The sequence below is a fragment of the Oncorhynchus masou genome, chromosome 5 (assembly GCF_036934945.1).
Source record: "Oncorhynchus masou masou isolate Uvic2021 chromosome 5, UVic_Omas_1.1, whole genome shotgun sequence".
In the NCBI taxonomy this organism is placed as follows: domain Eukaryota; kingdom Metazoa; phylum Chordata; class Actinopteri; order Salmoniformes; family Salmonidae; genus Oncorhynchus; species Oncorhynchus masou.
Window position 1 is genome coordinate 52,427,988 of NC_088216.1, and position 71,823 is coordinate 52,499,810.

At 43.3% G+C, this 71,823-nt stretch overlaps 3 protein-coding genes across 4 annotated transcripts; 1 reads left to right on the forward strand and 2 right to left on the reverse strand.

The window, feature by feature from the left end:
• Positions 1–10,765: 10,765 nt before the first annotated feature.
• Positions 10,766–14,631, reverse strand: LOC135527194 (beta-crystallin B3-like). The gene is made up of 6 exons (XM_064955814.1): positions 14,555–14,631; positions 14,110–14,191; positions 13,405–13,523; positions 11,812–11,944; positions 11,170–11,312; positions 10,766–11,009 (listed from the first exon to the last, which is right to left on the reverse strand). Exons 2-6 carry the CDS (start codon positions 14,182–14,184, stop codon positions 10,766–10,768), a joined length of 714 nt encoding a protein of 237 aa, XP_064811886.1. The 5' UTR covers positions 14,185–14,191; positions 14,555–14,631.
• A 5,725-nt stretch (positions 14,632–20,356) lies between these two features.
• Positions 20,357–38,039, reverse strand: LOC135539809 (uncharacterized protein KIAA1671-like). 2 transcript variants are annotated; one of them, XM_064965943.1, is made up of 7 exons: positions 37,882–38,039; positions 25,833–25,948; positions 25,070–25,169; positions 24,831–24,984; positions 24,206–24,339; positions 23,680–23,846; positions 20,357–23,456 (listed from the first exon to the last, which is right to left on the reverse strand). In XM_064965943.1, exons 1-7 carry the CDS (start codon positions 37,909–37,911, stop codon positions 23,381–23,383), a joined length of 777 nt encoding a protein of 258 aa, XP_064822015.1. In that variant the 5' UTR covers positions 37,912–38,039; the 3' UTR covers positions 20,357–23,380. The 2 variants fall into 2 exon arrangements, with proteins under 2 accessions (XP_064822015.1, XP_064822014.1); XM_064965942.1 differs by lacking the exon at positions 37,882–38,039 and adding an exon at positions 29,037–30,729.
• Positions 38,040–60,310: 22,271 nt separating this feature from the next.
• On the forward strand, positions 60,311–71,300 carry LOC135539810 (protein unc-119 homolog B-like). Its single transcript, XM_064965944.1, has 5 exons — positions 60,311–60,701; positions 60,952–61,065; positions 61,229–61,328; positions 66,384–66,556; positions 68,343–71,300. Exons 1-5 carry the CDS (start codon positions 60,467–60,469, stop codon positions 68,456–68,458), a joined length of 738 nt encoding a protein of 245 aa, XP_064822016.1. The 5' UTR covers positions 60,311–60,466; the 3' UTR covers positions 68,459–71,300.
• The last annotated feature ends 523 nt before the right edge of the window (positions 71,301–71,823 follow it).

Here is a 71,823-nt window from a genome sequence, read left to right on the forward strand (position 1 = left end):
AATCTGTCCTCTTTCTAGGTCTACGACTTGAAGATTAATGACATCATCATGATTCAACCTTGTTTTTTTCTTGATGCTGCTGCATAAATGATGTAATATGCCAGGGAGATATGTATACTGTAGCTAAGAAAGTAATACTAAGTGTATGTTGTGTAGTAAGATGTTAGTAGCTTATGTGCATCACCCTAATAAGGTGGTTTATTTACCCCTCTTAATTTTGCCTGTTGTTCTAACTTGGTGGTCCACATGTAGCCTATAACCTGTTTTAGAGAAATGTAATCATTGAATATTGTAAGAGCTTCCATTGTCTGCTTATATGCCCCCCTTATTTATCCTACCGTGCTGACTTGGGGTACAGGGAGAACACTGTAAGAACGGCCCATGTTCTGAATTCTTTCGCTGTACATTTCAAAAGTGCTAAACAAATAGTTATATTGACTACATCCGTCCTAGCTCGCTCTTGAATGTCTTAATCAAAATTACGGATTGCCTTTTATCCGCTTGTCATCCCCTTATGCCATAGCTTGTACATCTTAATTTTTATTGGAAACCACAATTGTTTAAGCAAGACAGACATATCAACTATGTTTTTTTAAAGGCAGTAAATTAGGCTGAATGAACTGTTTCGCTACCAGACAAGGCTCCACTGATAGCCAGGTTTAGCAGTGGTAAGATGTTGGGACTGCTGTTGGGACAGCTTTATGTAGGCCTTAACAGTTTGTGGGCACTGTTTGTTACCATTATAGTGAAATTCATGTATTGTTTAGTGTTGTGTTGTGTTGTGTAGTGGCTATGCTGGCATGCATCCCACTTTAAAAATGTTTTGCCCTACCAAGATTTACATGCTAAAATCGCAACTGCACATCACTTGCGCTATGCAGTATTTATTTATGTTTTACTGACATATGTTAATGAGTAGCAGGCACTGCAAGAAGCCCCTGGAGTTATGTTGGGATTGGTTGAGATTTCACAATGCAGTGGACTGATCACATCCATTGACCCCTCCCCCACAACACTGGTTAGATGTCAATGTTATCACTCAGCAAAACGCCTCTGAGTCAGTATGGATATTTGGAACTTCTTCCGAAGAGTGGCAAAAAAAGAGCCATTGAATGAGGTGGAGAGGACAGAACAGCCAGAAAGTCAAAGTGCAGCAGCAGCAGAGTGAGCCACAGGTTTGTGCCAAGGATGTATACTGAACAAAAATATAAACTCAGCATGTAAAGTGTTGGTCCCATGCATTTTATCGATGGCAATTTTAATGAGATCCTGAGGCCCATTGTCGGACCATTCATCCGCCGCCATCACCGCATGTTTGAGCATGATAATGCACAGCTTCATGTTGCAATCGTGAGCATGCCCGATTATGAGATGAAATAAAAGATCCCAGAAAATTTCCAGATGCACAAAAAGCTTATTTCTCTCAAATTTTGTGCATTAATTTGTTTACATCCCTGTTTGTGAGCATGTCTCCTTTGCCAAGAGATTCCATCCACCTGACAGATGTGGCATATCAAGAAACTGATTAAACAGCATGATCATTACACAGATGCACCTTGTGCTGGGGGACAATAAAAGGCCACTCTAAAATGTGCAGTTTTGTCACGCAACACAATGCCACAGTACGTCCAACCGGCCTTACAACCGTAAGACCATGTGTAACCACGCCAGCCCAGGACCTCCACCTCCTGCTTCTTCACCTGCTGGATCATCTGAGACCAGCCACATGGACAGCTGATGAAACTGTGGGTTTGCAGAACCGAAGAATCTCTGTCAGTAACCGTCTCAGGGAAGCTCACCTGCATGCTCTTCGTCCTCACCAGGGTCTTGACCTGACTTCAGTTTGGCGTTGTAACTGACTTCAGTGGGCAAATGCTCACCTTCCATGGCCACTGGAACTCTGGAATAGTGTGCTTTTCACGGAAGAATCCCAGTTTCAACTGTACCGGGCAGATGTCAGACAGCGTGCTTGGCGTCATGTGGGTGAGCGGTATGCTGATATCAACGTTGTGTATATAGAGTGTCCCATGGTGGCGGTGTGGGGTTATGGTATGGGCAGGCATAAGCTACGGACAACAATTTTAATGAGATCCTGATGCCCTTTGTGGTGCCATTCATCCGCTGCCGGATGTTTCAGCACGATAACGCACGTCTTCAAGTCGCAAGGATCTGTACACAATTCCTGGAAGCTGACAATTTCCCAGTTCTTCCATGGCCTGCACACTCACCAGACCTGTCACCCATTGAGCATATTTGGGATGCTCTGAATTGACGTGTACGACAGCTTGTCCCAGTTCAGAGTAGGACAACATTCCACAGGCCACAATCAGCAGCCTGATCAAATATATGCATATAGATCAGATGCATATCTAAATTCTCAGTCATGTGAAATCCATATATTAGGTCCAATTGAATTTTTCAATAGACTGAATTCCTTATATGTAAAATCTTAGAACTTGTTGCATGCTGCATTTATAGTTTTGTTCAGTGTATATAAGCTCTGGATTGTTGATTCTATGTATTGGCCATTGAAAGGCTTTGAAGCCACAGGTCGGCCACATTGGCACTACCCAGTAGGAGTGGCTGAATGGAATTCTGCAGTATTTCAATTAAATGTTTTAAGGACAAATTACATTTATTTTTGTTGTTGTAGTGGGGACAGTAAAATTTGTAAACTCAACAAATTATACTTTAAGGGAAGTTTTCATATTGTAAAAATATATATATGTATGTTTAGCTCACATAATATAAGTTCAAAGTATGCATTAAGGTGTTTGTATTATAAAAATGTGTCAAAAACAAATGTAGTCATTTAATAAATGCATTTCTATAGCTTCCAAAATATTTTTTTACGGTGGTGAAGTGCCAAGATGCTAAGTCAAACGACACCGCTGGTTCTGCTCACACTGCCCTACCCTGTGCTCTGACCTCTTTCTCCCCTCTGGGGACAGCAAGGTCATCATGTCAGGTAGTCCTGGGGCTTCGAGAGAGAAGGAGAGAATTGGCACACTGGACAGGGAGAAGTACTCCAGATGAAATCTCGCTTCTTGTGACGGCCTGGCTACGTCCCTTCCGTCTTCAAGAGAGCGAGAGTTGCACCCCTTCTGAAAAAACCTACACTCGATCCCTCCGATCAAATCAAATCAAATTTATTTATATAGCCCTTCGTACATCAGCTGATATCTCAAAGTGCTGTACAGAAACCCAGCCCAACAACCTGCCCGCTTGACCCTATAGAGAGGAACCCCCTCCTCTCTTCTCCAGACCATTTCAAATGTTCATAAATGGAGACCTTCTCCCTTACCTCACCATGGTCGCTCATCAACTCATCCCTGACCGCTGGCTATGTCGTCCCTTCCGTCTTCAAGGAGAGCGAAGTACTCCAGTTGCACCCCTTCTGCATAAAAACTGAGACAGGAGGGGTACACTGGCCCCACCCGAGGACACCCCGGACAGGGCCAAACAGGAAGGATATCCACTTTCCGATGTCAACAACTACAGACCAGTATCCCTTCAGGATTTCAGTTTTCTCTCCAAAACTCTTGAACGTGCCAGGCAGAGTCCTTGGCCAGCTCTCCCGCTATCTCTCTCAGAATGACCTTCTTGATCCATAAAAAATCAGTCAGGTTTCAAGACTAGTCATTCAACTGAGACTGCTCTTCTCTGTATCACGGAGTAATATGCGCTCCGCACGTATTTGCTAAAGCTAACATTCTCTCTCCTCTGCTCTCATCCTTCTAGACCTATCGGCTGCCTTCGATACTGTGAACCATCAGATCCTCCTCTCCACCCTCTCCGAGATCCTCCTCTCCACCCTCTCCGAGTTGGGCATCTCCGGCGCGGCCCACGCTTGGATTGCGTCCTACCTGACCGGTCGCTCCTACCAGGTGGCGTGGCGAGAATCTGTCTCCTCGCCACGCGCTCTCACCACTGGTGTCCCCCAGGGCTCTGTTCTAGGCCCTCTCCTATTCTCGCTATACACCAAGTCACTTGGCTCTGTCATAACCTCACATGGTCTCTCCTATCATTGCTATGCAGACGACACACAATTAATCTTCTCCTTTCCCCCTTCTGATGACCAGGTGGCGAATCGCATCTCTGCATGTCTGGCAGACATATCAGTGTGGATGACGGATCACCACCTCAAGCTGAACCTCGGCAAGACGGAGCTGCTCTTCCTCCCGGGGAAGGACTGCCCGTTCCATGATCTCGCCATCACGGTTGACAACTCCATTGTTTCCTCCTCCCAGAGCGCTAAGAACCTTGGCGTGATCCTGGACAACACCCTGTCGTTCTCAACTAACATCAAGGCGGTGGCCCGTTCCTGTAGGTTCATGCTCTACAACATCCGCAGAGTACGCCCCTGCCTCACACAGGAAGCGGCGCAGGTCCTAATCCAGGCACTTGTCATCTCCCGTCTGGATTACTGCAACTCGCTGTTGGCTGGGCTCCCTGCCTGTGCCATTAAACCCCTACAACTCATCCAGAACGCCGCAGCCCGTCTGGTGTTCAACCTTCCCAAGTTCTCTCACGTCACCCCGCTCCTCCGCTCTCTCCACTGGCTTCCAGTTGAAGCTCGCATCCGCTACAAGACCATGGTGCTTGCCTACGGAGCTGTGAGGGGAACGGCACTGCAGTACCTCCAGGCTCTGATCAGGCCCTACACCCAAACAAGGGCACTGCGTTCATCCACCTCTGGCCTGCTCGCCTCCCTACCACTGAGGAAGTACAGTTCCCGCTCAGCCCAGTCAAAACTGTTCGCTGCTCTGGCCCCCCAATGGTGGAACAAACTCCCTCACGACGCCAGGACAGCGGAGTCAATCACCACCTTCCGGAGACACCTGAAACCCCACCTCTTCAAGGAATACCTAGGATAGGATAAAGCAATCCTTCTCACCCCCCCCCCTCCTTAAATGATTTAGATGCACTATTGTAAAGTGGCTGTTCCACTGATGTCAGAAGGTGAATTCACCAATTTGTAAGTCGCTCTGGATAAGAGCGTCTGCTAAATGACTTAAATGTAAATGTAATGGAGGCATGGGGCTTCAACACTGCGACCCCAAATTGTCATCTAGTGTGTATATATAAATGATTGGTTTGTGCAGGGTTTGGTGTAGCTAACTAGCTTGTCTCCCCACCATAAGGGTTGGCTAATGCTAATAAACTAGCGTTAGCGCTCAGCATCCTTAAACAGCTATTGTGTCAGAGTTATTTAACAGTATATTTAGTGAATGGGAAAGCTAAGGATATTTATATAAGTCATGATATTAGGAAAAGTGTTTATTTCCAGCGAGTGTATTTGATGGATTTCGTTTCTGAAGCTAGCTTGGTTGGCTTAGCCACTTCGGTAGCTACTAGCTGGCTAGGTAGCTGAGACAGAAGAAATTATAGAACGTTTTTCTGACTGGAGCATATATCTTCTGACTATGACGCAGTGCCCCCTGTGGATTGAAGCTGAACTTTACTACAACATTATATTTAACACTTTTTAAAATGAGCAATGTTGATGTGATAGAACTGACCAAATTAAATGAATCATAGTGGTCTTATAACCTATTCCGTACCGCACGGAAAGGGGTACCAGAGCGCCAAGTCCTAGGTCCAAAAGGCTTCTACCCCCAAGCCATAAGAGTCCTGAATAGCTAATCAAATGGCTACCCAGACTATTTGCATTGTCCCCCCTCTTTTTACACTGCTGCTACTCTCTGTTATTATCTATGTATAGTCACTTTAACTCTACCTACATGTACATATTACCTCAAATACCTCAACTAACCTGTGCCCCCGCACATTGACACTGTACCGGTACACCCTGTATATGGCCTCGCTACTGTTATTTTACTTCTGCTCTTTAATTATCAGTTATTTTATTTTTTACTTATCAATTTTTTACTTAATAATAAACAAAAAAACGGTATATAGAGTGCAGTGATGTAATCATCAATTCGGAGTGCAGCTGCATGCCGCCTGATCATAATGCCTGTGGTAAATTTGGGTTGGCTTTGGATATCCCTATGGGGCTAGTTATATAAAAATATAAATTGCAAAATGTACATGGAACAATGTTAAAATTCCAATAGCTCCAAAATACATTACTTAAACACCTCAAACCAACTATAAATTGTAAAAAATTATATACAAATATTGAAATAATTTAATGAGGAATTAAAGGTGTACAAAGTTAAAATATTGTCTCGTTTACTTTTTGTAATTTATTGACGGTCCATAACTAGACCCGGACATAGGCTATCCAAAGTCAGTCAAGTCGCACACCAACCAATTGGCTAAATAATTTGGCTAACTCTTCTCACCTGTAAATAAACACAAGGGAAACTCACATCTAACCAGACCCCAAAACCAACTCACGTTTGAATTCAGTCATGGCTGCTAGCATTTCTTAAACAACCAAATCTAAAATGAGGCCAAATCAGGAAGTGCAGTCGCCCTTTAAAACTAACTAATGGCATGTTGCACCTCTACCTTGTTACCATTCAGATGAGCCAAGGAGGAGGACAGATGAGAACAGCAGGCCGGTGGAGCACTTTGAACAACAGCAGCCAGGGGCGAATAGTAGAGTAGAGGATGATTTGGGTGACCCAGACACAAGCCCAAAACAAAATAAGCTACCCCAGTATCCCCTTGATCGTTTTGGATTGCTAAACTAAAGAGACACACCAGACAAGAAAAAGAGACAGCAACAGAGAAATAGGATATGATGGAGAGAGACAGGAGAAGAACAGAATGGGCCATAACAGAAGACGATAGACAAAGGACACAGTAACAAACAAGAACCTGAGACGGCAATGTACAAGACACAGACAGCAACAGACAAGACAGAGAGAAAGTGACAGAAAGGGCAGATGGAGATAGAACAGAGGTGGACTGAGCACACAGTAGACTGTACCAGGAAGTTTTCAGTAAAGCCCGGGCCACTTCACTTCCTCCGCACTGACCCTATGACTGCAGGATCGACCTTCTCCTAGGCATCACACCACCCCTGGGACGACTGTACTCTCTGTCGGGTCTGGAGACCAAGGCTATGGAGACCTACATCGAAGACTCCCCAGCCGCAGGGTGTATTCGTCCTTCAGCCTCCCCTGCTAGCGGAGGGTTTTTCTTTGTGGAGAAGAAGGACAAAACCCTGTGTATTGACTACCAGGGCCTCAATGACATCATGGTGAAGAACCACTACCCGGCACCACTCATCACCTCGGCCTTCGAGCCGCTCCAGGGTACCACTGTTTTCTCGAAGTTGGACCTGCGGAACGCCTACCACCTAGTGTGGATACGGGACTGGGACGAGCGGACTGCACTCATCTCTCCCCAAGTTCCATTCTCATGGTCCCAACTGCTGAACAGGCATTCTGGGACCTCAAGCACCGCTTCACCACAGCTCCCATATTGACCCATCCCGTCAGTTCGTGGTGGAGGCCGATGCTTCGGATGTCGGAGTGGGGGCTGTCCTGTCCCAGGATTCTGCCCTGGACCTCAAGCTACATACCTGTACCCTCTTCTCCCATCGCCTCAACGCAATGTAGAGTGTGGGGAGTCATGAGCTTATCATGGTGAAGATGGCGTTAGAGGAGTGGAGACAATGGTTGGATGGGGCGGAACATCTGTTCATTGTTTGGACGGATCACAAGAACCTGGAATATCTCCACACCGCCAAGGTTCTCAATTCCAGGCAAGCTCGGTCACTCGGTTTAACTTCGCCCTCTCCTACCAACCGGGATCCAAGAATATCAAGCCGGATGCGCTGTCACGCTGCTATAGCCCACCATCTACACCCACAGATCCGGAGACCATCCTTCCCACCTCATGCCTGGTGACGGGGGAGGGGGGCAGATAACAAGGTGTTTGTGCCTGACTCTGTTCGTTCCTCAGGCCTTGGAGTGGATCCACTCCTCCAGGCTTGCCTGCCAACCAGGCTCCCGTCGAAAACTGGCCTTTGTGCGGCAATGCTTTTGGTGGCCTACCATGGTCCTGGACATCTCCGCGTTTTGCGCCGCCTGTACAGTCTGTGCGCAGAACAAGCCTCCTCGGCAAGCTATGGCTGGTCTCCTTAAACCGCTGCCTGTCACTCACAGTCCCTGGTCTCACATATCCCTGGACTTCATTACGGGTCTTCGCCCGTCTGATGGCAACACCACCATCCTGGCAGTAGTGGACCGGTTTTCCAATGCCGCCCATTTCCTTCCTCTCCCCAAGCTGCCCTCTGCCAAAGAGACGGCCCAGCATGTGTTCCAAATCCATGGACTCCTGGTGGACATGGTCTCCTACCGGGGTCCTCCGTTCTTGTCCCGGTTCTGGAACGTGTTCTGCACACTAATTGGGTCGTTGGCCAGCCTGTCATCCGGGTTCCACCCTCAGTCCAATGGCCAGTCGGAGCGAGCCAATCAAGACCTGGAGGCGACTCTTTGCTGCCTTGTCTCTGCCAACCACACCTCCTGGAGCCAGCAACTTGTGCGGGTTGAATACACCCGCAATACCCTTCCCTGCTCTGCCACTGGGCTCTCACCTTTTGAGTGTTCCCTGGGTTATCAGCCCCAGATCTTCCCGGAACAAGAGGAAGAGGTCGACATACCCTCAGCCCAGATGTTTGTCCGCCGCTGTCACCGTACCTGGAAGAGAGCCCGGTCGACTCTTCTCAAAACCACTTCCAGGTATCGACGACAAGCGGACCGCCACCGGACTAGCATCGTCCCCGGCTGTCCACTCAAGACCTGCCCCTCCGGTTGGAATCCTGCAAACTTTCCCCCTGCTTTATTGGCCCTTTCCCTATCTCCAATATTATTAGCCCCTCTGCTGTTCATCTTCTGTTGCCCTATACCCTCCGTATACATCCCACTTTTCATGTGTCTAGGATTAAACCTATGTATCACAGCCCATTGTCTCCTGTTTCTAGGCTCACCCCTCTTCCCCATCTCATCGAAGGCCAATCGGCATACACGTTGAAGTGCCTCCTGAAGGTTCATCCTCGGGGCAGGGGATTCCAGTACCTGGTTGACTGGGAGGGTGCTTGGACTTGTTGAGAAACACCGCTTGGCTATTGGCCAGCGTCATCCATAACTAAAAGTACAGATATCTTTATTTTTTAACAAATTATAGTACTCAAAAACCATATTAATAGTTTTCATTGTATAAATAATATTTTGTTGCTGCATTTAACTGCTGAAAAGGCTGTTATTGAAGTCCTTTCCTTAGTAGGTGTTGTCAGAGGTCAGGATGTGGGAGAAATAGGAGCTCATGGATGATAGACGAGTTCCCCACTTGTAATTATCAGTTGGAGGGGCGTTCAAGTTGGTTATGAACGCAGCAATAGACCTTTGCAGCTTATTCTGCACCGTGTCGGAAAGTCATTAGAATGCATGTACGCTGAAAAGGGAATTGTCCCCCATGATGAAATCAGGGAGGGGACTATGGATCTGTCTCTGTACATTTGTATGAACGAAAGTTAGTTGCATACAATATCTGTAAGCACTGGCCCAATTTTGACAAAACTTTGGTGAATGATGCATCTAGCCATAAAGATCCGGTATTTACAATATTACACTGATTGGCTAGATGATGGCGCTATAACACAAGATTGAAAATGCAAGCTTTGGAAGGTCACGCCCCTCACCACGTTTGACCTTAAAGTCATGAAATTTGGTACATAGGTCCCTCTACTCACAAGGAACAAATTTGCCTCAGGGACCCATAAGTTCTGCCACAATGGATTTTTCGTCATTTAGAATTTGGTGAAAAACAACTCTACTCTTCTGTCATCAAATAACCGATCTGCATTAAACATGATGTGTGGCATCTATGGAGAAAGGTCTCCAAACACAACATTTTTCAGACTAGTAGCTAAAACAGCATGGCTGCTATTGACCAGTAAACATTCATGTGGGCGTGGTCTGGCGCAAATCGATATAAATCAGTCAGTATATTTGTATTGTAACAACATTTGGTACACATGTTGCAAACACTGTAAAGACTCAAAATACGCAAGAACGTTCATATCGACCACACGATGGCGCTATAATACGGGCACATGTTTATAGCTCTTGATCAGTTTGAATCAGTGATGAAATATGGCACACTTGCTCAGGGATGTGAGTCTAGCTAACCCATGCGATATCTCAGACAGCACTGGCCCGATTTTGACAAAACTTGAGTGAATGATGCGAAAAAACTTGAGTGAATGATGTGTGTGTGTGTGTGTGTGTGTGTGCATGTAACATTTCAATGGAATGTCCCATAGTCTACATGAACTTTGTTGGGTGAAAGTGCATACTTTTTATGGTGATAATAAATTTGAATGTTTTATTTAGTCTTGGATGTCTCCTAGACACTCAACTCAACTTCCCATGCAAGTTGATATCTTCTGCTTCCATGTTACCATCTACTGGTCAGTGTTTTACCTTACAACCATTCTAAAGAAGGAGATGTAAACCAGCACCATTAACCAAATATTATTTCTGCTATTGTATGATGTTGGCACACTAAATAATATTATTCTAACAACCTCAGAGAAGTTTTCATAGCAACTCCGTAAGAGGGACTGACAAAAACATCCAGTTGGGTCAAACCAAATCGGGTTCAAAGCCTTTATTATTTCCACCCCAGACACATAGGTAAGTCAGTGATGGTTACTTCACTTCCGAGTTCGTCGTTTCTTGCTGACCCTCTGTGACGAGGAGGTGAGGTTCGGTGGAGCCCTGGATGGATGGGAGGCCCGGATTTGGCTTCTTAGGGGGCCTGGGGCCACAGCCACTCTCTTTCAGCTGGTGCCAGTGGCGTTAGGGGGGGCAGGTGGTGTGGGGTTGGGTGCGGGGGTGGGAGTGGGGGTGGGGGCGGGGGCGGGGGCAATGAAGCAGCCTCTCTTGTGCCACTGCATGTCACGCACGCGTCGGACGGACTGGATCTGAGGTGTTGATGCTCCCCAGTCATTCCAGTGCTTGTAGTCTCCATGCTCAAAGATGTACTGGCGGCCCCTGTAGCCTGGGAACATGTAGCCCACCCACCTAGGGAGGGCAAGGGGACATACAGCTATAATGACATTTATGGAACAGAATCGGTTGAAATTCAAAGCCATATTTGCATGAGAGATAACCTTGCAGTAACCTAGCTGTAGACAGATATTGTATGCCTGATCTCAATGATTTGTAAAGGTGTTGAACTTACGCTCCATTCGTAGCCTTGATGCTGGCCACGCGGTCCTGAAAGCCATGGACCCACAGGCTGGGGACGTCGTCATCCACAATCTCCATCTTCCTCCCGGCGAAGCCTGGGTTCTCGAACAGGTGGAGTTTGTGATCCGCACTGTCCTGGGCAGGAACAGGAATGGGTGGTGGTTACACTATGTTTTCATGTCTGCTGTTTACTTGGGGTTTACTTTTAAGGAAGGTAGCTACTACTCCAGGGCTGGTAGCCCTACTTAGAAAAGTGCAGTTTCAAATAACTAAATAATGATCAAATAAATACTTTTGATGGCTTGGGAGCACAAATCATTTGGTACAAATACGTTTCTTATGTGGAATTCTGTTAACTTAGGAAACAAAAGGGATTTGCCCTTTAGCTCGACAGGTTAGTCTTATCTCATGACAGTTGGATGCCTGTCCACTGTAGGTTGCTATGGTCAGTAGGCTACATCCTTATATACTATACGTAGATTATGTGTAAATCATTTTGGCTAAATTCTGTCTGTGTATTCTGTTTATTGTAAGGGATTGTCAGCACCATTGCACCATGTCAGATTCCTGGTACATGTAAATATACCCAGTTAAAGGATGATGATTATAATTATAGGTACAGAGATATACTGACCACTTTGAGTGGCCTGAGGGACAGCAGGTAGTTATTAGTCTGGCTGTTGGTCCAGGTGCTCCAACGAGGATACTCGCCCTTCTCCAGCACAAACTGCTCCCCGCCAAATGCCTGGCGCTCAAATGCCACCCAGCTGAGAACACATAGGTAATTACGCTTGACCAATTTCTTGTACATAAACAGTAGTAGTGAGATAGTAGGAGAGACCAGGGTTGGTTGTCACACTTTTTGTGTGTTTCTCTCAGCAGCAGTATATCTTACAAGACTCTTTTAGGAGAAAGACCAAGGTCTTGGGTTGAAACTGGGACCTTTTTTTGATCATTATCTTATTTCAACATGCAGTTATAAGGCATCAAACAAACTCTGTCCACTTGTGACAACCAGCCCCATCACGGGGTTGGTTATCACAGTATGGGGTTGGTTGTCACAATGTTTGCTAGTAACTTATTCCTTTTGTAACAGGGAATGAAGCAATATAGCCAACAGTCTTAGAAGTAGCCAAGCCTTTCTTCGATAGAATGATATTCCTAACAAACTTCAGCATTTTATGCCTTGAGAATAATATCCCACTGGGCACACCTCGTCATTTCAACTTGGAGAATTGGGTAATATTTGGTTGATCAATGTGATTACAACTTTTTTTCACCCACTCAAAAAGACAGTTAAAAGTTTGTTGAATTCCCAATGTGTTACCACTATGCTTTTAACCATCTAAAAGCACATCCAAATTCTCACAATAGCACATTGGTAACAGACAGTGACAAATCTCAAAGATAAGCAGGGCCTGGATGGAAAACCGCAGGGTAGTTGTAGATAGATAAACTCTCCAGTAGGAGGTGCTGCCCAGCCTATTGCTTTTTTATTTAGTGGATATTACATTGAAGATCTGACGTTGTTTCAAAGGTACATATTCAACATATTTTTATGTAGGTTTGTCAATGTTGAAATTGGTTACCATGATGACATAATCCTATGGTTAAAATGTTAACCTCAAAACATTACTTCTTTCAAATCCATCCCCAACCACCCCCCAATGCTAATGAATATGTTAGTTACCACATGGTTTGGCCTAGGAACTCAGAAATTGGTTTGAAATATAGCGTTTCCTTTCCTCTTTTCAAAAAACATAATTGTTCATGGATATTTCCATAATAAACATTTACAAAGAACATACCAATATATATTTTTACTTTCACCTATGAAAAACACAAATTCTCCTAACCTCAATGTTTTATCATGCTGACATGAATTGACCAGGTGGATGAGTTTTAAATAGTTCAGAGATTTTAACCTTAAAATTATTACACAGCACCACTTAGATGGTGAGTAATTAGCACTGTGAAAACCAACCCACGAGACAACCAACCTTGGTCTCCCCTGCATGAAAGGTAATTGATAAGAACTGTGATCAAAATGTATACATAGTTGAATAAGAATGGAATTTCATTGTCTAGAGACGGAAGTTGGATTCATAAATGTTTTAACGTTTTAATAAGGACAGTGTTGGAGAGTATTGGAGAGACAGGTAAACAGGAAGGGGGCAAGAGTGAGGCATGATGGAAAATGTAGAAAATCAATATTGGTGACACTTACGGTCCTGATTCCACGATGATAGATCCCACCTTCTCACATCCTTTTTCGATCACATTCTTACACTCTGCAGACAGCTCCACTTTCTTCCCACAGAAGTTCTCAAACTCAAACACCACCACCTACAAGATAAGTCAGGAAGAGGCATGGGTCAATGGTAAGTAATTACATCAGTACAAAATAGGCTTAACAACAACATCAACATTAGCAGAAACTGTGTTGTACTATACTGCCGTGTTATTGTGCCTTATTTTGCTTTTTTTTTTTTGCTTATTGTGCCTTATTTTGCTTATGTCATTGTAAATACATACTGGTAGTATCAGTGACATTTCATAAAAAGTCAGACCAAGTGAATCTTAGGCTAAGATATAATATGATTATAATAAGGTCCAACGGATGTCGGGCACCTTGTAGCTCTTGGGTGAATCTTTCCCTACAAAAGAAAGAAGGTGCTCCCTAGAACCATAAAGGATTGTTCAATTGTCTCCATTGGAGAACCCTCTGAATAGAACTATTTTTGGTTCCATGAGGATGCCCTTTTGCTAATACAAGGTTCTACGTGGAACCCTTTTACCACTAAAAGATTCTAAGAATACGCTGTTTCACTACCAAAGGATAGTAGGTACAGAACTAAGATCAGCTTTTAGTGGGGAAAATACAAAATTGACCCAAGATCAGCGTCTAGAGGCAACTTCACACTACACCCACCTTGTAGGTGGCTCCTGCCCCTCCTTGGCTCTTTCCAGCTGCTAGCTGCTCCGGTGCACCCTGCTGCTCTGACATGTTCCCTCTGCATTCCAAAGAAAAGTTGACAAACCTCCAAAAATGTTTGAGAGGTGCTGACTAACGGAATAGTAACTTCATGATGGAGAAGAAGCCACTGTTTGCCCGAGATGTTGTTTTTTACACATTACATTATTGTTTGACCATCTACATTCCAAAACATTCTTACATAAAAAAAATCATACACATTCTGATTCCACAAATGGACTTTTACGCTTGACACATTGATGCATATTCAGTTCCAGGTAAAATAACAGTGCATACATGGTTATGGAGAGAGATAAATGGGGATAATTGAAAACAGCAAGAGTTGCAGCACAAGACAGACAGTCAGAGCACCAAGGAAAGAGAGGGATCTGTCTATTTTTACCTGGATGGCTTGTGCTTCACTGCACCACGTACGAGCCACACTCTCTCCGTTTTTCCTTGTTTTCTTTTTTCTTTTTCTCTCCCTCTTTCTGTCTCTGTATGAGGGTGTGTGAGTGTGGAGGCCTGGTGAGAAGGCACTAGGAGCCAGGGGAGTATTTATGGTTTATAAATGGCACACAGCAGCAAAAAAAACAGGGGCGGGTGATGCTGTTGATGCAGCAAGTCTGTCGCTCGCATTGTGTCCATCACATTGCCTCTCAATAGGGCTGCGTGCCCTCGGTCGGGGTATATTGGCACCCGCTTCCACCCGGGCCGACCACGCTCACGCTGCCACCCTGCCAGTGGCCCGATGGTGGGCACACACAGACAGCGAGCCAAGAGGATTGAGCGAGATCAACTCCACTCAGCACTACTGGCCACACCCAACTGCCCATCTGTTTGTCCAGCTTTCCATCCGTCCGCCTGTCCACTGCCCCGCCGTCTCACCCGCACGTTCTGCTTTCTATTGTTGCTTTCTATTTTACTCTCCTTCGTCTTCTTCTACCTTCACTCCCCCCTCGTGCATTTTATTACTTCATTTTCATCACTCCTCTTTTACTTTCAGTCCTTTCTTCATCCTTTAAGTTTCTTTCCTCCTGCCCTTTTTCTCTCCTTGCATCCCACTATTCACCTCTTTCTCTAATCTATGTGTGACACTCTCCAATGCACCAGGTGTCAGTACTATATAAGTAGGATCCCAGTCAAACATCTGTCTTTGCCATGCAAACCCTGAAAAATCTTCTTACAAGCCTCCCTTGACGCACTGGACATTTTCGCAAGCGCACTTTCCAGGGGGAATCTGGAGAAGGCCTTCCTTGGTGCATGGAACCAACATGCTCCTATCACACACTTTTTGGTAGAACTTTGCTTGACACCCAGCATCATGACACGTTATGACACGGTCATATCCAGGTCATAATATGGCGTAACAGCTGACATAACTTGTTATAACCTGTTATAATAGGGTCATAACACTGTCATGACACATAGTTAGACCTGTTGTGACATATATTGCATTATTTTATGGCTGGTTATGACACCTACATAAGAGTGTAAAAACCAACAAAACCTACCACACAAGGCAAGACATTTCATTAGTCTGCGTGTCAACAGTATGTTTATTTTATACAGTACAGTCAAAAGTTTGGACACACCTACTCATGCAAGGGTTTTTCTTTATCTTTTACTATTTTCTACATTGTAGAATAATAGTGAAGACATCAAAACTATAAAATAACACATACGGAATCATGCAGTAATCAAAAAAGTGTTAATCTTCAAAGTAGCCACCCTTTACTTTGATGACAGCATTGCAAACTCTTGGCATTCTCGCAACCAGCTTCATGAGTTAGTCACCTGGAATGCATTTCAATTAACAAGTGTGCCTTGTTAAAAGTTCATTTGTGGAACTTCTTTCCTTCTTAATGTGTTTGAGCAAATCAGTTGTGTTGTGACTAGGTAGGGTTGGGATACAGAAGATAGCCCTATTTGGTAAAAGACTAAGTCCATGTTATGTCAAGAACAGTTCAAAAAAGAAAAGAAATGACAGTCCATCATTACTTTAAAACATGAAGGTCAGTCCGAATGTCACGCCTTGGTCATTGTATTTTGTGTTTTCGTGATTTATTTGTTCAGGCCAGGGTGTGACATGGGTTTATTGTGTTGTCGTATTGGGTTTTTTGTAGGCATTGGGATTGTGGTTGATTAAGGGTGTGTCTAGTTTAGGCTTGGCTGCCTGAGGCGGTTCTCAATCAGAGTCAGGTGATTCTTGTTGTCTCTGATGAGGAACCGTATTTAGGTAGCCTGGGTTTCACTGTGTATTTCGTGGGTGATTGTTCCTGTCTCTGTGTTAGTGTTTCACCAGACAGGCTGTATAGGTTTTTTCACGTTCCGTTTGTTGTTTTTTGTATTTATAAGTTATTTCATGTATCGTCATTTCTTTCATTAAAGACATGAGTAACCACCACGCTGCATTTCGGTCCGACTCTCTTTCGACAAACGAAGAACGCCGTTACAGAATCACCCACCACACACGGACCGAGTGGCGTGGTTACAGGCAGCGACAGCAGGAGCAGCGAAGGGAGGTCGTTATGGACAGCAGAAGCATGGAGTATACAACGTGGGATGAAATAGACAGGTCGGCAGTCGACCCAGAGAGAGTGCCGGAGCCCGCCTGGGATTCGCTGGAGCAGTGCGAAGAGGGCTATAGGAGAATGGAGTTGAAGAGGCAATCACGACGGCGCAGAGGAAAGCCCGTGAGTCAGCCCCAAAAATTTATTGGGGGGGGGGACTCAGAGGGAGAGTGGCTGAGTCAGGAGACAGACCTGAGCCAACTCTCCCTGTTTATCGTGAGGAGCCAAGGAGGAGACCAGAACCGGTGTTGGAGGTGAGCGAAGCAGAGACAGTGAAGGAGTTAATGGGGAAATTGGAGGAGAGAGAAATGAGGGAGTTGCTGTGTTGGTGCTTTTTGCATGGAATTCGCCCGACGGAACGTGTCAGGGGTTTGATGGCATCTGGGTCAGCGCTCCATACTCGTCCTGAGGTGCGTGTTAGTCGGCTGGTGAAGTTGGTGCCAGCCTCACGCACCAGGCCTCCTGTGCACATCCCTAGCCTTACACGTCCTGTGCCAACACTGCTCTCAAGATCTCCAGTATGCCTTCACGGTCTAGCCTATCCTGGGCCACCTCCATACACCAGCCCTCCAGTGGCAGCTCCCCGCACCAGGCTTCCTGTGCGTGTCCTCGGCCCAGTACCATCAGTGCCAGCACCACGCATCAGGCCTACAGTGCGCCTCGCCTCTCCTGCGCTGCCGGAGCCTCCCGCCTGTTCAGCGCTGTTGGAGCCTTCCTCCTCTCCTGCGCTGCCGGAGTCTCCCGCCTGTTTAGCGCTGCCAGAGCCTTCCGCCTCTACAGCGTTGCCGGAGTCTCCTGCCCGTTTAGCGCAGCCAGAGCTGCCAGTCTGCATGGAGCAGCCAGAGCTGCCAGTCTGCATGGAGCAGCCAGAGCTGCCAGTCTGCACGGAGCAGCCAGAGCTGCCAGTCTGCACGGAGCAGCCAGAGCTGCCAGTCTGCACGGAGCAGCCAGAGCTGTCAGTCTGCACGGAGCAGCCAGAGCTGTCAGTCTGCATGGAGCAGCCAGAGCTGCCAGTCTGCATGGAGCAGCCAGAGCTGCCAGTCTGCATGGAGCAGCCAGAGCTGCCAGTCTGCATGGAGCAGCCAGAGCTGTCAGTCTGCTTGGAGCAGCCAGAGCTGCCAGTCTGCATGGAGCTGCCAGTCTGCATGGAGTTGCCAGTCTGCAAGGAGCTGCCAGTCTGCAAGGAGCTGTTAGTCTGCAAGAAGCCGCCAGAGCTGTCAATCTGCATGGAGCAGCCAGAGCCGTCAGTCAGCATGAAGCAGCCAGAGCCGTCAGTCTGCCAGGATCCGCCAGTCAGCCAGACTCTTCCAGATCCGCCAGTCAGCCAGACTCTTCCAGATCCGCCAGTCAGCCAGACTCTTCCAGATCCGCCAGTCAGCCAGACTCTTCCAGATCCGCCAGTCAGCCAGACTCTTCCAGATCCGCCAGTCAGCCAGACTCTTCCAGATCCGCCAGTCAGCCAAACTCTTCCAGATCTGCCAGTCAGCCAGACTCTTCCAGATCTGCCAGTCAACCAGACTCTTCCAGATCTGCCAGTCAACCAGACTCTTCCAGATCTGCCAGTCAGCCAGACTCTTCCAGATCTGCCAGTCAGCCAGACTCTTCCAGATCTGCCAGTCAGCCAGACTCTTCCAGATCTTCTAGTCAACCAGACTCTTCCAGATCTGCTAGTCAACCAGACTCTTCCAGATCTGCTAGTCGACCAGACTCTTCCAGATCTGCTAGTCAACCAGACTCTTCCGGATCCGCTAGTCAACCAGACTCTTCCAGATCCGCCAGTCAGCCAGGATCTGCCAGAACTGCCAGCCAGCCAGGATCTGCCGGATTTACTGCCTGGCTGGGCTTCCTCTCAGTGCTGGGCTTCCTCTCAGTGCTGGGCTTCCACTCAGTGCTGGGCTTCCTCTGTCCCGAGCTGCCCCTCTGTCCCAAGCTGCCCCTCAGTCCAGTGGGGTTCTGGGTGAGGACTACTAGGCCATGGTCGGCGGCAAGGGTGGATTATCCCAGGACGCATAGGGGAGGAACTATGACATTAATGGAGTGGGGTCCACGTCCCGAGCCGGAACCGCCACCATGGACAGACACCCACCCGGACCCTCCCTATGGTTTTGAGGTGCGTCCGGGAGTCCGCACCTTAGGGTGGGGGGGGTTCTGTCATGCCTTGGTCATTGTATTTTGTGTTTTCGTTATTTATTTGTTCAGGCCAGGGTGTGACATGGGTTTATTGTGTTGTCGTATTGTTTTTTTTTGTAGGCATTGGGATTGTGGTTGATTAGGGGTGTGTCTAGTTTAGGCTTGGCTGCCTGAGGCAGTTCTCAATCAGAGTCAGGTGATTCTTGTTGTCTCTGATGGGGAACCGTATTTAGGTAGCCTGGGTTTCACTGTGTATTTCGTGGGTGATTGTTCCTGTCTCTGTGTTAGTGTTTCACCAGACAGGCTGTATAGGTTTTTTCACGTTCCGTTTGTTGTTTTTTGTATTTATAAGTTATTTCATGTATCGTCATTTCTTTCATTAAAGACATGAGTAACCACCACGCTGCATTTCGGTCCGACTCTCTTTCGACAAACGAAGAACGCCGTTACACCGAATGGAAAATTTCAAGAACTTTGAACGTTTCTTCAAGTGCTGTCGCAAAGACCATTAAGCGCTGTAAGTTATCAGCCTCATAAATTTCAGCCCAAATAAATGCTTCACAGAGTTCAAGTAACAGACACATCTCAACATCAACTGTTCAGAGGAGACTGCGTGAATCAGGCCTGCATGGTCGAATTGCTGCCAAGAAACCACTACTAAAGGACACCAATAAGAAGAAGAGACTTGCTTAGGCCAAGAAACACAACAGTGGACATTAGACCGGTGGAAATCTGTCCTTTGGTCTCATGAGTCCAAATTTGAGATTTATGGTTTCAACCGCCGTGTCTTTATGAGACGCAGAGTAGGTGAACGGATTATCTCCACATGTGTGGTTCCTACATGTGTGATGCTGCATCAGATGACCTGGCCTCCATAATCACCCGACCTCAACCCAATTGAGATGGTTGAAGATGAGTTGGACCGCAGAGTGAAGGAAAAGCAGCTAATGACCTCAGCATACGTGGGAACTCCTTCAAGACTGTTGGAAATGCATTCCAGGTGAAGCTGGTTGAGAGAATGCCAAAAGTGTCCAAAGCTGTCATCAAGGCAAAGGGTGGCTACATTGAAAAATATAAAATACATTTAGATTTGTTTTACAGTTTTTTGGTTACGTCATGATTCCCGTATGTGTTATTTCATAGATTTGATGTCTTCACTATTATTCTACAATGTAGAAAATAATAAAATAAAAACCTTGAATGAGTAGGTGTGTCCAAACCTTTGACTGGTACTGTATATATAAAAAAATGATTGACCATATTAAATTATCATTGTAATTGCACACACATTGATGTCAGACATGCACTTACCCCAATGCTCTGTTGCTGATGACTGAGATGAATGCAGGAGCAGGACAAGACACCCTCTTTTTGACTAATGACTGATATAAGGGCATGTACGTGATAGGCCAATCTGGCTTATATGATTATGATGGTCATAGTGCTTCTTCACAGTGTCATGAAGTGTATTTTCTTAGTCTAAATAAATTTACACAAGATGGTCACAATTCTTCATGACAGTGTCATAAAGTTTATTTTCTACAAGTTATTTTAAAAATAATTCATTACAACAACATCAACGGATTTAAGAAACAAACTTTCAAACGAAAGGAAACCTCTTGGCATGCAAAAAAAGTTATTTGAATAAATGTGTAAATATATATTTACAGCTGTTGTGACATATATATATATATATCTATATTGTGACAAGTTATGACAAGTTATGTCAGCTGTTATGACATGGTTATGGCCATATCATAACGTGTTATGACATTGGATGTCAAGTGGTGTTACCCACTTTTCACACAGTCAATGTAGACAAGTAAGTCGCTCTGGATAAGAGCGTCTGCTAAATGACTTAAATGTAATGTTAAATGTAGGTGTAGGTGTCAAAAACACTATGGTGCCATTCAAAATATGTTTCTTACTGTATATAGGCCTACAGTATATGCATTTCTGCGTGTGTGCATTGCTGGTGTTTTCTATTATTCCAGTGAACGTTATGAAGATAATATGAAAGTGAAAATGTTAGAGATTTGCACCCTTTCAAAAAACACTGATAGAAAATACTCCTTAATTGATCTGGCAGCAATGAACAAAATCAGCTGATCAACACTCAGAAGAAACAAGATCTTATCTGTGGCTGACAGCAATACATACAGACATATCAGATCAACATGTTTATTACTAATGCAATTACAATAGGACCTTGCCCAAATATACTTGAATCTGAATGTGTAAAAGTAGTACTTATTATTTGATAGACATCATTTTGTCAATGTCAGTCTGCACCTATGGACGGGGAATGGTCTTGTATACAATTATTTTCTAGTGCACCTGTCATTGTTACTGTAAATGGATCCCTCTTAAAGTGCTTTATGGCACTATTGCAGGATTTGGGCATCATGGCAGGCAGAGTAAGCACATGTGTATTGGTTTGTTATTGGCTGAGATCAGATGAAAGGCCTATTGTACACAGGTGTTGAGACATTGTCTCTAATCAAACCACAACATGGGTGCAGACAGAGCTATTCCTCTCCTTTTCTTGTTTGGACAGAGTAGAGATAATATCGTTGTATCTACCAGATACTTTTATCAAGAGCAGCTCATCAGAGCAGCGAGTGAGTGCATAACATAACAGAGAAAAGAAACCGACGGGTTAGTTCAAAACAAGAGATCAATTGAGAAAGAAGGAAAGTTCCATTGGCTAGGTGCCAAAAGATGTACAATTCAAGTATGTATGTGAACCTTGTGGCATTATGGATATTTGTGTGCATGACCTAAACAGGTAATTACGTCAAGCTCCCACACAGAATCTGGCATGCAAGTTTGAATGGATGGAAAGATACAGTCTAGAACATATAGTGGCCTGGGATGAGAGGCACTTGTCCAAATGTTGCAAATATTCTGTGTGTGTGTGTGTGTGTGCGTGTGTGTGTTTCTGTGTTGCAAATAGTCTACATGCTTATAATTCCTTTGACGAATAGAAAAGTCGAAGAGATGGTCACAACGCAGGGCAGGAAAGTATCCAATGCTTCTCCATTGTCTTGCATAGCTTGTCAATAAAAAAAGGGAGTTTCTGGAAAGGCACACAATTGGAGGGAGTCCAGGTCACTGCTTTGTTTGTCACAGAGGTGTTTGTCAGCAACAGCAGCAGCATCAGTTGGATGATCTCCAAGTCAATGCCCAGCTAGCACACAATGTTCTGAGAACCATATGTTTCTTAGCGCTTGGTGAGAGAGTGGTTGTCCTATGGTTATTTTGCATGCATCCTTCTCACAACTTTTTGGGAATGGTACAGGATAGTTGCTTGGCTTTGGAACATTCTCAGCACAGTTAAGGAACTTCACAAGAAAACATTGTTTTCTTGGAATTTCATTACTTAAACAGAATGTTTCCAAAAATTTCAAACATGGTTATATTTCATTACAATTTTGGTAACATTCTAAGAATGTTCTCCAACTGGTTTGACATTGAGAATGTTCTCCAATAGTTCAAAGAACATTAAGAAACAACATTTTTCTGTGGTAATTTTGGTACTTCAGCAGAACGTTTCCTACAGGTTCTAATTAAATTCATGTTCTCAAATTGTTCAGAGAACGTTAAGAACATTTTCCATAAAAAACACAAAAACTTTACTAACATTCAGAGAACGTTCTAAAGAATGTTATTTAAAAACATATACATTTGGTCTCAGCATTAACAAAACTCTCTATCCTCTATCTTGTTAAGTGTGTTGGCTACGCCCACTAATTGGCCATACCGGGACTTAATTAGTGCTGGTTTCCTTTGAAATGGGGTCTATTTGAATAGATTAAAATGATCAGCTTTGTATGAGTAAAAAACAAACATGGCATGCTAGCTCCATCCCGGTGGCGCAGTTGACTAATTCCACAGATAAAAAACAGAAGATCATAGGTTAGACTCTGGCACAATAAAAGAAAATGCATTTCCTTGTGTCCTATATGTTCTTGGAGTTCAAACTAAGCTATCAGTGTTATTAAAAGTCATATTGAAACACTTTCTCAGGATGTTATATAAATACCTTCAAATAACCTATAATTTACGTTCTCAGAACGTTAATAAAACCTCCCAGGAAAGCTTCTCAGAATCTCTCTGCAACCTAAAAATGTACGTTTCCAGAACAGACTACGTTTTCACTTCCTTTCTCAGAACTTTTCGTTTTACCGGTCGAGATACTTATGGCTTTGTTCCCAGAACCAATGGGAAACCAAACACGTACGTTCCTACAAGTTCCAAGGAACTGAATGTGCTAGCTGGGTGGTATCTCCTAGAGGTAAACAGGAATAAAAGCTAATTTACATGACACAGATACAGGGCATATTTTAAAGTGATAGTTCACTCAAATCAAAGTGCGTCTGACGACGTCAGACTGCAAACTTGTAACAAGCTATAGGCTTTCTTTGGAGTTAACTAACACTTTAAGGTGTGTATGGAAGGGGAATGTGATCAGATAGGTATTTTGATTGTAATAGCTGGTGTAAAAATGAGGTCCATCCACTCAGCTAGTCCTCACTGTTGAATTGACTCAAGCGCTTCTTAGACTTGAGTTCTTGCAGCCATGAAGGAGACGAGTCCCCCCTGAGGGTCACACAAACATAGATCAAATGGTTTGTCTTGTACTAACAGCTAACTAATTTACCAAGCTAACTATATAAGTCATCTGTGTTGCTAGTTGTTGTCATTCATCACATTTGGTTGATTCATGTTGAATAACATTTTAAAACTACTAAAATAACTTACAATGCTCAAACTGTGGTTTTATGCTGGTAAGATAAGAGCAGCATGTTGGGACTAAACTTACCCTCCATCTTTGTTCACTACAGGGGGTAGTATCTGTGATGTCCTGGGGAGGAAGGAGGAACATCCAGGAGAGCGGGAGAGCTGAGAGGGGGACAGAGCAAGACTGTCTGTCTGACTGTCTGTATCTGCTCCTTTAACTCCTCCCCCGGTTCGCTTCTTTAACTGGGCCTAGGAGAGGCAGTGAAGGTAAGAACAAGTCATGTTCTAAACATTTTTGATAGTGCAGGGAACTCCTTACTAAGAAAAATCCTGCAGTAAACAATCACTTATCACCCAATATGCACTTTTTATGGTTTAGGAACTTTGTCATGCAGCATGTCCAGCAGTGCAGGTTTGATTGCATCTAAGATTACGTACCAAAGGGCACCCTATTCCCTATATAGTACACTACTTTTGACCGGAACCCTATGGTCCTATGAACCCTAAATAGGAAATAGGGTGCAATTTGGGATGCACACTTAGCCTCAGTCAATCTTTCAGGGTATAACATGGAGCATCGGTGGATTGAGAGCATCTACATGCTGTACCTTGAGAGCGGACGGGTCCATTCCAGAAAAGAGGGGTATTCTCTGGGGCTGGGAAGGTGGTGAACATACCTCCCTCCCTCTGGGCTGCTCCTCATCAGACTCACAATCTCCCCTTGTTAGAGAGTCCACCTTATCTGAAAAAGATGTATAACAGATGTTTGGTCTTACTTTTAATGAGGGATTGTTGCAATGACCCTTAACCTCTACCTCCTAGCCACTTGTGTATCTGAAAGAATGAGATTTGTGAAGGAGATATATGCCGCAAATTCCAACTAGCCTATTAGAGGGCAAGGTGTAGCTATCAACCTTTTGTCTAGAACTAATGTACATGATCTCTACAGATTTAGCTGCATTGGGCTCCCGTGTGGCGCAGCAGTCTAAGGCACTGCATCTCAGTGCTAGAGGCATCACTACAGACACCCTGGTTCAAATCCAGGCTGTATCACAACCAGCCATGATTGGGCGGCGCACAATTGGCCCAGTGTCATCCAGGTTTGGCCAGTGTGGGCCGTCATTGTAAAAAATTATTTGTTCTTAATTAACTGACTTGCCTAATTAAATAAAGGTTAAATACAAAATAAAAAAAATAGGGGTAGGTAGTAGACAAATGGAATTGTCTACTAACCTGAGGAGTCACAGAACCTCCAGTCGTGGACGGGGTTTTCCTCAAGCGTTGCTGTGGTAGAGTTCTGATGGACAGCTCGAGGGGGGCGGGTCCTCCGACTCTTCCTCAGCTTTGCCCTTGCACGCTGAGCACTGGTGTCCAATAGAGGAGAAATCTGTGCACGCACACAAGCAAAGTCAAATATCGTAGCCTACAAATGCATAGTGAAAGTACCAGATAGGCCTTGGCAAGAGACTTACATCAGGAAAGGCTAATAGCTCCTCTGTGTCTTCTAGTGGAGATGTGCCGTGAGGCTCATCTGGTGTGACAGGGGAGATCTGTTCCACTGTCGTCTGCAGACTTAGGATGTGGGGAATAAAAAAACAGATCCCAACAATTAAAATGTGGGCATAAACATGGAAAACTTTGAGCCAATCAGAGTGCACAAATCTCCATGTGGGGGACCCGACAGGAGTGACAACAAAAAGCTTAAAAATATCTTACGCTATCTAGCGAATGACATGCTAACAGTTTATCTAACATTAGCTAGCTAGGAAAATAAATGTCTATGGGCTGACACTGGCAGTTTGGGATTATGGAGAGTGAATGAAATTGTTTTTGCCATCTTGCTAGCTAGTTATCTAGCTGTGGCCATCTGGCTAGTATCACCAAGGGCTTTCTACAACAATAGCAACATTAGTGCAGCTAGCTAGTTAGCTAACATTGGATACCTAAAAAGCAAAATACACAGGGACTAGCATTGCCAAACTAAGCTTAAGAATGCAACACTACTGCCACCTTCTGGTTTGGAGTATTTTAACAAGGCTGATGGCTTCAAAGTCTGGTGGTGTGAACACAAAAGAGACTGACCGCTGACACTCTGTTCAGAGGTGCTGAGTGCTCTCGGCAAGCAAACATTTGACAATCTTACTGGTGTGTGGGATCTTTAAGACTATTGACATGCACCCATAGTGTAGTTATCAGTAGAATAGGGCTATTGTACGGTGGTTCTCCTGTACCCACCTGTCATCCTCAGACAGTCTAGTGTCACATCCCCCATACTGCTTGTCTGGCTCTCCACCAATCAGAGCCTCTGTGTCATGTCCCTCTCCCGCCCCCACACAGCACTTCAACTGCTCCTGATGAGAGAGAGAAAGAGAGAGTTATCAAAACTTTAGGTAAGTTTCATGAAGAGGGTCACGATGCAGGGAGCAAAACAGATATCAATACTCAGCTGACACTTTTAGAGGGCCTATATAATGTTAATGTAAGGAGCATTCCCCTAAACGTGTGGGGTGACTAGGAGAGGGGTTGCAAGAGAACAGTGTTGAAGAGAGCACGTGAATCCAAGAGAGTTCATCACAACAGAGAAAGAAAGAGGTCAAACAACCAGCCAAGCATTAATATTTTAATGAGCTGGTCACAGAGGGTACACTGTCCTCAAAAAACACCACCCTCACACACACGATTACACACACACACACACGCACACACAGACACACACAGACAGACACACACACATTAACAGACACACTTACAGTCACACACATTCTTTGACCTCACCTCACTCTTGTGTTTGTCAAGGCGCACATGCCAATCTATTGTCGTTTTTATGTTACCCAGCAACAAAACCAACCAGTTGAGACTAGTGGGTGGAGCTATAGGAGGACGGGCTCATTGGAATGGCTGGAATGGAATCAATGGAACGGAGTCAAACATGTGGTTTCCATATGTTTGATCTGTTTAATACCATTCCATTAATTCCATTCCATTCCCATCCTCCTATAGCTCCTCCCACCAGCCTCCACTGAAACCAACCCGGTGTAAATACAGTGGGAGAGGAACAGCTTTTGATTTGGTAAACATCTTTCTTCATAACTCCTTTACTGCCTTGATTGCAGATTGATTGGGTGAGTCGGGCTACACACACACACACACACACACACACACACACACACACACACACACACACACACACACACACACACACACACACACACACACACACACACACACACACACACACACACACACACAGAGAGAGAGAGAGAGCAGGAGCTATTTTCTCTGTCTGACTTAATTTGCACAATGCGTCTGGCCTGGCTGGCCTTGTCACTGTGGAGATGAATCAACCTCTATCAGGAGATTTGCCTACAGTACAGCAGGCTATGTCCTCATAGAGTAGGCACAGTGGCCAACAGGAGAACTGGGTCTACTTCGGCCCTGTCTCAAATGACACCCTATTCCCTATATAGTGCACTACTTTTGACTTTGTCTTCACAACCCTGTCTGGTATGTACAGTAGCTGAGTTAAATTGCTGGTGTTACACCGGCAGCTGTATAGCAGTCTAGAAGGCAGCTAGCCTAGCAGGTTCACAAATCTCCACCGGTGTACATAGAAAGCTTACAGTGTATAAGGTGTGCAGTAATATGTAACCAAATTAGGAATTTAAGACAACTTCGTACGATATAGTATAGTGAGTAGACCTAGCAATGTGCTATGAAAATATATTTGTTTGTCTTTTTTTTTTTTTACATCAAGGGCAAGTCATCTACGTGTACAGCGATGATATCATAACTAGTGTATATCGATTGCAGTAAGTCATTCAAAAATAAGGAGCCGTTCTCCTTCAAAACAAGGAGTCATTCTATAATAAAAAATATAATACATTGAGCAGACGCTCCAATTCAAAGCGACTTAAAGTAGTATACGCAGATGTTATCGTTTGGGTGGCACCACTGGGAATAATGTTCACATCTTGGGGAGAGATGTTATGACACAACCAAACTATTTTCGCGGGGATCCAAACTGCATGAGTATAATAGGTGGGGGTGGGGCGAGGGTTACAAGTCTTGACAGAGCAGGATTCCTGGTAGTGCTCTGCAGTCACACTTCATTTGAACATCTTTACAGTATAGTATTGGGGGGCTTAAAGCCATCCAGACTGAAATACAACCTAATACTAGCTAGCATGTCCTCGAAAACATGCAGCGATAAATTACACAGGCACAGACACATCTCGCTAAGGGGTGTGGCTTAAAGCTCTGTTGGGGAATAGAGAACTATGTGTAGGTCGACTATACTGGACAAATATATAAATATATATATATATAAATGCCGCATGTGAAGTGTTTCATGAGCTGAAATAAAAGATCTCAGAAATGTTCCCAAAAAATAAGCACAAAAAGCTTATTTCTCTACATTTGTTTATATCCTTGTTAGTGAGCATCTCTCCTATTTCAAGATCGTCTGAGACCAGCCACTTTAACTCAGTAAAATCGTTGTTGCGTTTATGTTTTTGTTCAGTATAGTAATTTCACTCAATTTTGCTGTAGCTTGGTGATAATTAAACTAAATTCAAATCTAGGTAGTGTTTTCAGTATTTAATGACTTTTTTTGCCATGTAGCAGTGTAGCTACCTACTGGAAATACACGCTACCTTTTTTCCACAAAGAAAATCAAATATGGGTGAAGTAGGCAAGCATTTCCTTTCTTTTTTGGCATCAGACGGGCCTTATTCACACTTGAAACAGTTTTTGTGTTTAATAGGCTAAATTACACATTCTGTTAACATTTGACTCCAGAGCAAATTGTTCTTGCAATTTGTAGTCTATGACATTTCAGATGTAGATGTGATAATCACAAAGTAGTTTGTATGCAGTGAACTACTTTTTCAAAGTAACTTTAGTTAAGTAAAGTATATTTTTCTCAAGGGTAGGTTTAGTGTAGCTTAACTTTTTCCAGTGTGAAGCAATTGGTAGCTTGGTAAACTATATTTTCAGAGAAGCTTCCCTATCACTGGCTAAAAGTGAGGTTAGCATGAGCAGACGCATTATGAATAAATTCATAGCAGGGAACAAACACACACAGCAGTGTTTCCATGGGCCTTATCGCTATCCCTCAGGCCTTGTGTCCCCACGTTCACACCACTGACAGAGGGAAATGCAAACCGTATGCATACTGATAAACAACACACACACACACAGCGGCATATGCCATAGGCCTACACAAGCCTCTGAGGGGTCGAAAAGAAGGATTGGAATAAGCAACAATAGGTAGAAAGGTGTTGGAGGGATAGAGGTGGAGAAAGACGTGTAATTAGTGGCCCTACGGACTATGGGAGAGAAAGAAGCTGTTCGGCTAAGTATCACTTTTATGTCCATGTTCATTCGAAAAAGGTTTTGGTAAAGTGCAGATAATGACATTGTTCAGACAGGTTCTCTTACAGCGCTGGTGTCTGCTGCCCGTCTACGCAGCGTCATCCGCTGGCGACTCCGGACAGAGAACAACCTCAGGGATTGCCGGCTCCGGGAGGCAAAGCTACGCAGAGGTGACACAGCCCTGTCGAACCTCCTGCCCCCTCCCCCACCTTCTCCCTCATCCTGCTCTTCCTTCTCCTCCTCTTCTTCTTTTACCACCACCACCTCCTCCTCATCTCCCCAGACTAAGTTCAGTGCCCCCTGTAGGGAACGACGCACGCTGCCCACCCAGCCAGAGACATGGACCTGGGCGGAGGACAGTTTACCACCCAGGTACTGCATGGCTGTTGGCTACCACGCGATGATGCTGACAGGTCTCCGTGCTGACGGGGTCACCATGGAAACCAGTGAAACGAGTTAACCAAGAGTCAATACTTTAAAAAAATGTGGATTAAGGTTTGAGGTCGAGATAACTCTCTCCCCTGACAGTGTTTTACTTCCTGGTGCCAAAGTTCAAAGATGGCGGTGGTAGAAATTGTCCTCCTCCAGGATAGTCGACAGGAGCCAGTACAGGTTGAGTTCATCAAAGTCTGACTTAGATCCAAAGTGTGCTGCTAGGGCAGGATCCATCTTATCTCCCCATGTCCTCCAGTATAAACCTCACTCCCGCTTCCTGAAACAACTCTTCTTCTTTAGCCCTGTCAATCATTTGAACTGGCCAACCGTGTGCTCAGAATACAACAAAATCCTCCAATGGCACCACAGGGCTCACGACAATGGATCTGAGCACACACAGTGACAACTAGACTGACAAACACTAAGAAACTGCCTGAAAGTGAAAACGTACTAAGTTAGAAATCTATGACTCCTGTTGCAGCTGATAGACTATTTCTCTTATTGTATGTATTGTTCATGTTCAATGCCCAGCCAGCCTTAAAAATGGACTACGTAGACCTACTTTAGCTCTCACTTATGTTCTTTGTCTATTAAGTCTCTTTCTCTCTCTTGCTCTGGCTCATTCCCTCGTTCACACACACACCAAACCTGTCCGTCTCTCCTGCAGTTAAAACCCCCTGAACTCCCAGGTTCTTTTTGACCCTTCCTCAAACTTATTTCCGGAAAATGGGGTCAAATGGGAAAATCAGATGGGAATCTTGACCGCTTCGGGTATCCATCCATGCACAGCCAGGTGAGATGAGCTTCATTCTCTGCTTTGATCTCCACAGAGCTGAGGGAATGTTCCCAACGTTCCCAGAGAACAACAAACAAAGCTGGGCTCTGTGTTAAGAAGTAAGGTGGAAAATCCCACAGGAAGGTGAGGCTGGGCCAAGGTGCTGCTCTGCTCTCGCCTCCCTCTCGCCCTCTCTCTGTGCTGTAGGTAAGGGCAGGTGCCGGAGTGAAAAGCCTACCTTTTTCAGGCTAGGGGAGGGAGAGAGAGAGAGAAAGTACTGAGAGAGCGAGAGAGAGACACAGGAAGAGACAGGAAGAGAGAAAGAGAGTTATGTGGAGAGAGTATGTGAGGTAGGAGGGAGAGAGACAACAGAGAGAGAGAAACGGGGAGAGAGAAAGAGTTATATGGAGAGAGTATGTGAGGTAGAAGGAGGGAGAGAGAGGAAAGGAGAACAGTGTTTGTGTGAGAAAGAGAAAGGGGGAAGAGGAAAAGGAGAGAAGGGGGAACTTTTCTGTCAGTCCATGAGCCCTCCTTCTCTTGCTGTGTATGTCTTTGTGTGTGTGTTTGTGAGAGAGAGAGAGAGAGAGAAGGCGACACTCTCTCAGCAAGGGGTGGGGTGACAAGGGACGGAGGGAGAGAGACAGAGAGCAAGAGCTAGCTTGAAGTACCATGTATGGTATTTATGAATTGCTGTCTTGAGAGAAGTGAGGTTGTTGAACAGTGTTGATAGATGGGAGGGCGGGGGGAGGATTCTAATCTATTATTAAGTTATGCTAGCATGCCTTCCACTACTACATACTGCCCATCTATCTGTCAGTCCGACAGTCAATCCATCAATCAGTCAGTGAATCAGTCAGTCTGAACAGGCCTCTCATGGTTGGCTGCTCATCCTGGGGCTTGGATAGCAAATACTCAAGACCCTTTGACACTATGCTCTCTCAGCCCACATTAAAAAATACTATAGAATACTACAGTACTTACTATAGAATTCTATAGTAAACTGTATTATACTGTAGAATACTATACTACACACTGTAGTATCCCTCGATCATGTGTAGTACTATAGCGTGTTGTAGTATACTATAGAATACTATAGTTAATACTACAGTATTATCCGCAAAAAAAACAGTATTTTCCGCAAAAACACTATAGTCTACAGTGACACTACACTTTTTAACTATAGTAAATACTACAGTATTTAATTTGCATATACACTGCTCATTCCCCTCCCCCATATCACAATTTGTGCCACCCATAAGTGAGAAACCTACATGCCAAGTATAGACCATATATTGTATCCATGGAAAGTAATATCTGCAAAAACACTACAGTAAATACTACAGTATGGTACAGTCCACAAAAACACTGCAGTAAATACTATAGTATACCACAATCTGCAAAAACACTACGTTAATTATTATAGTGAATATACTACAGTTCCATTACTACAGTATCACAGTATCTATAATATAGTTAACTGTAAACAGTACAGTAAAGTCCACAAAACTCTACAGTGAATACTATAGTACTGTATGCATGATATAGTATTCGTTTCATGTGGGAGACCAGTAACAGACTTCCTCTAGCCCTAGCTTACTCTACTCTACTTTAGCTCTAGTTTATCTCTAGCTCCAGCTTACTCTACTTTAGCCCTAGCTCCAGTCTAGCTCTAGCTTACTCTGGTTTAGCTCTAGGTCTAGCTCTAGCTTACTGCACTCTACTCTAGCTTACTGTACTCTACTTTAGCTCTAGCTGACTCTACTCTAGCTCTAGCTGACTCTACTCTAGCTTACTGTACTCTACTTTAGCTTACTGTACTCTACTTTAGCTCTAGCTGACTCTACTATAGCTGACTCTAGCTCTAGCTGACTCTAGCTCTAGCTGACTCTAGCTCTAGCTCTAGCTGACTCTAGCTCTAGCTCTAGCTGACTCTACTCTACTTTAGCTCTAGCTGATACTACTCTAGCTCCAGCTGACTCTTCTCTAGCTCCAGCTGACTCTACTCTAGCTCCAGCTGACTCTACTCTAGCTCCAGCTGACTCTACTCTAGCTCCAGCTGACTCTACTCTAGATCTAGCTTACTGTGCTCTACTTTAGCTCTAGCTGACTCTGCTCTACTTTAGCTCTAGCTGACTCTACTCTAGCTTTAGCTGACTCTACTCTAGCTTACTGTACTCTACTTTAGCTTACTGTACTCTACTTTAGCTCTAGCTGACTCTACTATAGCTGACTATAGCTCGAGCTGACTCTACTATAGCTGACTCTAGCTCTAGCTGACTCTAGCTCTAGCTCTAGCTGACTCTAGCTCTAGCTCTAGCTGACTCTAGCTCTAGCTGACTCTAGCTCTAGCTCTAGCTGACTCTAGCTCTACTTTAGCTCTAGCTGATACTACTCTAGCTCCAGCTGACTCTACTCTAGCTCCAGCTGACTCTACTCTAGCTCCAGCTGACTCTACTCTAGCTCCAGCTGACTCTACTCTAGCTCTAGCTTACTGTGCTCTACTTTAGCTCTAGCTGACTCTGCACTACTTTAGATCTAGCTGACTCTACTCTAGCTTTAGCTGACTCTACTTTAGCTCTTGCTTACTGTACTCTACTTTAGCTTACTGTACTCTACTTTAGCTCTAGCTGACTCTAGCTCTAGCTCTAGCTGACTCTACTTTAGCTCTTGCTTACTGTACTCTACTTTAGCTCTAGCTGACTCTACTCTAGCTGACTCTACTCTACTCTAGCTCTAGCTGACTCTACTTTAGCTCTAGCTGACTGTACTCTACTTTAGCTCTAGCTGACTACTCTAGCTCTAGCTGACTCTGCTCTACTCTAGCTGACTCTACTCTAGCTCTAGCTGACTCAACTCTAGCTCTAGCTGACTCAACTCTAGCTCTAGCTGACTCTACTCTAGCTGACTCTACTCTAGCTGACTCTACTCTAGCTGAATCTACTCTAGCTCTAGCTGACTCTACTCTAGCTCTAGCTGACTCTACTCTAGCTGACTCTACTCTAGCTCTAGCTGACTCTACTCTAGCTCTAGCTGACTCTACTCTAGCTCTAGCTGACTACTCTAGCTCTAGCTGACTCTACTCTAGCTCCAGCTGACTCTACTCTAGCTCCAGCTGACTCTACTCTAGCTCCAGCTGACTCTACTCTAGCTCTAGCTTAATGTGCTCTACTTTAGCTCTAGCTGACTCTGCTCTACTTTAGCTCTAGCTGACTCTACTCTAGCTTTAGCTGACTCTACTCTAGCTTACTGTACTCTACTTTAGCTTACTGTACTCTACTTTAGCTCTAGCTGACTCTAGCTCTAGCTGACTCTACTTTAGCTCTTGCTTACTATACTCTACTTTAGCTCTAGCTGACTCTACTCTAGCTGACTCTACTCTACTCTAGCTGACTCTACTTTAGCTCTAGCTTAATGTACTCTACTTTAGCTCTAGCTGACTACTCTAGCTCTAGCTGACTCTGCTCTACTCTACTCTAGCTGACTCTACTCTAGCTCTAGCTGACTACTCTAGCTCTAGCTGACTCTACTCTAGCTGATTACTCTAGCTCTGACTGACTCTACTCTAGCTCTAGCTGACTCTACTCTAGCTGACTCTACTCTAGCTCTAGCTGACTCTACTCTACTTTAGCTCTAGCTGACTCTACTCTACTTTAGCTCTAGCTGACTCTACTCTAGCTTTAGCTGACTCTACTCTAGCTTACTGTACTCTACTTTAGCTTACTGTACTCTACTTTAGCTCTAGCTGACTCTACTATAGCTGACTCTAGCTCTAGCTGACTCTACTATAGCTGACTCTAGCTCTAGCTGACTCTAGCTCTAGCTGACTCTAGCTCTAGCTCCAGCTGACTCTACTCTAGCTCCAGCTGACTCTACTCTAGCTCCAGCTGACTCTACTCTAGCTCCAGCTGACTCTACTCTAGCTCTAGCTTACTGTGCTCTACTTTAGCTCTAGCTGACTCTGCTCTACTTTAGCTCTAGCTGACTCTACTCTAGCTTTAGCTGACTCTACTCTAGCTTACTGTACTCTACTTTAGCTTACTGTACTCTACTTTAGCTCTAGCTGACTCTAGCTCTAGCTCTAGCTGACTCTACTTTAGCTCTTGCTTACTGTACTCTACTTTAGCTCTAGCTGACTCTACTCTAGCTGACTCTACTCTACTCTAGCTCTAGCTGACTCTACTTTAGCTCTAGCTTAATGTACTCTACTTTAGCTCTAGCTGACTACTCTAGCTCTAGCTGACTCTGCTCTACTCTACTCTAGCTGACTCTACTCTAGCTCTAGCTGACTACTCTAGCTCTAGCTGACTCTACTCTAGCTGACTCTACTCTAGCTCTAGCTGACTCTACTCTAGCTCTAGCTGACTCTACTCTAGCTGACTCTACTCTAGCTCTAGCTGACTCTACTCTAGCTCTAGCTCTAGCTGACTCTACTCTACTTTAGCTCTAGCTGACTCTACTCTAGCTTTAGCTGACTCTACTCTAGCTTACTGTACTCTACTTTAGCTTACTGTACTCTACTTTAGCTCTAGCTGACTCTACTATAGCTGACTCTAGCTCTAGCTGACTCTACTATAGCTGACTCTAGCTCTAGCTGACTCTAGCTCTAGCTGACTCTAGCTCTAGCTCTAGCTGACTCTAGCTCTAGCTGACTCTAGCTCTAGCTCTAGCTGACTCTAGCTCTACTTTAGCTCTAGCTGATACTACTCTAGCTCCAGCTGACTCTACTCTAGCTCCAGCTGACTCTACTCTAGCTCCAGCTGACTCTACTCTAGCTCCAGCTTACTGTGCCCTACTTTAGCTCTAGCTGACTCTGCTCTACTTTAGCTCTAGCTGACTCTACTCTAGCTTTAGCTGACTCTACTTTAGCTCTTGCTTACTGTACTCTACTTTAGCTTACTGTACTCTACTTTAGCTCTAGCTGACTCTAGCTCTAGCTGACTCTACTTTAGCTCTTGCTTACTGTACTCTACTTTAGCTCTAGCTGACTCTACTCTAGCTGACTCTACTCTACTCTAGCTCTAGCTGACTCTACTTTAGCTCTAGCTGACTGTACTCTACTTTAGCTCTAGCTGACTACTCTAGCTCTAGCTGACTCTGCTCTACTCTAGCTGACTCTACTCTAGCTGACTCTACTCTAGCTCTAGCTGACTACTCTAGCTCTAGCTGACTCTACTCTAGCTCTAGCTGACTACTCTAGCTCTAGCTGACTCTACTCTAGCTCTAGCTGACTCTACTCTAGCTCTAGCTGACTACTCTAGCTCTAGCTGATACTACTCTAGCTCCAGCTGACTCTACTCTAGCTCCAGCTGACTCTACTCTAGCTCCAGCTGACTCTACTCTAGCTCCAGCTGACTCTACTCTAGCTCTAGCTTACTCTACTTTAGCTCTACTGTGCTCTACTTTAGCTCTAGCTGACTCTACTCTAGCTTTAGCTGACTCTACTCTAGCTTACTGTACTCTACTTTAGCTTACTGTACTCTACTTTAGCTTTAGCTGACTCTACTATAGCTGACTCTAGCTCTAACTGACTCTAGCTCTAGCTGACTCTAGCTCTAGCTCTAGCTGACTCTAGCTCTAGCTGACTCTAGCTCTAGCTGACTCTAGCTCTAGCTGACTCTAGCTCTAGCTGACTCTACTCTACTCTACCTCCAGCTGACTCTACTCTAGCTCCAGCTGACTCTACTCTAGCTCCAGCTGACTCTACTCTAGCTCCAGCTGACTCTACTCTAGCTCTAGCTTACTGTGCTCTACTTTAGCTCTAGCTGACTCTGCTCTACTTTAGCTCTAGCTGACTCTACTCTAGCTTTAGCTGACTCTACTCTAGCTTACTGAACTCTACTTTAGCTTACTGTACTCTACTTTAGCTCTAGCTGACTCTAGCTCTAGCTCTAGCTGACTCTACTTTAGCTCTTGCTTACTGTACTCTACTTTAGCTCTAGCTGACTCTACTCTAGCTGACTCTACTCTACTCTAGCTCTAGCTGACTCTACTTTAGCTCTAGCTTACTGTACTCTACTTTAGCTCTAGCTGACTACTCTAGCTCTAGCTGACTCTGCTCTACTCTACTCTAGCTGACTCTACTCTAGCTCTAGCTGACTACTCTAGCTCTAGCTGACTCTACTCTAGCTGACTCTACTCTAGCTCTAGCTGACCTTCAGTTTTTATTCCAGTAAATGCAGTTTGGTTATTTGGCACCACTTAGTGGACTAAATGGCAACCCACTCATTCAAAGAAAATGGAATTAAGGAAGTGAGATAAATATAAGGCTAACATAGACTTGGATAAACTTCTCACATGACACAAAGCCTGTTTCAGCATAGGCAGCGCCATTGAGGGCTTTAAAATGGAGAATGACCTATATAGCGTTACCTTCCTCTGTCACAGAAACCATTATGGCAAAAATGCAAAGCAGAGCCCACAATCCAACTCCATGAATCACAAATCTGTTTTGCACACAAAAATTCTCTCTGCACTTTCATGTAAACACAGTAGTGTAGTACAATAGAACGGGGAAGTACGCCACACAACAACAAAGAAAGTGTGAATCACTGATGAAGGGAAAATACTTAGAACATGACGTATTGAAAATAATAGTTCTGCATTAGTCAGCCTACTAAAAATACCACATTGAAGCAGAACAGCATTTGCTACACGTAAATGCGGTGGTAATGTCAATACAAAGCAACAGGAGCTGTTAGAGCCGATTTGGACATATTTGCGTAAAAGACTGAACATATGGAGCTCCATGTATATTTGTGTAAATATATTAAATATTAATGTAAATGATGAAATATTAGGTACGTACCATTATGATTTATATTTACCTGATTTGAGATATATTAATTTGTTGTTTGTGTAACTCAGTTTTTGTCCCCCCCTCTTGCCTATTCATTGTATTGTGGTAAGTGTGTTAGGATAAAGGCAGGAAGTTGGGCCTTCGGGAGGGGGAGTCCTTGCTAGATGCGGGAGCGGTATAGTTTTTTGACCATACATCCATACATCCATACATACAAACATACATACATACATCCATACATACATCCATACATACAAACATACATACATACAGACATAATGTGTATTTTCCATATAAAGTATTCTATGCTTTAAGTTGATTGGAGAATAACTTATTTGTTAGATATAAGAAGAATAAACATTTTTGTTGCACCATATCCCTGGATGTCATCGAATGTATGGCCGTTTGGAAACCTTGAGTGTGGACTGTATGCGTACCAAACAACCCCGCTTCAGGCTTGGGCAGTGGCTATGGTAAAGACGAAAGGAAGCCACTACAGGAGCAGTCTCCATATATATGTTTGTTCAAAACATTGCATAGCTCTATAATTGCTTTCATATACATCTGTCACTCAAACCCTTCATTCAAATTCAAAATGTTTGGTGTTTGCATAATCAAAATACTAAACTAGATCGTGTGGCTAATTTGATACTTCTCAATCCCACCAATGTGCATGGAATGTCATAACTTTTTTAGCAGTGACTCTTCCTAGCGAGTAGAACCAGATTGATATTCAAAATTAAAGCTACATTCTTTGTGTGGTGCGTGTGGATCAATAGAGATTACGTTCATATTTAACCATGTCACCTGGCCTGAATTCTCTAGTTCTCTTTTACACTGACGGAAAGTGTGACCGCTTTCAATGTAGCTGTTTGTTCTTCTATGAGGAAAAAAAGATCACTCACCCATAGAAGCCTCAGGTACGACAGACACATTGCTCCTCTCTTATTCCCCTTCACCAGTTTATCACTCTTTCTCCGAACACAATCTATCCTCTCTTCCTCCTCTCTCTCACTCTTAGGTCGGTATGTCCTTCCTGTAACTCTCAATTTCCTTTCCTTTTTCATATCTACAGTCGCTATTGAATGTCTGTCTACACACCCGTTGCACAGTATTCACATTTACTGGTTGCGGCCTTAAAAAAAATAATATAAAAAGGGATTAAATTAGATTTTTTTTCCCTATCAATCTACACAACGTAGTCCACATTTTCAAAGTGAAAATGAATGTGTAGTTAATGTTCTAAATGACTAAGAAATACTATATCAGGACTCCAACTGCACTGTTGGAACTAGGAACACAAGCATTGCGCTACACCCACGATAATATCGGCAAAATATCTGTATGTGACCAATAAAATCTAATTTGATTGTATATGTCTTCATACCCAGTGCGTAATTTGTTAAATCGAGAGGTGCAGGAGCAAAAAGTGAGCGCGAGAGTGGGGTGACCTGAGGAGTTCTGAGGTACCAGAACGCATGAGAAGAAAAAAACCAACCTTTATAATAATATCATCACATTTCCGTAGTGGCATATAGCAGAGAGTAGAGCCACTTACAGAAGTTGCACACATGGGAATTTTTTTTTGTGGCCTAGGGTCCAGGAAATGTTTGGCCTTTTATAAACACATTTCATGCAATTCTACATCATTTTACATGACTGGAGACTTTGGCATAATTTTAAAAAATGCAACCTTCGAAACAACTGGGAACTCGGAGCTTGGAAATCTACGACGTCCGACATCAGCGTGTTCAAGACAACTGGAAAATCGGGAAAAAACGAGCTCCAACTGGGAAATGTATTTTGAACGGTCATCCAACATGGAATTCCAAGTGGGGAAGTTTGGCCTCTTTCTAGAGCTCCGATTTTCCGACCTGAAGATTGAGACGTCATGATTGGACCTCGTTTTTTTTACAGAGTTCCCAGTCGTCTTGAAAGCACCATAATACTGCACAAAAGATCGAAATGACAGGCTACTTTGACACTGACAAACTGAGAATCTGAGATCAATGAAAACAACCTTGTCTTGAATCCATCAATAGCCTAGGTGTGAGGAGACATGTTGTAGGCTACAATATGAGGAGGAAATGACGGTCCTAAAAAATACTTTCCAGTTTCACTGACTCACCCAATGACGTGCAGCTCACTCGCTGGTGATGGCATATGCGCTCGTGAAAAAAGACTCTCTCTCAATATTTGGAAGTTGATCAAATATTTTGGTAGCCTACAGTTGACAGATTAGAGTCTTCTCTAATCTGGAGGGGAAACGAGAATTAATGAAGAGCCAACACGAATTAAATTTGATCGCATTTATTATAATTTTTACATAGCAAAATGTGACAATTATTAGTCTTTTTACCCCCCCCTTTATTTAATTAGACAAGTCAGTTAAGAACAATTTTTTTTACAATAATGACTACCAAAAGGCAAAAGGCTTCCTGCGGGGATGGGGGCTGGGATTAAAAATACAAATAAATACAATATAAATATGGGACAAAACACACATCATGACAAGAGAGACACCACAACACTACATAAAGAGAGACCTAAGACAACAACAAGGCATGGCAGCAATACATGACAACACAGCATGGTGGCAAAACAACATGGCAGCAGCACAACATGGTAGCAGCCCAAAACATGATACAAACATTATTGGGCACAGACAACGGCACAAAGGCAAGGTAGAGACAACAATACATAATGCGAAGCAACCCCAACTCTCAACAAGAGTGTCCATGATGGAGTCTTTAAATGAATAGATAAAACTATCCACTTTTAGTGTTTTTTGCAGCTCGTTCCAGTCACTAGTGTGGGGAAAAAAAATCAAGATTATGTTATAATACTGTAATTGCATCAAATGGTTGTTTTATGCAACAGAATAGCGGATTCTTATAACTCTATTGTGTCTGTGTGAACTGAAAGTGGGAGATTTGTGATGTCTTTGGATGATAAGCCTAACAAGACCACATTCCATAGCATGAGTTAATGTTTCTGTACTGTGGTACCAAGGGGAGATGGCTCCAGTATGGAGTTGGGGGCCAGACCATGGTCTCTACACAATGAGAACAGTCTTTACAGCAGATACTGTTTGCTGTGAATTATTAGTATCTTTCATATGAATCCTAACCTTGTGAACCCTTCCATACATCTGTTGTTTGTCATGAACATCCAAGAGGATGGACTTTGCTATAAAATGCTGTGGCTCAAATCCGCTTGTTGGGCTCACAACTAATCACCTACGGGATTAGCTCCATTACTGCAGTAATTACATTTTTTTATTTTACCTTTATTTAACTAGGCAAGTCAGTTAAGAACAAATTCTTATTTTCAATGACGGCCTAGGAACAGTGGGTTAACTGCCTGTTCAGGGGCAGAACGACAGATTTGTATCTTGTCAGCTGGGGGATTTGAACTTGCAACCTTCCGGTTCCTAGTCCAACGCTCTAACCACTAGGCTACCCTGCCGCCCCTAAATAATAGAATTGATTGTTTTGAAAAAAGTTAAAAGTCTCTCCTTTTGATTACAATAATTCCACAACACTAGCTGCAGCGAACTGAAAAGAGGAGCGACCCAGGGATGTGTGTGCTTTGGGGACCTTTAACAGAATGTGACTGGCAGAATGGTGTTGTATGTGGAGGATGAGGGCTGCAATAGGTATCTCAGATAAGGGGGAGTGAGACCTAAGAGGGTTTTATAAATAACCATCAACCAGTGGGTCTTGCAACGGGTATACAGAGATGACCAGTTTACAGAGGAGTATAGAGTGCAGTGGTGTGTCCTATAAGGAGCATTGGAAGCAAATCTGATGGCCGAATGGTAAAGAACATCTAGCCGCTCGAGAGCACCCTTACCTGCCGATCTATAAATTATGTCTCCGTAATCTAGCATGGGTAGGATGGTCATCGGAATCAGGGTTAGTTTGGCCGCTGGGGTGAAAGAGGAGTGATTACAACAGAGGAAATAAAGTCTAGATTTAACCTTAGACTGAAGCTTTGATATGTACTGAGAGAAGGACAGTGTACCATCTAGCCATATTCCCAAGTACTTGTATGAGGTGACTACCTCAAGTTCTAAACCCTCAGAGGTATTAATCACACCGGTGGGGAGAGGGGTATTCTTCTTACCAAACCACATGATCTTTGTTTTGGAGGTGTTCAGAACAAGGTTAAGGTCAGAGAAAGCTTGTTGGACACTAAGAAAGCTTTGTTGTAGAACGTTTAACACAAAATCCGGGGAGGGGCCAGCTGAGTATAAGACTGTATCATCTTCATATAAATGGTAGAGAGAGCTTCCCACTGTCTGAGCTATATTGTTGATGTAAATTGAGAAGAGCTTGGGGCCTAGGATCATGCCTTGGGGTACTCCCTTGGTGACAGGCAGTGACTGAGACAGCAGATGTTTTGACTTTGTACACGTTGAGAGAGGCAGGTAGCAAACCAGGCCAAAGACCCCTCAGAGACATCAATACTCCTTAGCTGACCCACAAGAATGGAATGGTCTACCGTATAAAAAGCTTTGGCCGTCAATAAAAATAGCAGCATAACATTGCTTAGAATCAAAGGCAATGGTGACATAATTTAAGATTGCAGTGACACATCCATAACCTGAGTGGAAACCAGATTGCATACAAGAGAGTACTAAAGACATTAAGAAAGCCATTCAGTTGATAATTGGCATGTTTTAAGAAAGCCAGGCAGTTGATTATGGACACGTTTTTCCAACACTTTTGAGGGCTAGATATAAATTGGCCTATAACAGTTAGGATCAGCTTGGTCTCCCCCTTTAAATAAAGGACGCATCGTGGCTGCCTGACAAGCAATGGGAAACAGAGATAGGCTTGGCGATGATAGGGGCTGCAACCTTAAAGAGCTCAGCCATGTGCTCCTTGTCAGTAACAACATTAATCAACATTAAGGGACATAGGCAGCTGTGAGCAGGAGGCTTTATTCTCCAAGTCTTTAACCATTTTCCAGAACTTATTGGGGTTAGACCCACAGACAGAAAACTGCTCATTAAAGTAACTAACTTTGGCCTTCCGAATAGCCTGAGTGCATTTCTCATTTGCCTGAACGAGAGCCAGTCAGCGAGAGTATGCGTGTACCGAGCCTTTTGCCAAATGGAATTCTTGAGGTGGAGTAACTCTGCCAGATCATGACCGAACCAGGGGCTGAACCTTTTTTAAATTCTCATTTTCTTTATGGTGGCGTGTTTGTTATCACTAAACATATATAAAAAAAGGTCCAAGCATCTTCGACAGAGGGGATCAAGCTGATTTAAAGAGGCCAGGTCATGAAGGAAGGCTTGCTCATTACATTTTTAGCAGGCATCTATGACAAATCAGGACGCGTCGTTTCACTGAGCAGCCATTACGAACACAGGCTGTAAAACAGTGATCACTAAAGTCATTACAGAAAACACCAGACTGATACCTATCAGAATTATTTGTGAGGATAACATCAAAGATAGTAGCCTTTTATGAGTGTTTGGAGTCATACTTTGTGGGATTGGTAATAATCTGAAATAGATTTAGGGAGTCCCATTGCTTTAGGACTGGTTTAAGCATGTCCCAGTTTAGGTCCCCTAGCAGGACAAATTCAGACTTAGAGTAAGGGGCCAGGGGAGAGCATAGGGCAGGTAGGGTACAGGCCGGTGATGATGGTGGACGATAATTCCAAGCAATAGTCAACAAAGAGCTATATGAAAGTTTAATGTACTTCTTAGGGCTAGGGATCACGCAACTTCCGGTGATACTGGAGGGCACACAATTCAAATAAATAATCATAAATAATATGGATTTTAAACATTTAGGTACATATAAGTATTGTATATCGGCTGAAAGCTTAAATTCTTGTTAATCTAACTGCACTGTCCGATTTACAGTAGCCATTACAGCGAAAACATGCCATTGTTTGAGGACGGCGTCCCGCATCAAAATATTTGTCCACGGGCACAGGTTTCATACATTCACAAATAACAATGAAATATTCACTTACTTTTTGAAAACCTTCCTCTGATTTGTCACCCAAAGGGTCCCAGCTATGACATGTAGTGTCGGTTTGTTAGATAAAATCCTTCTTTATAACCCAAAACGTTTAATTTGCGCCATCGATTTCAGTAATCCAGTCGTTCAACATGCAGAGAAAGGAATCTGAAAATCTACCCCTAAACTTTGTTTCAACAAGTCAAAATACATTTCTATTTACTCCTCAGATACCCTAAAATGTAATCAAACTATAATATTAATTACAGAAAGAAGTATGTTCAATAGGAAAACGATTTTAGCAGGTACATATTGTCTTCATTGTGCGCACAAACACGAATTTCCAGGACTGTGTTTAGCCCCCTCAAGCCAATGTCTCCACGCCTTCAAGGCCTTGACGACAGCCAACAGCTCCCGGTCCCCCACATCATACTTTTGCTCCGCCGGGCTGAGCTTCTTCGAGAAGAAGGCACAGGGGCGGAGATTCGGTGGCGAACCCGAGCTCTGAGAGAGCACCGCTCCTATCCCAACCTCGGACGCGTACACCTCCATTATGAACGCCAAAGAGGGATCCGGATGGGCCAACACGGGAGCCAAGGTAAATAGAGCCCTCAGGTGACTAAAAGCCCTGTCCACCTCAGCTGACCACTGCAAGCGCACCGGGCCCCCCTTCAGCAGTGAGGTAATGGGAGCCGCCACCTGACCAAAAACCTGGATAAACCTCCGGTAGTAGTTGGCAAACCCTAAGAACCGCTGCACCTCCTTTACCGTGGTGGGAGTCGGCCAATTACGCACAGCTGCAATGCGGTCACTCTCCATCTCCACCCCTGAAGTGGAAATGCGATACCCTAGGAAGGAGACAGACTGTTGGAAGAACAGGAATTTCTCAGCCTTGACGTACAGGTCATGCTCCAACAGGCGACCAAGCACTCTGCGCACCAGGGACACATGCTCAGCGCGTGTAGCGGAGTATATCAAAATGTCATCAATATACACCACTACACCCTGCCCATGCAGGTCCCTGAAAATCTTGTCTACAAAGGCTTGGAAGACTGATGGCGCATTCATCAACCATTCATCAACCAAGGTACTCATAGTGCCCAGAGGTGGTACTGAAAGCCGTCTTCCACTGTCTCCCTCTCGGATACGCACCAGGTTGTAAGCGCTCCTGAGATCTAGTTTGTTAAAGAAGCTTGCCCCGTGCATTGACTCAATCGCCATGGTACAAAGAGGTAGCGGGTAACTGTACCTCACCGTCATCTGATTTAGGCCTTGGTAGTTAATACACGGGCGCAGACCTCCCTCCTTCTTCACAGAAAATACATTTGAGGAGGCGGGTGAAGTGGAGGACCGAATGTACCCCTGACGCAGGGATTCGGAGACATATGTTTCCATAGCATCCGTCTCCGCCTGTGAGAGGGGATACACATGACTCCTGGGAAGTGCAGCGTCTACCAGGAGGTCTATCGCACAATCGCCCTGTCGATGAGGTGGTAATTGAGTCACCTTCTGTTTGGAGCAGGCGAGTGCTATGCTATGTAGCCATTCATAAATTAGCCTGCAACAGCTTCAGCCAACTATGCCACCGCATGCTATTGCACCCCCTTTCTGGCCATTCATGCAGAACGTTACCAATTTATATGCTTAATGCAATTGCTTATTGGAACACAAAAACATCCTATGGCTTTCTGCATTAGCATCGAACAATCCCGTGATATGCAACTTTTCAGGGAAGCTAGAAACCAATATACACAGGCAGTTAGAAAAGCCAAGGCTAGCTTCTTCAAGCAGAAATTTGCTTCCTGCAACACAAACTCAAGAAAGTTCTGGAACAAGGCATGGAGAATAAGAACACCTCCTCCCAGCTGTCCACTGCACTGAAGATGGGAAACACTGTCACCACCGATAAATCCACTATAATTGAGAATTTCAACAAGCATTTTTCTACGGCTGGCCATGCTTTCCACCTGGCTACCCCTACTCCGGTCAACAGCAATGCACCCCCCACAGCAACTCGCCCAAGCCTTCCCCATTTCTCCTTCTCCCAAATCCAGTCAGCTGATGTTCTGAAAGAGCTGCAAAATCTGGACCCCTACAAATCAGCCGGGCTAGACAGTCTGAGATTCCCAAAGATTGGAAAGCAGCTGCAGTCATCCCCCTCTTCAAAGGGGGGGGGAACACTCTTGACCCAAACTGCTACAGACCTATATCTATCCTACCCTGCCTTTCTAAGAAATCCAAGTCAACAAACAGATTACCGACCATTTCGAATCCCACCATACCTTCTCCGCTATGCAATCTGGTCTCAGAGCTGGTCATGGGTGCACCTCAGCCACGCTCAAGGTCCTAAACGATATCTTAACTGCCATCGATAAGAAACAATACTGTGCAGCTGTATTCATTGACCTGGCCAAGGCTTTCGACTCTGTTAATCACCACATCATCATCGGCAGACTCGACAGCCTTGGTTTCTCAAATGATTGCCTCGCCTGGTTCACCAACTACTTCTCTGATATAGTTCAGTGTGTCAAATCGGAGGGTCTGTTGTCCGGGCCTCTGGCAGTCTCTATGGGGGTGCCACTGGATTCAATTCTTGGATCGACTCTCTCCTCTGTATACATCAATGATGTCGCTCTTGCTGCTGGTGAGTCTCTGATCCACCTCTACGCAGACAACACCATTCTGTATACTTCTGGCCCTTCTTTGGACACTGTTAACAACCCTCCAGGTGAGCTTCAATGGCATACAACTCTCCTTCCGTGGCCTCCAAATTCTCTTGAATACAAGTAAAACTAAATGCATGCTCTTCACCGATCGCTGCCTGCACCTGCCCGCCTGTCCAACATCACTAATCTGGACGGTTCTGACTTAGAATATGTGGACAACTACAAATACCTAGGTGTCTGGTGAGACTGTAAACTCTCCTTCCAGACTCACATCAAACATCTCCAATCCAAAGTTAAATCTAGAATTGGCTTCCTATTTCGCAACAAAGCATCCTTCACCCATGCTGCCAAACATACCCTTGTAAAACTGACCATCCTACCGATCCTCGACTTCGGCGATGTCATTTACAAAATAGCCTCCAATACCCTACTCAATAAATTGGATGCAGTCTGTCACAGTGCCATCCGTTTTGTCACCAAAGCCACATATACTACCCACCACTGCGACCTGTACACTCTCGTTGGCTGGCCCTCGCTTCATACTCGTTGCCAAACTCACTGGCTCCAAGTTATCTACAGGACCCTGCTAGGTATAGTCCCCCCTTATCTCAGCTCGCTGGTCACCATAGCAGCACGCGCTCCAGCAGGTATATCTCTCTGGTCACCCCCAAAACCAATTCTTCCTTTGGCCGCCTCTCCTTCCAGTTCTCTGCTGCCAATGACTGGAACGAACTACAAAAATCTCTGAAACTGGAAACACCCATCTCCCTCACTAGCTTTAAGCACCAGCTGTCAGAGCAGCTCACAGATTACTGCACCTGTACATAGCCCATCTATAATTTAGCCCAAACAACTACCTCTTTCCCTACTGTATTTATTTATTTTGCTCCTTTGCACCCCATTATTTCTCTCTATTTTGCACATTCTTCCACGGCAAATCAACCATTCCAGTGTTTTACTTGCTAGTTTGTATTTACTTCGCCACCATGGCCTTTTTTTGCCTTTACCTCCCTTATCTCACCTCACTTGCTCACATTGTATATAGACTTATTTTTCTACTGTATTATTGACTGTGTTTGTTTTACTCTATGTGTAACTCTGTTGTATGTGTCGAACTGCTTTGCTTTATCTTGGCCAGGTCGCAATTGTAAATGAGAACTTGTTCTCAACTTGCCTACCTGGTTAAATAAAGGTGAAATAAAAATAAATACATAATTGCCATTAACAGCTGATTAATTGTATGTTCATTGCTATTATTGCTCGTTATTGTTTGCACCTTTCTGTGTCTCCTTTTAGATCAACCGTGCTCCATACAAAGTCAACCAAGTCAAGACTTTCATGTTAACAACTTTCAATCATTCGTGTATCATGTATCGTCTCCATTATCTGAATCTATAAAGACTCTTAAACTGAACTGCATCTCTGCCTCCGCCTGCTCTTTTAACTGGAGTCCCACAGTAGCTGGGCATCACCATAACCCTCACCTCGATCCGTTATGATCTTATAACTGAAGAATATTGTGACAGGCTAGGAACTAAAGTTTTGGTCAGTGTTTCCCTGGGAACGCTTATTAGGGAGAAATACAGGAAATGTATAAAAGCACCCATTGGTCATGTTCAGATGAGTGCATTGTTCCTGGAAAGTTCTTTGTTTGTATAGGCTGTGCAATGTTGCTGTTTTTTCATGGGAGCAACCATTTTGTGACCATACTGTCTTGAAGAAATGTTTGTGTGGTTGATTGTTCTGAATGGTATGTGTTGAGTTTGACCATCAGTGAGTTTATTCACCTGTGACAATATTCAAGAGGATCATTATGTAAAGCAACTACAACAACATACTTTCATTTCAGCTGGTTTGAGGTCCAGGCAGTTTATTGGCAGTGCCCTGCAATAAGGAGACTGTCTTTGTAGTCATTTGTATTTCTAAAATATTTGTATAAATGTAAATGCATTTATTTTCTACCATCCAAATTAGTGTTTGTAACTGTTTTTGGTCATCTTGTGAACTTGGTCAGCTGAATCTCTGTGAAAGCACTGTTATATTTCAGCAAGCTGTCTAGTGGAAGTAACAGATCTAAATCATTTTGGTGTACTCTTAATGTTTTATTTCTGTGTCAAACAAGCAAACCTAATCCTCTAAGCTTCAAACTTTGTTCTTTATCTGCCTCGGCACTGTTTCTCTTTAATGGGCATAGAACCTGTCTAATGTTTAGATGTATTAAATAATATATTGTTGCATTGCTCAGAGCTGTTGACCCAACTCAATAGGTGTCCTGTCACGAACCTGTGTCTGTAGTTGAGGCGTTCCCCTCATTAAACCGTAACTGGCGTAGTCTGGTAGTTCTGCCATTTTAGCTAACGCTAGTTGTCGAGTGCTACTACGATGTACTAAAGTCATGTCTGCAGAAAATACTACAGTCATGTATGCAAACAACTACAGTAAATACTGAAATACTATAGTGAATACTACAATAAAGTCTGCAAAAATACTAGTGAATACTATGGTATACTACAATCATGTCTGCAACACCTCTAGAGTGAATACTTCAGCAAAAACACAACAGTGAATGCTATCGTAAACTGCAGTCGTGCACAAAAACACTGCAGTGAATACTATAGTATCTAGTACTACAGTATTTAGACCATAGTATTTTTTTCATGTGGGCTGCCTTGATCTCATAATAGCTTGTATGGCATAATTAAATAAAACAATATACAGAGGCAAGAAAAAGTATGTGAACCCTTTGGAATTACCTGGATTTCTGCATAAATTGGTCATCAAATTTAATCTGATCATCTAAGTCACAACAATAGACCAACATAGTGTGCTTAAACTAATAACACACATTTTATTTTTCTTGTCTATATTGAATACAGAATTTAAACATTCACAGTGTAGGTTGGAAAAAGAACCCCTAGGCAAAGGACTTCTCCAAAAGCTAATTGGAGTCAGGAGTCAACCTGGAGTCCAATCAATGAGACGAGATTGGAAATATTGGTTAGAGCTGCCTTGCCCTATAAAAACACTCACAAAGTTTGAGTTTGCTATTCACAAGAAGCATTGCCTGATGTGAACCATGCCTCGAACAAAAGAGATCTCAGAAGACCAAAGATTAAGAATTGTTGACTTGCATAAAGCTGGAAAGGCTTACAAGAGTATCTCTAAAAGCCTTGATGTTCATCAGTCCACAATAAGAAAAATGGTTTATAAAAAAAAAGTTCAGCATCTTGGCCGTCCTGCCAAGATGACTGCAAGAGCACAGTGCAGTATGCTCAACGAGGTTTAGAAGAATCCTAGAGTGTCAGCTAAAGACTTACAGAAATTTCTGGAACATGCTAACATCTGTTGATGAGTCTACGATATGTAAAACACTGAACAAGAATGGTGTTCATGGGAGGACACCACAGAAGAAGCCACTGCTGTTAAAAAAAAACAAAGCTGCACTTCCCAAGTTTGCAAAAGTGCACCTGGATATTCCACAGTGCTACTGGCAAAATATTCTATGGACAGATGAAACTACAGTTCAGTTGTTTGGAAGGAACACACAACACTATGTGTGGAGAAAAAAAAGGCACAGCACACCAACATCAAAACCTCATCCCAATTGTAAAGTATGGTGGAGGGAGCATCATGGTTTGGGGCTGCCTCAGGGCCTGGACAGCTTGCTATCATCGACGGAAAAATGAATTCCCAAGTTTATCAAGAAATTTTGCAGGAGAATGTTAGGCTATCTGTCCGCCTAATAGAAGCTCAACAGAAGTTGGGTGATGGAACAGGACAACGACCCAAAACACAGAAGTAAATCAACAACAGAAGGGCTTCAACAGAAGAAAATATGCCTTCTGGAATGGCCCAAACAGAGTCCTGACCTCAACACGATTGAGATGCTGTGGCATGACCTTGAGAGCAGTTCACACCAGACACCCCAATAATATTGCTGAACCTAAACAGTTTTGTAAATAGGAATGGCCCAAAATTCCTCCTGACCGTTGTGCAGATCTCATACGCAACTACAGAAAACAATTGGTTGAGGTTATTGCTGCCAAAGGAGGGTCAACCAGTTAATAAATCCAAGGATTCACATACTTTTTCGGTGTGAACCGTGTTTACACTGTGTGAACAATAAAGACATGAAAACGTATATATTTTTTTGTGTTATTAGTATACGTAGACAGACTGTGTTTGTCTATTGTTGTGACCTAGATGACGATCAGAGGAAATTTTATGACCAATTTATGCAGAAATCTAGGTATTTCCAAAGGGCTCACATACTTTTTCTTGCCACTGTATCTACCTTTATGTGGATTCTCATGTCACTGAGCTTAATCCTCAGAAGCAACTGTTGGAATATTCAGAGCTTGTGGTTTCTGCTTGTCCATGGGGTCAGCCCTAGCTATGGAAACACAATTTCCCTAGTATAACACCAGGTTTTAAGCCCATGGTAAGTCTGCCCATACTAGTGTTGCAAAGGAAAAAGGCCATGAAATACAATTTTTTGTGGAGATCATTTTCAAGTTCTCTCCCCCCACCTTCCCTTTGCTTACCTCCTCTGTGTCCACATTTGCTTCCTCTTCTTCATCCACCTTCTCCATCCTATTCTCTGGATTGGGGACTACCCACTCTATGTTCCCCTCAGCTGGGTGAGATTTGACGTTGAGTGCTTCCTGGGTGTTAACAACGGTTTTCTGGAGGCCCAGTAACCTTCCGGGGGAAGATGTCTCATCCTGGGCACAGTCGGCGTGGAGCCTGGTCTGAGACCCCCATCTCCCGAGCTTGATGGAGAAATTATCATTGACCACCTCGAGAAGAGGTTTCTCCTCTTTGTTAGAAAAGCTGTAGACCACCTTGATGTGAGGATCCTCCTCATCCTTCAGTATGGGTTCTATGATGGGGATGGTAGGGGGACGAGAAGGAAGCCCTGGCTTGGGAGAGTGGTCAGGTTCAAGAGTGATCAATTGGACTGGGGACTCCACTTGTTCTTTCTCCCTCTCTTCGTATTTCTCTTACCTGCTCTTTTTCTCTCTGTCTCTCATCTTCCTTAATCTTTTCCTCCTCTTTCTTTCCCTTTTCCTCTCCTCTTCTATAAGTTTTTCCCTGTCCTCCTCTCTCAATCTCTCCTCTTCCACTCTAAACATCTCCCTCTCTTCTTCCTCTCTCAGTATCTCCTTTTCCCTCTCAAGTTCTATCTGTCTTTCTCTCTCCTTCTCTTCTTTCCTCATGTTCTCCCTCTCTTCGTCCTTTCTCTGTCTCTCCCTATCCCGCTCCTCCCCTCTTTGTCTTTCTCTCTCCCTCTCTTCCTCCTCCCTCTGTCTCTGTCTATCCCGTTCCCTCTCTATTTCTCTTTGTCTTTCTCTCCTCTCTTCTTTCTCGCTCCGTCTCTCCCTTTCCTTTTCTTTCTCCACTTTTTTTTGTCTTTCTATCTCTAACTCAACTTCTTGTTTCCTCTCTTTCTCCCTCTCCTTTTCTGCTTGTCTCTCTTCTAGCTCCAGCTGTTTAAGTTTTTCCTCCTCTTGCACCTTGGTCTCCATATCTTTCTCTATTTGATCAATCACTAGCTCTTGTTTTTTCCCTCCATCTTCCATCGGAAGAAGTCTTCCTACTTGTTTGTAGAGTGGCACCTGGGCTCCCTTCTCCTCTCCCTCCTCTTCCTCATCTTTCTCCTCACTATTAACCTTTATCCCAGAACATCCTGAGTGACATAGGGTGGAAGCCTTGTCTTCTCGGGGAGCTAGCTGAACGCTTTCGCTCGTCGCCAATGACCCCCCAGTGACACCCAACACACAGTGAACTCTGCCAGGGATTGGTTGAGGGGCAACATCCACCCTCTGATTGGATGCCTGAACAGGAGGTGTGTCTAATGCCCAGTCTTTAATTCGCTGTTTCACACCCCCAGAACCGTCTGCTTGTTTAATTGGACCAGGAACTTCCTCCCTCTTGGTCAGAGGCTCTCGAGGAGGAGTCCAGCAGCAAACTGATCCTCCGTTGTATGCTGAACACTTTCTCTTCTCCTGTCTCCTTTACCCCTTCTCTAAACCTTGCTTCCTTCAGCGGTGCTGAGTGCTTGAGTCTGCACTCCGGGTCAGACGGTGTCTCTGGTGAATCTGTTATCTTCTCTTCCTCCTTAGTCCTGAGGACCGACACTTTGAGGACTGCAGTCTCTCTCTTGGTCGCCTGTTCCTGCTTCTGGTTGTTTTCTTTGGCTGGTGGCTGTGAGGGGCACGAGAGGCCGGCCGACTCAAACCTGGAGGTGAGCCTAATGGACAGCCAATTCCTGCATCCTCCCCAGCAGGCTGTCTGATCCTCCCCAGCGTGACATCTGACGATCACAGAGGTGAGCTCGCTCACAGTGTCTTCAGACTGGGGTTGAAGGGGAGCTGAGGTGACCGATGGTAATGGTACAGCCTCAGTTCCAGTAGCGGAGTGGCCTGAATCAGAGTTGCCATGTTCATCCAGTTCAGATTCACTGACTTGATTTGCCTCCGAGGTTCCAGTTCGGTCAGATATGGTACTAGCCGGTGGCTCAGATGTTGGGGCAGTAAGGGAGCTGGATCTGGAAAGAGCAGCGCGGTTTTATTCAGTGGTGTGGGTTGAGTCAGTGTGGGGTGTTATGGCTGAAGGAGCTTTGAGAGCATTGGTCGGTTCAGGTGTCATGGTGCTCTCTGTATTGTGTTTCACAGCTCCGCTTGAGTCAGACACAGGGCCACTGATAGGCTGATTAGGCTCCGGTTTTCTGGAGGTAGTGGAAGTGGTCTGAGACGGCTGTGGAGTCCCTGTGAGTGTCTTTGGGGATAGGATGGAGTGTAGGGTGGTGTTCCTCTGCAGTGAGAAGGGTTTGGGAGTCAGGCGAGGTTTGGGGACGGGCGCAGGTTTGAAGCCGGCCCCTCTTGCTTGGCCCACCTCACCAGAGGCAATGTCCATACGAGCTGCCATGCCCTCACTTCGTTCTTGAGAAGAGACAAACTGAAGGGAGGAGTGGAGAATGGGTGGAAAAGGAGAATGGTGGGGAGAAAGGGAGAGGTGAGCAGGGGAGGAGAAGGGACAGAAGGGGAGGGAGAGGGAGAGGAAGAAGTGAACAGAGAGGCGAGAAGAAGAAAGGCCATTTTAGGCTACTGGTGCTACATGAAGCCAGGTAGAAAACAAATAATTTCCTTTACTTCACATTTAGCTGTCACTCTGCTCTCTGACAAATACTTTCACCATAACGTATCACCTTCACATATTCTGGTGATACTCTGGGTTAAAAGCCAGTCGGTTTGGCTCTAAGGCCAAGCTAGAAGAGGCTGGTTGGATTAGATTTTTACAGAGGAAAAATACCTACCTCTAAAACTAAACAGTGAGACATACTACAAGCTACCTCTTACACCGCAACTGAACAGTATTATTGTTATGTCAGTCAAATAAATGTCAATGGACTGACTGTTGTTTACATTTTGTTTGACATCCAATTCTACATTATGTACAACACCACACCACTGAACAAAACCAAGCTGCTCTTTCCACATCCAGCTCCCTTACTGCCCTAACATCTGAGCCACCGGCTAGTACCATATCTGACCGAACTGGAACCTCGGAGGCAAATCAAGTCAGTGAATCTGAACTGGATGAACATGGCAACTCTGATTCAGGCCACTCACTTATTTTTGTGAGGGATTTGCCACCAAATGCAAACCTTTAGCACTATATTCACTTAAAGATGATAAATCGTATACTTATGATCACTTGAAATACGGGGATTGTCTACAAAAAGTGCTGCTGCAAAAAGGGCTGTTGCTTAAATAAACAGTGACATCCCACTGGGCAAAAACTGGTTGAATCAACATTGTTTCCACGTCATTTCAACAATATAAAATCGATGTGATGACATTGAATCAATGTTGAAAACTGATTGTATTTGCTAAAAGTTATCAACGTAAGGGAATATAGCATTTTTATCACCCAACTTTTAGCCTAAATACAATGGCATGGTCATGTTTTGTTGATTTCAAGTTGAATTCACGTTAGTTGATAATTCAACGAAATGTAAATCAAAAATAGACGTTGAACTGACATCTTTGCCCAGTGAGATACTGTTCCTTGGCCTGATATTCATGATCTAGGGCTCTATTCAATCTGTAAACTAAAGAATTACAGATTGCGCGCTATACATTTGTATAATTTAATTTCCGATTGAGATGACATATGCAGCGTTTACAGTGAATGCAGTCTTCACTAACGTAAGAACATTGCCTTTAAATTTAAATCTTGCCGTAATGCTGAACTTCCGTGATACGGATTTAATAGAGCCCTTAATCTCAAATCCAAATAGCTTTTTAAAATCTCTGATTGATACTACGATAGCTGATTGCACAAAATCTCTATACTATAAAGTTGTTTGAGTTGTTTAAAGGAAGCTGTTCTGATTTCTAACCATACTTAGATTGACACTAGTGAGTCAAGACAGGTTGTTTGGTTGATTTGTGAGTGATGTCATCTAAATTTGAATGGAACAAAACACAAATGTGTCCCAGTTGAATGTTGTACATCCTGTCTGGTCTTTCCTGTCAGCTGTCAGAGTGTAGTATAAACCAGTCCAACCACACACCACTGCTCCACATATGAAGCTCTTTAAAATCATGTGAGGAGCTCCAAGGTCTGACTGGGAGGCAAAGGGTTGGCGGTCCAAATGGCACTCTAATTCCCTATAAAGTGCACTACTTTTGAGCCCTATGGGACTAGCCCTTTCTAGCCCCGTCATAATAGTAGTGGCACTCAGGGCTCTCATCAATCAACCGGGTTTCCACTTTTAAGGACAGGATAGGTTTCAATTGAATAGGACTCTTGTCACATAGTTCGATACGATCTATTGGTAAATGTTTCCAACATAATCACTTGTTGCAAACAAATGGTGACTGTCACCATTTTCTGACAAATACCTAGCAGCCAATTCTGATATTGGCATTATCTATGATCAAATCAATTCAAATTGTGTTGGTCACATACACGTGTTTAGCAGATGTTATCGCGGGTTGTAGCAAAATGCTTGTTTTTCTAGCTCTGACAGTGCAGTAATATCTAACGAGTCATATCTAACAATTTCACAACATATACCCAATACACACGAATCTAAGTAAAGGAATGGAATTAAAAATATATAAATATATGGACGAGCAATGTCAGAGCGGCATCTACTAAAATACAGTAGAATAGAATACAGTATATACCTATGAGATGAGTAATGCAAAATATGTAAACATTATTAAAGTGACTAGTGTCCCATTTATTAAAGAGGCCAGTGATTATAAGTCTATGTATATAGGCAGCAGCCTCTAATGTGCTAGTGGTCTATTCCACCCCATGTAATAGATCCCAAAATATTCCTGTGTCAAATGGTGTTTATACTTCTTGTATTTGCAATTCCAAAACACCTGCAACTCAGTGTCCCCTAGTCTCAAAACGTTTTATGTGTTTGCAGTCAGTCCACAAAAGAAATACAAAAATACACTTTACCTGCCCGAGTGTATTCTTTGCAGACTGATGTTGAAGACGTGTTATTTTATACAGAACATATAACAAAGTTTCGCAACGTGCTAAACGTTTTTGGAAAATAATGGTTGGTTGTAAGAAAAACCAACGAAACAAACCCCTTGTTTGACTCTGTAACATTCAGTTGGTGTTAATATGTGACCAATAAATGCAGCACACAATGACCTCACTGTGGTTGAACTCACGTAGTCTAATCTCTCCTTCACAGCAGGTAGAGAGCGGATAAACGAAGGCATATCAAAACCATAAAGGCGCTATAATAACAATCATAATATAAAAGTCCTGGAATGACCGCCTGCTATGTTGAGTCCTGGTAGTGAAATAGCCCTTTTCCTTGTTGCGTATCCCTAGCCTATAGTAACAAATAATATTCTTAGAATCTACCAGTTTTGATAATGACTATGAGTCTTTCACTTTGAAAACATTTCAACCAAAAGGACCATTCCAGCCGGCTTAACGATAACGCAGCTGTTACTTATAGCTGTGACCAACTGACAAGTCAGATGTTTTATATGATAAGACTTTAAACTTCAGGATCTCCAGATTACAGCATGTGTGGAACAGAAGCTGTTTGACAAATATGTCTCTCTCCAAAGTCATTCAACACAGATCCCACACAAGAACACTATTGTGCCACAGCGAACGATGGTCCGCGACAGTCCCTAGAGCGGCAGTCCAGACGGTCAAGCCTCGTGCACACCAACTGTATGTGTTTCGTCTTCTTCTTCAGTGATGTTTTAGGGCAGACTTCACTGGAAAAAGTGTATCGCCGCCCACTACTGGATGCAGGGGGGAAAAAAAGGAGGAATCCAAAAGGGAAATAAACTAAAACATTTAACCCACTAAAACATCAGATTTTTAATTTGCCCTAAATACACTCAGAGCCCTACTCAGATCTGGTTGTCCTGAGATAACGGAACCACAGAACACCACGCAGCTGCTCACCCATTACATCCTGCATTCCCAAGAAGCGTTCATCTGCAGATACTATGATATTGATATTGAGTAATTATCCACTGCTGCAGGGTAGTTTATCACCATAGCAATAAATGCCAAAACAAATCTACTTTCTTCATGACAAGGGTATCTGGATCCTGCACCTTGCGAACAGCAGCCACAGCACTGGACTGCAGTGACTCTACGGCAACAGAACCACTAGAATATTCTTTACCTTTTCTTGCTGTCGCGGCATAGGAGACACGCTGAACAGCTCTTATTTTAGCAATCTCAGGCTCCCTCACTCTTACAGGACATTCAGGGAACTCATGTGAATGCTTCCCACCACAATTGCGACATTCAACACCAAATAATCCCTCAAGTCATTATCTTTGCAAACACTCATGCCCAAATGCTTTTCAGTTGGAACACTGCAGTAACCGGGAGACAAATGCCCTCACAGGCTAACTCACACATCCCATCTTGACATGTGTGGAGCGACTCCTCATCAAATGACAGTAACACAGACGTAGTCTCTATCATCTTTCCATTGAACATACACCTCAATCATTATGCCCCAAATACTCCAGGAATTTGTATCTTGATCTTCTCAGAGACTCCAGAATCACACCCTTGATTTGTGCACTACTACGAAAATCTTTCTCCTTGATTCTAGTGAGGCGAACATGCTCTCCTTTTGTTCTCCCGACAGAACAATTCTACAAAATTCCACTTCTGGTCACCCTGATAGATTCCACAGTACCCAATACTTTCTTCACCATATTGGCAACATCAAACAAATCTCCCAAGTACATCTTCTCATCCTCAAATCCCACTCCTAATACAAACTGTGAAGTAGTTGGTCCATGAGCAGTAGGATTACAAGACAGCATTTTAAATGTGATTTTAGCACTCTTTATCCATCTTTTAGTGACTCTAGTCTATCCAGTATTCTCAGCATCTTCCTTCTCAATCTCATCTTTGCTAACTTGGTATCCGTTTCCGCCATTCTCTCTAGCTCTCCTTTATACATATAAATACACTACCGGTCAAAAGTTTCAGAACACCTACTCATTCAAGGGTTTTTCTTTATTTTTACTATTTTCTACATTGTAGAATAATAGTGAATACATCAAAACTATGAAATAACACATTGTCACGAATGTCGTCATGGAAATGACCGGACCAAGGTGCAGCGTGGTGAACGTACATTTTCCTTAATTTCTATAAATGTCACCAACAAAACAAGAAACAAAGGTGAAGCTTACTAGGGCTATAGTGCCACTAACAAAGATAACTACCCACAAAATACAATGGAAGAAAGGCTGCCTAAGTATGATTCACAATCAGAGACAACGATAAACAGCTGTCCCTGATTGAGAACCATACCCGGCCAAAACATAGAAACAGAAAACATAGAAATAAAGAAACTAGAATGCCCACCCTAGTCACAGCCTGGCCTACCCAAAATAGAGAATAAAAGCCTCTCTATGCCCAGGGCGTGACAGTACCCCCCTCCCCCAGATGCGGACTCCGGCCGCAAAACCTGACTTTAAAGGGGAGGGTCCGGGTGGGCATCCCTTACGGCGGCGGCTCTGGTGCGGGACGTAGACCCCCCTCCGCCTCTGGCTCCCCCCACTTTGGTGGCGCCTCTGGTGCGGGGACCCCCGTCGCCAACCCCGGACTGGAGGCCCTCGTTGCCTGCCCCAGGCTGGGGACCCTCGCTGCAGGCCAAATAAATGCTTTACAGAGTTCAAGTAACAGACACATCTCAGCATCAACTGCTCAGAGCAGACTGTGTGAATCAGGCCTTCATGGTTGAATTTCTGCAAAGAAACCACTACTAAATGACACCAATAATAAGAAGAGACTTGCTTGGGCCAAGAAACACAAGCAATGGGCATTGGACCCGTGGAAATCTGTCCTTTGGTCTGATGAGTCCAAATTTGAGATTTTTGGTTCTAACTGCCATGTCTTTGTGAGACGCAGAGTATGTAAACGAATGATCTCTGCATGTGTGGTTCCCACCGTGAAGCATGGAGGAAGAGGTGTGATGGTGTGGGAGTGCTTTGCTGGTGACACTGTCAGTTATTTATTTAGAATTCAAGGCACACTTAACCAGCATGGCTACCACATCATTCTGAAGTGATACGCCATCCCATCTGGTTTGCGCTTAGTGGGACTATCATTTGCTTTTCAACAGGACAATGACCCAATACACCTCCAGGCTGTGCTATTTTAACATAGTGAGAGTGATGGAGTGCTGCCTCAGATGACCTGACTTCCACAATCACCCGACCTCAACCCAATTGAGGTGGTTTGGGATGAGTTGGACCGCAGAGTGAAGGAAAAGCAGCCAACAAGTGCTCAGCATATGTGGGAACTCCTTCAAAAAAGCATTCCAGATGAAGCTGGTTGAGAGAATGCCAAGAGTGTGCAAAACTGCCATCAAGGCAAAGGGTGGCTACTTTGAAGAATCTAAAATATATTTAGATTTGTTTAACACTTTTTTGGTTACTACATGATTCCATATGTGTTATTTGATAGTTTTGATGTCTTCACTACTATTGCTATTATGTTGAAAATAATAAAAACAAGGAAAACCCTTGAATGAGTAGGTATGTCCAAACTTTTGCCTGGTACTGTGTGTGTGTGTATATATATATATATATATTTATAATCGTTAACCTGGGCATTAGTACTCCCATATGAGCGGAGAAACACATTCCTTGGTACTAAAGGCTCGGGAAATTAGTCCTCTGTGACTACTTAGGGAAAGGGTTAATTTCACAATTCAAGACGCTCAAATCCCGCTGTGTTGATGGTGATTTTGGTATACTTCCTCTGCCTCTGGACACAATTTGCTATTAAGTAGACTAGTAGTTGCAGTTTTGAAAGTCTAATTAGTAGGCCGATGCCGAGGCAAAAAAAACTTGGGCAAGTAGGCTAATAGCCTAAAACCTAATGTAAACAGTACAGCATCCTACAATTCAGAAAGGGCAAGCTACATAGTCCATCTGGCATTTGCATTGCCCGTGCAGCATTTATGGTGATATGGCCTTTGCCGACGTCAGGGCTTTCAAGCCTCAGCTACCAGATTAACTCTTTGTGTTCCGACAGAAGTCAATCATTTTCAACGGAGCAGTCCGCAGCGCTGCGTTGGGGATGCCGCACTAGACTGCGGTGCGTTCTGTGTACTGCATACGTTCAATATTTTCAAGTCGTGCGTTGCTTTAAATTGCGGTGGTACAAACAGAAGTTCATAAAACAGTCAATCCAGTTAGCTATCTAACTATGACGTGAACCACTTTGCTAGATAGTTTAGCTAAAACTTTGCCAGCACCAAGCTTCCACTTTCCAGCTAATTCAGATGACCAGGTAATCCAATCGTATAAACAATGTGTCTCCATGAAACATTTTTAGCATGTAGGTCCAGGTAGCAATCAGCGCGTTGGTCAAACACAGGGAACCCAGAGACAGCGAAAATGACTTTCTCCGTGCTGCAAACCTTTCTGCAGCCTTGTGTCAAGTATGGAAAATGTGGACGAGACATCTGGCAAAAACAACATACAGCAAAACTATAAGCATTTGATGGACATATGGCATCAGACTTTGTGCGCGTCCTGGAGCAGCGCAGCACTGTTGAACAAAGCTGTTGTGATTGAAGTTGTCAAGGAAGTGAGTTAGTGCTTATACAGGACCTCCTGCCCCCACCTACCGTCAACCTATAATGTCAACGCGGTGCTATACTGCGCTGTAAGGATCCCTCTGCATTGTTACAAAATTTGGGAGGCACATAGTTGACGAGTACTGATTTTGTTCTCTGGAGGCTCCGCAATTGCGTCACACCCTCCATACCCCTCCATACAGAGCCTCTGACCACATAGGAGGATAAGGCATACATTCGCTTTGAGTCTCGATCTGCCTGAATCAATGATGGTACAGAAATACATCATACAGATTGTAACTTTAAAGTATTGAGGGACTGTGAATCAGTGGTGGTTAAACACAACACCAGTAGGCGCAAAGGTTCAGTGCCTTTGCCCACCGCATGCGTAAATCAATTTTGTCGCAATCTCTCCAAACGACCATTGTGCATAAAAGTCTTGAGTGTGCGTTTAAGCAAGCATGTGTAACCTATGCCAGGTGTGGTGCACATCCTGCCACCTAGTGTTATTCCTTTGAAAGTCCCCCTTTCACCTGCACTTGCGCTCTGATCAGTTGTCATGGCAACTGTACAGCATGTGCCTAAAAAAAACAAGTACTTGACCCATCAACGAGAAGCGGAGATTCGTCAGTCAACAACTACGACGCCATCTTATTACTTTAAGGTAGAGAGAGACAGAGACAGATAGACAAGATTGTCATCATAGCTGGGAATTATGAGCGGAGCTAAAGCCCGCATCGACCCGCCTGTTGCTGCTGAGAATGTCTCGAGCGCCGGGCACAGTTCTGCGGCTCCTGCGCGAGAGCGCATGCCAAGTGGAGGGGTTCTGAAGAGACTCAAGTCTCGGCGAAGCCAGGTTGATAGTAGGCCCGTCACAGAAGACCATCTGCGGACACAAGTTGGCCACATCACCCCTGAAGAGGTCCTAGGATTGCGGGTTGCTACACGTGGTAGGATATATCTATTTTCTGAACGATGCATTTATATACAGTGACATTGAGTAGTTGAGTGTGGCATTTAGTAATTGAGTGTGGCGTTGAGCATTGAGTGTGGCGTTGGGTAAAACTAGCACACGAATGTCTGTCTATTTACCTGCATAGTCGCTCTGATAGATGGATAGATCAGAAGATAGATAATTTTATTGCACACTAGATCTTGTAAAACAGCCACGAATACCCATAACCTGTATGTCCATCCCAGGGTACCTGTGTAAACCAGAGGACAACATCTTCAACATAGATTTCATTCGCTTTAAAATCAGAGACCTGGAGACAGAGACTGTGTTGTTTGAAATTGCCAAACCACCTCATACAGGTACAGTCCATATTCTCTCTCAGTTTATGTGTGTGTCTGTGTATTACCACTGTAGTATGTCTGACTAATATGATCATGTGTTTGTGTTTGTTGCATGTACTGGAAATCATCACCGTGCCATTGGTGTAAAAATAAATGGTGTGTGTTGTGTCGTTGACCTCAGAGGAAGACGAGGAGAATGGAGAGGGAGACATGAGTGCAGGACGTTTCGTACGCTACCAGTTCACAGCAGCATTCCTACAACTGAGGACAGTGGGAGCCACGTGCGTAACACTTTCTCTCTCTTTCAATTCAATTTCAATGTAAGGGCTTTATTGGCTTGGGAAACATATGTTAACATTGTCAAAGCAAGTGAAGTAGATAATAAACAAAGTGGGAAAAAACAATACAAGTGTGCAGTTAACATTACACTCACAAAAGTTCCAAAAGAATAAAGACATTTTAAATGTCATATTATGTGCAAATAGTTAAAGTACAAAGGGGAAGATAAATAAACATAAATATGGGTTGTATTTACAACACTGTTTGTTCTTCACTTTTGCCCTTTTCTTGTGGCAACAGGTCACAAATCTTGCTGCTGTGATGGCACACTGTTGTATTTCACTAAAATGGGGCGGCAGGTAGCCTAGTGGTTAGAGCGTTGGGCCAGTAACCTAAAGGTTGCTGGATCGAATTCCCCAGCTGACAAGGTCAAATCTGTTGTTCTGCCCCTGAACAAGGTAGTTAACTCACTGTTCCCCGGTAGGCCGTCATTGTAAATAAGATTTTGCCTAATTAAATGAATGTAAACTAAATAAATATGGGAGTTAATCAAAATTGGGTTTGTTTTCAAATTCTTTGTGGGTCTGTGTAATCTGACGGAAATATGTCTCTCTGATATGGTCATACATTTTTCAGGAGGGTAGGAAGTGCAGCTCAGTTTCAACCTAATTTTGTGGGCAGTGTGCACATAGCCTGTCTTCTCTTGAGAGCCAGGTCAGCCTACGATGGCCTTTCATAGCAAGGCTATGCTCACTGAGTCTGTACAGAGTCAAAGTAGAATTTAACGTCCTTTTAGAATTTCCAAAATATAATTTAACGTCCTTTTTTTGGGATTTTGATAATTAGCGGGTATTTTATGTTCCCTTTGATGGCATAGAAGGCCCTTCTTGCCTTGTCTCTCAGATCGTTCACAGCTTTGTGGAAGTTACCTGTGGTGCTGATGTTAGGCCGAGGTATAGTTTTTTGTGTGCTCCAGGGCAATGGTGTCTAGATGGAATTTAGGTCTGAGGATCTGTGCAGAAGATCTAGGTACTACTGTAGGCCCGCCTTGGTTGGGGAGCAAACAGTCAAAACATTTGACCTCAGATTCTCGCCAATTCATAGATATATATGTTGAACGGAGTGGAGCTTAAGCTGCTTGTGTACATGGATTTTATAATGTCGTATGTTTTTCCCCAACACCGCATTCCATCAATTTGTATAGGAGACCCTCATGCCAAATTGAGTTAAAAGCTTTTTTGAAATCAACAAAGCATCAGAAGACTTTGTTTTGGTTTGTTTGTTTGTCAATTAGGGTGAATACGTAGTCTGTCGTATGGTAATTTAGTAAAAAGGCAATTTGACATTTGCTCAATACATTGTTTTCACTGAGGAAATGTACCAGTCTGCTGTTAATGAAAATGCAGAGGATTTTGCTAAGGTTGCTGTTGACGCATATCCCAAGGTAGTTATTGGGGTCAAATTTGTCTCCACTTTCATGGATTGGGGTGTTCAGTCCTTGGTTCCAAATATTGGGAAAGATGCCAGAGCTAAGGATGATGTTAAAGAGTTTAAGTATAGCCAATTGAAATGTGTGGTCTGTATATTTTATAATTTCATTGAGGATACCATCAACACCACAGGCTTTTTTGGGTTGGAGGGTTTGTATTTTGTCCTGTAGTTCATTCAATGTAATTAGAGAATCCAGTGGGTTCTGGTAGTCTTTTAATTGGAGGTCGACCGATTATGATTTTTCAATGCCGATACCGATACCAATTATTGGATGGCCAAAAAACTGATACCGATTAATCGGCCGATTTTAAAGAAAAATACATACAACAATACTGAATGACCACCTATTTTAACTTAATATAATACTTCAATAAAATCAATTTAGCCTCAAATAAATAATGAAACATGTTAAATTTGGTTTAAATAATGCAAAAACAAAGTGTTGGAGAAGAAAGTAAAAGTGCAATATGTGTCATGTAAGAAAGCTAACGTTTAAGTTCCTTGCTCAGAACATGAGAACATATGAAAGCTGGTGGTTCCTTTTAACGAGTCTTCAATTTTCCCAGGTAAGAAGTTTTAGGTTGTAGTGATTATAGGAATTATAGGACTATTTCCCTCTATACCATTTGTATTTCATTAACCTTTGACTATTGGATGTTCTAATAGGCACTTTAGTATTGACAGTGTAACAGTATAGCTTCCGTCCCTCTCCTCGCTGGGCTCGAACCAGGAACACAACGACAACAGCCACCCTCGAAGCAGCGTTACCCATGCAGAACAAGGGGAACAACCACTCCAAGTCTCAGAGCGAGTGACGTTTGAAACGCTATTAGCACCCACCCCGCTAACTAGCTAGCCATTTCACTTTGGTTAGACCAGCCTCAACTCGGGAGTTGATAGGCTTGAAGTCATAAACAGAGCAATGCTTGACGCACAACGAAGAGCTGCTGGCAAAATGCACGAAAGTGCTGTTTGAATGAATGCTTACGAGCCTGCTGTTGCCTACCACCTCTCAGTCAGATACTTGTATGCTTGTATGATCAGTCAGATTATATGCAATGTATGACACGCTAGATAAACTAGTAATATCATCAACCATGTGTAGTTAACTAGTGATTATGATTGATTGTTTATTATAATATAAGTTTAATGCTAGCTAGCAACTTAACTTGGCTTACTGCATTCGCGTAACAGGCAGTCTCCTCGTGGAGTGCAACGAGAGGCAGGTGTTTATAGCATTGGACAAGTTAACTGTACGGTTGCAAGGTTGGATCCCCCGAGCTGACAAGGTGAAAATCTGTTGTTCTGCCCCTGAACGAGACAGTTAACCCACCGTTCCTAGGCCGTCATTGAAAATAAGAATGTGTTCTTAACGGACTTGCCTAGTTAAATAAAGATTAAATAAAGGTGTACAATTATTATTTTTTTAATAGAAATCTGCCCTAATTAATTGGCATTATGATTAATCGGTCGACCTGTAATTTTAATAGTTGATTCTATGATTTGTATTTGATCATGTATATATTTTTGCTGTTTGTTCTTTGTTATAGAGAAGTGGTTTACCCATACATCTCAGTTTTGGATAGATAACTCTCCATGTTGTTGTTTGTTTAGTTTTTTCCAATTTTCCCAGAAGTGGTTAGAGTCTATGGATTCTTCAATTACATTGAGCTTATTTCTAACTTGCTGTTCCTTCTTTTTCTGTGGTATTTCTGTATTGTTTTAGTGATTCACCATAGTGATGGCGTAGGCTCAGATTTTCTGGGTCTCTATGGGTGGGTTGCACCAACATGGTTTAAATTAACCTAGGATTAGAGCAAATCTAGGTTTTGTAAATCTAGGTTTATAATTAATCAGAGATGTGTTGCACCACTTAATTTTGAATCTGGATCAGTGCTGGAAAAAACATAAAAGCGAAAGCCAAGAAGGATGCGGCAGAGGAGATGCGGGGGCTATTTCAGACCTGAGCCGGACGTGGGCCTCCTATCAATCAGAAGATATGCGAGATGATTCCCCAGCAGTTTGCCCCTCTCCATAACCCCTATGATATCGACGGACAACTTGACCCACCAATATTTAGTAAGCATCAATAACTGGTAAATATCAATGCCTATAATGCACGTTAAAACTAATGTTAATGCTACTTCACCACACTGTTATCGTTATCAGACCTGTTACAGCATGTTGCATAACATCATCATTCGTACCAAGGCGGGACATATCATAAGCCCCAATTCAATTGTTGTACAAAATTGGCATGTAAATAGCCTGCTAATAATGAGTTAATTATCATAAAACTCAACAGGATTCAACCTGTCTCTAATTATTCTCTGAGGAACTTGTTTTGGTCTGCAATTTTATCAGTTAAATTACCTAAAGTGGCAGTTTAGAATTAATCTCCAATCTAAGTTTATATATATTTTTAAATAATTTTTATCATGCTTAAAATTAATCTAGGTTTAAAGTGAAAGCTAAATTTACCATTAGAGGAAGGATTTAAGTTAAAACTAGGTTTACAATTTGGTACCACATGATTAATAGATAAACCTTGATTTAACCCAGTTTAAGAGTTAATCCATGTTTGTGCAACCCACCCTATGTTTTTGGTCGGATAGGTTTCTCTATTTCATTCTTAGGTTTTTGCATTCTTCATCAAACCATTTGTCATTTTTGTTCATTTTCTTTGGTTGAAATTTTTAGATTTGATAGGAAGCTGAGAGGTCAAATATACTGTTTAGCTTTTTCCTTTGGCTTTGATGCCTCATGATTGAGTATTGCTTTGTTCAAGTAGACTATGATTTTGCAGTGATCTGATACGGGTGTCAGTGGACTGACTGAATGCTATGAGAGACTGGGTTGAGGTCATAAAGTGATAAAGTAGTCTACAGTACTACTGCCAAGAGATGAGCTATAGGTGTACTTACCGTAGGAGTCCCCTCGAAGTCTACAATTGACTATGTACATACCCAGCATGCGACACAGCTGAGTGGGAGGGAATGCTGTCACCTCCAGGTAGGTGTTTGTCTTTCTGTGTGCTGAGGGTGTCAGGTTCAAGTCCAGTTCTGGCATTTAGGTTGCCACAGACTAGTACATGTCCCTGGGCTTGGAAATTATTGATTTTCTCCCTCCGGGATGGAGAAGCTGTCTTCGTTAAAGTATGGGTATTCTATTGGGGCGATATAGGTAGCACACAGGAGGACATTTTTCTCTGTTGAGATAACTTACTTTAGAATTTCTAGCCAAATATAAAATGTGCCTCAGTTGATTAATTTAATAGAGTGAGTTAGGTCTGCTCTAAACCAAATTAGCATAACCCCTGAGTCCCTTCCCTGTTTCACACCTGGTAGTTTGCTGGATGGGACTACCAGCTCTCTGTAACCTAGAGGGCAACCAGTGGGTCCATCTCCTCTATACCATGTTTCTTGTAGGACACACAGCACAGCACAGCACAGCACAGACAGCATAGTTTTGTCGATCCACACATTTACTCACGTACTGTACCTACTGCATGTTTACCCCCTCTCTGTCGGTCTATATGTCTGTCTCTCTCTCTGTCTGTGTGTCAGAGTGGAGTTTACAGTGGGCACCCGGCCTCTGAACAGCTTCAGGATGATTGAGAGGCACTACTTCAGGGATCACCTCCTGAAGAGCTTTGACTTTGACTTCGGCTTCTGTATCCCAAACAGCCACAATACTTGCGAACACATCTATGAGTTCCCTCAGCTGTCCGAGAGCTTGGGTGAGTTTTACATCCCAACCATTAGTCAATTAAGCACTTTGTTACTGATGTTTTTTGAAAAGTGCTACATCATTAAATAATGTAGGAGTAAGTAAGTAGAATGTGTACATTACATTTACAGTTGAAGTCGGAAGTTTACATCCACTTAGGTTGGAGTCATTAAAACTTGTTTTTTTAACCACTCCACAAATTTCTTGTTAACAAGAGTCAGTTAGGACATCTACTTTGTGCTTGACCCAAGTACATTTTCCAACAATTGTTTACAGACAGATTATTTCACTTATAATTCACCATATCACAATTCCAGTGGGTCAGAAATTTACATACATTAAGTTCACTGTGCCTTTAAACAGCTTGGAAAATTCTCAAAAATGATGTCAAGACTTTAGAAGCTTCTGATTGGCTAATTGACATCATTTGAGTCAATTGGAGGTGTACCTGTGAATGTATTTCAAGGCCTACCTTCAAACTCAGTGCCTCTTTGCTTGACATCATGGGAAAATCAAAAGAAATCAGCCAAGACCTCAGTAAAAACAATTGTAGATCTCCACAAGTCTGGTTCATCCTTGGGAGTAATTTCCAAACGCCTGAAGGTACCACGTTCATCTGTACAAAAAATAGTACCCAAGTATAAACACCATAGGACCACGCAGACGTCATACCACTCAGGAAGGAGACGCGTTCTGTCTCCTAGAGGTGAACGTACTTTGCTGCAAAAAGTGCAAATCAATCCCAGAACAACAGCAAAGGACCTTGTGAAGATGCTGGAGGAAATGGGTACAAAAGTATCTATATCCACAGTCAAACGAGTCCTATATCGACATAACCTGAAAGGCCGCTCAGCAAGGAAGAAGCCACTGCTCCAAAACCGCCATAAAAAAAGCCAGAATATGGTTATGCAATTGCACATGGGGACAAAGATCGTACTTCTTGGAGAAATGTCCTCTGGTCTGATGAAACAAAAATAGAACTGTTTGGCCATAATGACCATCGTTATGTTTGGAGGAAAAAGGGGGAGGCTTGCAAGCCGAAGAACACCATCCCAACCGTGAAGCATGGGGGTGGCAGCATCATGTTGTGGGGGTGCTTTGCTGTAGGGGGGACTGGTGCATTTCACAAAATAGATGGCGTCATGAGGGAGGAATATTATATGGATATATTGAAGCAACATCTCAAGACGTCAGTCAGGAAGTTAAAGCTTGGTCGCAAATGGGTCTTCCAAATGGACAATGACCCCAAGCATACTTCCAAAGTTGTGGCAAAATGGCTTAAGGACAACAAAGTCAAGGTATTGGAGTGGCCATCACAAAGCTCTGACCTCAATCCTATAGAAAATGTGTGGGCAGAACTGGAAAAAGCGTGTGCGACAAGGAGGTCTACAAACCTGACTCAGTTACATCAGCTCTGTCAGGAGGATTGGGCCAAAACAAACAAATACTAATTGAGTGTATGTAAACTTCTGACCCACTTGGAATGTGATGAAAGAAATAAAAGCTGTTATAAATCATTCTCTGTACTATTATTCTGACATTTCACATTCTTAAAATAAAGTGGTGATCCTAACTGACATAAGACAGGGAATATTTACTAGGATTAAATGTCAGGAATTGTGAAAAACTGAGTTTAAATGTATTTGGCCAAGGTGTATGTAAACATCCAACTTCAACTGTATGTGGAAATGCAATCATTTACTGAAGGAAATGCACATCACCTTTTGAATACATTATCCAGACATGTGAAACATTAATAACATGTGAAATACAGAATAATAAATGTTCCCTTCCAGTTTGTCAGATGGTGGAACATCCCTACGAGACGAGGTCAGACAGCTTCTACTTTGTTGACAACAGACTGGTCATGCACAACAAGGCAGACTACGCTTATAACGGGGGCAGGCATTGAGGGAGTGTGTGTGTGTGTGTGTGTGTGTGTGTGTGTGTGTGTGTGTGTGTGTGTGTGTGTGTGTGTGTGTGTGTGTGTGTGTGTGTGTGTGTGTGTGTGTGTGTGTGTGTGTGTGTGTGTGTGTGTGCGTGCGTGCGTGCTGTGCCCAAGCCTATACTCACACCAGCAAACTCTCCCCCAAATGTTGATTACTGTAAGTTAAAAAGCCTTTATTGTCATGGTATAGCTGTATAGTATGGAAAAGTTTAAAAACAGCAGGACAGAGCCACATAGACTACTGGCAGTAGTATGGCAAAAATCTGCCAATAGTGCTTTCTCTGTACCACCAAAAGGAAGCAGGTTGAACCCCAATGATGTGTCTCAACTAACCAAATGGTTGATTTTAGTGTGTAGTTGGACAGTTGATGTACTGTGCACTCCTTGGCTTTTAAGGGAAAGCATATTCTACACTTTTGTTGAACCATGAGAAGCACTAGTTTCCCACCAAATGTAGCTTTTTAGGAGTGAGTCATACTTGTAAAAGACCCAACAATGACCACACACACAGGCATACAAACAATCTTTCTCTCTTTCTCTCCCTATTTATATTTCTCTCTATCGTAACCTGCTGTGCTCAGGCCCACACTCCAGTCTGGAAATATAATTAAGATGGGAATGGGGAAGACATCCACACACTCACTGTCAAATACACATGTTGTGGGGGTGCTTTCCTGCAGGAGGGACTGGTGCACATCACAAAATAGATGGCGTCATGAGGGAGGAAAATTATGTGGATATATTGATGCAAGATCTGAAGACATTAGTCAGGAAGTTAAAGCTTGGTCGCAAATGGGTCTTCCAAATGGACAATGACCCCAAGCGTATTTCCATAGTTGTGGCAAAATGGCTTAAGGACAACAAAGTCAAGGTATTGGAGTGGCCATCACAAAGCCCTGACCTCAATCCCATAGAAAATTTGTGGGCAGAACTGAAAAGGCGTGTGCAAGCAAGGAGGCCTACAAACCTGACTGAGTTACACCAGCTCTATCAGGAGGATTGGCCAAAATTCTCCCAACTTATTGTGGGAGCTTATGGAAGGCTACCCAAAACGTTTGACCCAAGTTAAACAATTTAAAGGCAATGCTACCAAATACTAATTGAGTGTATGTGAACTTCTGACCCCCTGGGATTGTGATGAAATAAATAAAAGCTGAAATAAATTATTCTCTCTACTATTATTCTCACATTTCACATTCTTAAAATAACGTGGTGATCCTAACTGACCTAAGAATTTGTACTACGATTAAATGTCAAATAAATAAGTTCAAATGTATTTGGCTAACGTGTATTTAAACTTCCGACTTCAACTGTAATCATTTGAGGAACAGAATCAGAACCAGGAACGAAAGTGATCTATAATGTTCCAGAACAGAACCATTATTTGAAAAGCATGGGAACCGGTTAATAACATTCTTCTTTGTTCTGGGCATTTTTGTACATTCCTACAAAAATTGCAACAAAGCGCCTATGCAAAGCCCTCACTCTGTTACTCAGAAACGTATTCCAGTGTCTGCCTGCCAGCTGGAAATCTTTGCCAGTTTGTTTGTGTGTTTAGGCTACCTGCCACTTCCCAACCGAAGCATAGGTTACTGTAGCCTACTTAAGCGTGATTCAGAAATTAGGGAGAGAGATTTATTTATTAGAGAAGAATGGATTCACTTTTTCAATGCTGGTTAAGGATACTATAGTTATACCGTTTCACATTGGATTTATTAACTACAAAAGTTAAGACGAGTTTTTAATTCTAGTGCTGCTCTGCACACACAAGCTTGTTAGCTAAAGTTATTTCTGGTCCAACATTAAGCCAACTCTCTGAAGTTCAAAGACATTCAAAGTTCCCCTACGAGGTATAATTATACCTCCTGTGTAGGTATAATTATTTGGGCCTAATTCAGATAATGCATGTCATGACAAGATGCCCTTCAAGCCAGGCCTCCTACACTTGTCCATAGTGACTGACAGCACAGTGCACAGTGTGTGTGTTTGTCTTTCATTATGATTGAACCATGCTGTTACGGCAAAAGACAATTAGCTTTTAACGACTTTCCTATAAAGATGAAATAGCTTATCCTCTCCATTGCAAGCTGCTCTGTCCACACTGATTGGTGAGGTAATTTGATGTCAGAATGAAAGAACAGAAAGGAACTATATAATCCGGTGCTTTTTTGGGGTTCGAACCGGTTCAAACTTTATTTTGCTGGTCGGAATAGTGGAATGGACCCCCAAAAAATTTTGATTCTGTTCAGAACAAAACCATTAGAAAATCATTTTGGTTCCAACCCCTGCTTCACGAACAAGGTGATCAGAAGGTCTACTCGTACATTTACATTCAAATCAAGAAAAAAAATCTAAAGCAGTGAAAGTCACCAGTTGTAAAATAACTAGAACTTAAATTTTTATGTACACAAATATGTCCTTTATTTTTTGTCGTTGGTTGATTCGAAAGGCACTTAAACAATATATAGCTTTTATTTTATTTTTATAAACTGAGAAGACAGCTCTGATCAGAAATGTTTTTCACAGTCAATAATTAGATATGCAGTCATACAGGATACAGTGTATTACTCAACTCTTGATTGTATTAATATGTCAGGTTGATACTTTTATTATGTTTTAAAGTAAAATGTTGTAGTGTTTTGATTGTTTCCTCTAGAAACACCAAAAGTATGTGTGGTGTGGAAATTTGATTGATCTTTGTTAGATAGAAATCAAATTGTGTATTATTGTGTATTTTGTTAACTACTGGTGTCCAGGATAAAGTGTAGTTGTATGAAATAAATATGTTGTCAAAAATAAATGAATAAATATACTATATGTGCATTTTCAAATTAATTTGATGAGGTGCAGCAGTGCTTCAGCAATGCCATTCATTCATTCAACCTGTAAGATGTGAAGTGTTTACCAGATTGTGTCGGCACCCTTTTCTAGGGAGAGAACGGTGTAACGGCTGGTGTTGGCCACGAGGGGGAGTCATGGGACAAGAAAGAAACAATGGAGACGTCTGTTTTGGCGAATGGAAACATACTGTACTACAAGAACAATTACTAAAGGCACAATCTGTTGAAAGGTCATTTAAATGAATGAAACATAACCATTGATAACCATCAAACCAAATAGTATTTCCTACATGCACTGAATACAACAGGTATTCCTTACCATGAAAAGCTTACTTACGAGCCCTTAACCAACAATGCAGAGTTTTTAAAAAGTAATTAAGAAACATTTGCTAAATAAACTAGAAATAAAATAGTAACACACTAAAATAACAATAAAAAGGCTATATACAAGGTGTAACGATACCAAGTCAATATTCAGGGGTACGGTTT

Bases quoted from the DNA above. Each gene is read 5' to 3' on its own strand.
- LOC135527194 (XM_064955814.1), bottom strand. From the start codon at position 14,184: ATGTCAGAGCAGCAGGGTGCACCGGAGCAGCTAGCAGCTGGAAAGAGC. The intron at 13,524-14,109 runs GTGGGTGTAGTG...CTTATCTTGTAG, and splicing joins GGGCAGGAGCCACCTACAAG to GTGGTGGTGTTTGAGTTTGA. The intron at 11,010-11,169 runs GTAAGTTCAACA...TGCCCTCCCTAG, and splicing joins ATCAAGGCTACGAATGGAGC to GTGGGTGGGCTACATGTTCC.
- LOC135539809 (XM_064965942.1), bottom strand. From the start codon at position 29,351: ATGCAGTACCTGGGTGGTAAACTGTCCTCCGCCCAGGTCCATGTCTCT. The intron at 24,985-25,069 runs GTAAGTCTCTTG...GTGCGTGCACAG, and splicing joins AGCTATTAGCCTTTCCTGAT to ATTTCTCCTCTATTGGACAC. The intron at 23,457-23,679 runs GTAAGTTTAGTC...TGTGACCCTCAG, and splicing joins GTAGTGAACAAAGATGGAGG to GGGGGACTCGTCTCCTTCAT.
- LOC135539810 (XM_064965944.1), top strand. From the start codon at position 60,467: ATGAGCGGAGCTAAAGCCCGCATCGACCCGCCTGTTGCTGCTGAGAAT. The intron at 60,702-60,951 runs GTAGGATATATC...TGTCCATCCCAG, and splicing joins ATTGCGGGTTGCTACACGTG to GGTACCTGTGTAAACCAGAG. The intron at 66,557-68,342 runs GTGAGTTTTACA...GTTCCCTTCCAG, and splicing joins TCAGCTGTCCGAGAGCTTGG to TTTGTCAGATGGTGGAACAT.